This window comes from Thunnus maccoyii, chromosome 1, assembly GCF_910596095.1.
Source record: "Thunnus maccoyii chromosome 1, fThuMac1.1, whole genome shotgun sequence".
In the NCBI taxonomy this organism is placed as follows: Eukaryota; Metazoa; Chordata; class Actinopteri; order Scombriformes; family Scombridae; genus Thunnus; species Thunnus maccoyii.
In genome coordinates this window covers 16,867,211-16,938,324 of record NC_056533.1, presented here as the reverse complement: position 1 = coordinate 16,938,324, position 71,114 = coordinate 16,867,211, and the positions used below count along the sequence as shown (strand labels likewise).

Genomic DNA, 71,114 nt, shown 5'->3' with positions numbered 1-71,114 from the left:
AAATATTTTTCCTTAAAGGAGACAGTGGAAACATAGATTACTCTCACACATATCACAGTGGTTTAACATTGATATATATCAGCTCTAATTAGTTACTTTGCAGTAGTGCGTACGTGATGTGTCACAGGTTTCATTTATTCAGGGAACAAAATGAGGGACATAAACAGTTTGTGGACTGAGAGGCAGTAATGTGTGTTGTTGCTGACGATGCGGCTGCAGCTTCTTTTCACTGGCTGATTGATGTGTAATATACTCTATCACACTGTTAGCTTAAGTCTACTCAGTATATGTTTGTTAGCATAAAGTACATAAGAAGCATGAATGCAGGATTGCAGCTGATAGGATCAACATCTTTCTTAATTCACATTAGCCTGTGTGCAGTCTGAATGGATACAAAAAGCAAATGTAACATTTTTCACCTGTAAGTTTTGCAGTGTTTTTGTTGCCATGGATGTAAAAACAATTAAGCAAACTGAGAAAATAAGCAAATACATGAATAACCTTCCTTTGAACCTGATACTGTTTGATGAGGTGGCACCTCCTCCTGGTATGTTGAGTTGCATGTTGGAGTTATTCTAAGTAGCTAGAATATCCTGCCCTCTTGTGGCTAAATATTATACAGAATCACAGCTGTACCTACAGAACAAGTCAGCATGTTTATTATACAAAAATAGCAAAGGCAGATTAAAAAAAATGTCATGTGAGATAGTTTAATCCAGAACTTTAATCCTATTGGCTCTTAATGTTTTACTGATGGATTGACATGTACTCTGTTGCTGTGTACACCACAGGTTGCTGCAGAGCTTCATACAATCCACTCTGAAAGATGGTGAAGGAGATCAGAGACCAGAGATCAGCACTTGGGAACAAGGTAGACATCTCCACTGACTGCTGTAACACTAACACTTATATAAGTTTTAATGCAGTGCTCTCCCTTCGATCATCATTACATTTCATGTTCATGATACAAACAACTGTTAACTATTGTACTGAACAATGTCTCGAGTTCAAGTCATTTTTTGTCACCTTGGCTTTTTGAATTTTTTTAAAGCTGTGCAATAAAAATAAATGTATCAGCTGTGACAAGACTGTTTACTGTAGGGCAGGTTGTATGCTGTGCATCATCTGCAGTTACACCACAGCTGTATTTTAAAAAATTATTTTGTGTTAAACACGTCATTCTTCTCCTTCTTTGTCAGAGGTATTCTTCCTGTTTCGTCTTTATGACTATGACCGCAGTGGGTTTTTGGATGGCTTGGAGATGATGAAGCTACTTTTTGACTACAACTCCCATCATACACCTGGAGCACAAGCCAATGAGCTGGTAAGGCGGAGTGGCTGTAGGAGTGTGTGTGTGTGTGTGCTGTGGGTTATCTGACATTGTATTTGTGTCTACATGTACATATCTAATACCTGCTTTTTGGTCTATTTATCTGTGTGTGTGTGTGTGTGTGTGTGTGTGTTCACGTTGTTTTGTGGTTTCAGGTGGTGTCCATGGTGGATTTCTTACTCCAGACTCAGGATCTAAACCAGGATGGCCTTTTGGCCCCATCAGAGCTGCTCTCTCCACCATTACCTCACAAACAGGTACTGCACATGTACACACACACACAAGTCACACACACACACACAGTTTCTCTCTCAATCCTTTCGTATCACCTTTAAGCCATGTCAGACGGGCAAAATACAGCGAACTGTTGTATTCAGACTATAAAAAATATTATGTAGTGTGGTCAGGCAGTATCAACATTATGATTATATGCTGATGAGAAATCTGTGACAGTATTAAGATTTTTTTTCATGTGTGCTGGTACATTATGTAAGAAGTATTACAAACACAATGGGCCTCATGCAAGAACCACTTGTAATAACAGATTAGCTCTCAAGAGGTATGTACAAGTGATTTAAGAAAATTTGTGGCATTTGTCAATCAAAGATTTTATTATTTCTATTGGCATATTTTTGCACGGCAATTTATACAATTCAGTAGTTGCTCAGAAACTCCTCTCACTCCAACACTGTAACATCACCTACTTACTGTAGGCTGTAATATTCTACCATCACGCACCGCTTTGCTCTGCTGATTTCTGAAAGCAAGATGTGAAGAAAAAATTCTTTGGGTACATTTTTATGGATGAAATTTACCCACAAACAGAACGAACATGGAGCCTTATATAGACAGTTCAGTGGTGTTGATCATGCTAATTATCAAATCTCAGGAACATGCACCTCCTCATGAATAAGTGACACTCATCAAGCTGAAACGAGCAAATTACAACAAGATCGGGCAGTTATGAGAGTTTATTGAATCCGACTTGAAGCACTTGTACAAGTAAACCTCGCAGAAAAAAAGTTTTTGGATAAGAATACTAAAATGGCTGAATGTCCAGGATGTAACAGTAATTAGAATTGGATATAAAAATTAAAGATACACTTTTGTGGCATTAAATACATGTAAGAGTATGTGATGATATGCAAAATCAACCAGCACCTTTCACTTTTATTTCATTGTAACAGGACACATGATAGGATTATTTTTTCTGTTTTACCACCAATTAACATCTAGATTGAGGTGGTTTTATATTTTTAGTTAGTATTTATTTCTGATTAACTGAGCTGTTCCTAGTTTTAATCTCTTACTTCATACTTTCTACCACTAAGGACTCCGGCAACAACAATTCACCTCATCAGGAGCAGGATGTGATGTTGGAGGAGAAGCACAGTATTGATCAGGAGAACACAGGAGCAGCGGAGCATAAAGAGGAGCCTCATGAAAAAAATCTGCCTCAAGAGGAAATAAAGATAGAAGAAGAGGAACCTGTAAAGCAAGTAGATGAACACAATGGACAAGAAGTCCCAGCAGCAGAACAGGACCAGGACCAGGACCACGTAGTCCCTGTACATCAGGGGCAGCCAGAGATATGAACACACATCCTGCAGAAGACTGAGGACACTCTGACCTGAGAGGACTTTTTAATCTGCATCCCCACAAATGGTCTTTCTCTGAATCTGATTTCTGAGATTCTACCATCCATTTCATTTGACCGTTAAACATGTAGATGGTTGATAAATGAAAAGATGAATCTATGACCGCTACCGATTGGTTTTAATTATTAATGCAAAGACTTCTACAATTGGAAAAGGAGGAAGTCTTGAAATGCAATAATTTCCCTTTTAGTAAAACTGAAGCCATCATTAATGGAGATGATTACTTTTGAGCAGTTTTCCTTCCCAAAGCAAACAAGATGTTTATCATCTGATTTAAAATCATTTGAAAATTGTAAGATGTGCTTAATGTTGACTGTTTTATTTGCTCCAATTGTATTTATTTCCCTTATTCTATTCAAACCTGAGAAGATGATTTTTTAAGGATGTTGTGTTTTTTTATGGAGAGACATTGTTTGCACTGTCACCGGCCTGCTTTCTGTATCATTGCATCCAGTATTGTTTTACTGGATTGTGCAGTGAGAGTCTACCTGTGTCCTTCGTGTCCACCTCCTCAACTGTCAGTAGACATGTACACTGTGAGTGTCCCACTTTTAGTTAAGGGTTTAAATCCAGTTATTGCACCAGGACTGCATCTGGCCTGTTATGTAGTTAAACTGGTCATTTTTACAGTTTAGCCATTGGAATAAATTACAGTCTTCCTTGAGAATTTACTCAACCTACACAATGATTTAATTCATTTACTGAATAATATCATCTTATTCAGATTTTTTAAAAATCTTTTAATATTATGCTGTACTGTCCATGTCTCAATTCGTTTTGACACATGTGTATGTTCCAATAAGCATCATATTTGAATGGGCCTGAATGGGTTTCTCCTGCTTCATGAGTTATAGCCGTCAGTCTTTATACTTCAGGCTCTAAAATGTTGATCTTTACAATTAAGGACATAGAGGCCATGTTCAAATATCATTATATGTAATGTTTGACTATTAAAAGTCATTTTTGTTTAGCATTTTTTTTTAAAACAAACAAACAAACAAACATTTATGCATTTATACAGCTGGAGAAAATAAAGCAAACATTTCTTGGCCTTTCATTCAGTCTCCTGTCTCAAGATTTGTTGGAATTAAAATTCAATTAAATTAAGTTTAAAAGACACAAACAAAAGTACACTCAAATATACTCAAATACTTTTACATTTGCTTTATAAAATGCAAACTGAATAAATGCAAATCATCATAGGATGGGTTCACAATTTTTCAAGTCTGTCTTGCACTTAAAGAGGTTTTCCTCGCTGTAATCGTTCCTCCTGTTCATACCGGCTTCAAATGTGCTTTCAATGTAAGTGATAGGGGCCAAAATCCACAGTGTGTCCACACCGTAAAATTCTGTAAAAATGCATTTTAAAGTGCTGCAGTGGAAGTATAGTAACAAAGGGAGGCTTCTGAAGCTTCATATCACCTTCAGATAAACTTTTAAATATATTTTTGCACAGAAGGAGGAATGTGGATTTTGGCCCCCATCACTTACATTGCAGGTGCATTATGAAAGGATCTTCTAATGGTCAGTATGAACAGGAGGAATGATTACAGCAAGAAAAACATGTTTCAATGTTCATTTGGGATTCTGACTGTTGTTTTAGGACAGACTGTAAAAAAATGTGAACCTGTCCTTTAACATTTGTTATCAACTAGACGCCTTTCTGACAAAAGACTGTTGCTAGGCAACGCAATACAACTGGACCAGAAGCATGGCGGCCAACAAGCAAAGTGCAGGTTTGTACGACTTAACGTTATTATTGCTATTATTTTGTTAAAATTTAAACAGAAGAAAGTGAAAGTGTTAACTAGTTTATAAGAGCACAAAGCGCCAAAATTTCTCCCTCAGAAATGAAAATTATTTGAAAGATATGACAGTTGTTGGTAAAGTATGTAAGCTAACGCTAGCTTACTGACTGTTGGCTCTGCTGCTGATCACCTGTCTCTTCTGTCTGGCAGAGGTCACAGTGTCAGAAGTCCACAAGAAGATCCGAGCAGCTTTTGAAGCGTTTGACTATGAGTCTAATAACACAGTGGATGTCCGGTGAGCTCCTACACTGTACAGACGATGATGGTTCACATCATCTCCTCCCAGCCTGATTGTTGTTGTGATGGATAAACAAACAAAATCTCCCTATAAAACCTGTAACTCTTTTATTTTACACACTGGTTAAAAAGATGTTAGACATATTGAACAAAACATATTTAATGGTAAGCTAGGTGCACTCCTGACCAGATGCACTTAGTTAAGATATTCTCAATATATTGATTAACTTCTACATTTAGACCTGATCCTGTCAAGTCTGAATATGTTTTGTTAATTAACATAATCCATAGTATCTCCCCCATGTGGTGGGTGGGTTTGAATAACCTAATCTCACGCCATTAAGGGCAGTCTGTGTTGTATGTATAGAATCAATTATATAGAGTAACACATTAAATACAGTAAATATGTAGTTTTTGTGTAAAGCTACACCTATTTCATCCTGTAGTTTTTAAATGCCTCCCTGCTGCCCCCAGCTTATGTATACCATTTGGAAGAAGGACAACTATAACACATCTGGTTTGCCATTTAAAGGAGCAGTTAACAATTTTTCAAGTTTGTCTTAAAACAACAGTCAAGTGCCCAAATGAACACTGAAACATGTCTTTCTTGCCATAATCATTCCTCCTGTTCATACTGACCATTTGAAGATCTCTTCATAAAGCACTCACAATGTAAGTGATGGGGGCCAAAATCCACATTCCTCCTTCTGTGCAAAAATATATTTAAAAGTTTATCTAAAGTTAATGTGAAGCTTCAGCTGTCCAAATGAGTCAAATCAAGTAAATATCTCTCAATATTACAGTCTTTTTAGTGCTAAAGTCCCTCTTTTTGTTACTATACTTCCACTGCAGCTCAACAGGGAAACACAAAGAGGGAATTTGATGCTAAAAAGACTGTAAATGTGGCAGATATGCACTTTATATGACTAACTCAGACTGCTGAAGCCGCTTCAGATCAACTTTTAAATGCATTTTTGCACAATATGACTGTGTGGACACACTGTGGATTTTGGCCCCATCACTTACATTGAAAGCACATTTGAAGGGGATCTTTTAATAGTCAGTATGAACAGGAGGAATGATTTAGTGTTCATATGGGCACCTCACTGTTGTTTTAAGACAAACTTGAAAATTTGTGAACCTATATTTTAAATAGGGTGAGGAGGCAGCTCACATTGGCAGCGATTAAGCAAAAAGTTGGTTGTTTGACATAAGATGAGAACAAATGCTGAACAGTGGCCAGTAAGCTTGGGCAGAGATAGGTGAGGAAAACATGATTAATGTATCTCTCATGGAGACTGCTACAATAAAATGAGTCTTTACACACGTAGGTAAATAGTGTGTGTAGTGTAACATGACACTTTCAACTGCAGCTTTTCTGTTGATTTCCTGTAATGTGTTTGTTTACCAGTGAGATCGGGACCATCATCTATTCCCTGGGTTGCTTCCCCAGTCAGGCAGACCTACATGACTTTATAGCAGAGGTCAGAACAGTGTTTACTTATATTTTGGATGAATAAAACAAGCAATCAAACATATCATCTGAGGCTTTCTTTATTTTCATATATATATAAAAGTTCATATATATGTTATACTACTGTATCTACTATGCCTGGAGAAGTAATGTCATCACATTAAAATGTGCCACCATATTAAAATGCCACTTCTATTTTTTAATATTGCACTTAGTCTTAAAGATGTTCTTAACATCTATAGCAACTTAAGGTGACATTATAATCAGTCAGTTTTCTTAGAAAACTCAGAGTTTGTTGTTAAAGGGTCAAAACCAGCAGCCTTGTCCTGTTTAACCAGGTGGAGGAGGACCACACAGGATACATCCATTTGGACAAGTTCCTTCCAGCCATGACCAAAGTGCTGTTGGACCACAAGTAGGACCCTTTTATTATTATCTGTATCCTTGACTGATGACAGCTGTGTTGTTTTACTTGAAAAAAATTTTTCTGTGCTTAAAATTGCTAAATGGACATTACAATGTGTACTCCATTATGCACAGTTTTGGCTTTAGGTTGCCCACCTCTGGAAATATTCCTACAGTTCAGTCCAATGAATAGAGGCTTCATTTCCTGGGATCAAGCTTTACTTTTTATAGTTACAGTGATATAGACTACCGGTAAAGATGCCATAACAGCCAGGGCGAGTGCTGTAATAAGCCATAGTTTGGGCTTGGAAATTACTAACAAAGGCTTTACTATCTTTTTTATTTTATTATTTTATTTTTTAACTGCCATGTGATTGCTGTAAAATCAGTTTTACTTTCATCACAGTGTTAACTGTATTTAGTATATCATGTCGGTACTGCTTGGGGGGTACCCTCCTACTACAAGTTAGTGTGTGTGTGTGTGTTAGGTTCACTCCCATCCCTGAGGACATTCTGCTTCAGGCCTTTGAGGTGAGACCAGCATCTGTTCTTCTGTATAGTTGTAGTTTAAAGAGGTTAGCGAGCAGTCAGGGTCTCACAGTTTTAGATCCTGTCTACCTCCCTTTTCAGTGGGCAAAACCAGTGACTGCACAGCACCTTACCAGTCATTTTCCATTGGAGACAAAATGTTGAATTTCAATTTAATAAGTTAGCTAAGAACATCTGGTAGCATTAGTGCTAGCAAGTAAACAGTAATGTACAAGATTTCATACAGTAAATGTATCTGTAGACGTTAGAGCAATATACTGTCAGCAGAGTGAATCTCACATCACAGTGTTGGTTACTGGTGTTTTTTAAAACATAAAGGCAGTTAAAGCTCCGCTGTGTTGTCAGGTACTGGACAAAGAAAAGAAGGGATACCTGGAGCTAGAGGAGCTGGCAAAGTACATGACATTGGAAGGTAAAGCAAAAGCTCTCCATCTTTACACTGTGAGGTAAAACAAAGATTAGATTGTGTGGTGAAAAGTAGCAGATTATCTCATAGATTTGGTTTGGTGCGTCTAACATTCCTCTTACTTCCATAAATAACCTGTAATGTATGTACTGTTTTTAACCGTGCGTGTGTTGTGATTGTTTATGTTTGTCTTTAAACCAGGTGAGCCCTTCACTCAGGAGGAGATGGACGAGATGCTGACAGCACTCGCTGACAATGAAAAGAACCAAATTCATTACAGAGACTTAATCAGCCAGCTGACCATAGACACCGGCATGTAGGCAGTGTTACCATGTTTGTTTCTGTTCATAAATGATCAAATCCACAGGTCTGTGTATGTTCAGGGTTTGTGTTCACATCTGTAGTGTACGTATTTCTGATACTGTTTGATAAATAAATGTACATAACTCAATCCTGACTGTTTTCAGAATTACATACACATTACATACAGAATTCAGAAAGAAAACTTTTTGGTGGTATTGGCACATTTGGGCAAGGTTGTCAATGAAGGAGCAACACCCCTAATATGTATTTAATTAGAGATAGATAAATCAAATAATTTTGGTATAACATAGTTTTTATAGTTATAGATAATTCTCTACGTCTAAGCTCTCTTACCTCATTACCAAGCTTGACATGGCAGAGATGTAACTGTAAATATGTAAATATATATCAAGTCAGAAGGCAAATATCACCATTAATCAGGTTTGCTAGCTGAAGCAACGCACGTTTTGGTTGTAAATTCAGGCTCATTCCAGCTTGTGTGCGGTCTACTCCTTTAATTTATGACTGATAGAGCATCTCTGTGGAGCAGCGGATGAGATTTATACCACACATATTGTGATCATTGCCCCTCTCTGTCTCTCTGTTTTCTGTCACCTCTCATCTGTCTATTATCAAATAAAGCATATACTGTGATGATGTGGCCTGCCTTCACCTGCACCCAGGGTTACCTAGCGGGGTGATGACAGGACTCAACCATTGTTTTTTTTTTGTTTTTTTGTTTATCAATTTCTGACACTCTCCACATGTACTGAAATGCGTTTGTGCAAGAGAGAGAGTTTGCTGCTGCTCCAAACCCCAAATACTCATGCTTGCTCCCTCTGATGATTCAGAACCTGGGTTCAGACGTGAGGCTGAGGCTTCATGCTGGTCTTAAAATACCTCCTTACTAGCTCTGCAGTACGAGAGCTGTATGGAATGTTACAGGTACGTTATTACATCGGACATGTTCATTTTGAATCCTGTGTACTATTGATATGACAAAGGAAAACCCAGCAGATCAGACCCTTTCTGATGTCACCTGTTAATCTGCTTTAGTTATGTTTAGGGTTCTTTGTTGAGCATATGAGAACATTGTCAAAGAGCAAGACTGTGTTAAGTAAAGCTAAACTTCTTATAAGTCTTAGGGCTAATTTCTTACCCAAAACTGTAAGCATAATATCAAATATAAGGTTTTCAGGGTCTGCAATATTATTTGCTCCTGCAAACACAGCAGATATAGAGTATAGCAGTAATTAAACCAAGGTCTTTGTGTAATTTAAAAGGTTTAGGACACAATCCCTCTAGTGCAGTAGTCTCAATAAGGTAAGAGGAATCTGGAGATTAAAATAGATTTTTTCTGTAACAACACTATTATATCTGGGCCCACTGGTAGAAAAAGAAACAGGAGGTAATCTGGATATTCATTTGACGGTTATGCACAAGCAGAATGAGAATTCCCTTTATGAAATTAAATGTGTAGGAAAATGTTGGTAGCGGGAAGGAAAATACCAGGAGTTGTGATATGGTTATGATGAAGAAACTATGAAGTGACAGCACTTATCACAGGTGTCTCAGGCTTAGAAGAAGAATTAGGCTTGTTATGACAAATGCTTATTTGTCCGAAGTACTTGCTTAAGGAAATGCAGTGTCAGCCATGATGGGCATGAACCTGATTAACAGATGACCCCTTGTATCATAAAATAAATAAACAAAGCAATGATCGTGGTATCAGCTTAGCCTTTTATCATAGGTGATTCTGCATTGAATAGTTAACATGCATGAAACAGTTACACACAACTTTGGAACATGGATGAGAGGACTTATCTAGAGCTTAGATAAGTAAATGATATGGTAGCAAATGCAAGCAGCTCTCGATCCGAGCATGAATGCATGCTGAAGTTCTGCTTTAAACATTTCACAGTAAAAACACGACCCGTTACTCTTGGTTTCCAATCACTGCGTAAGAGAAACACATTAGAAAATTAAAAACGTAGGCTTGGAATAATAGAAAAAGTCTGTATTAAACATTCCCTTTTCACTAAACACCAAAAGTCAGACAGACAGAATAAGGTTCATTTACCTTCAGCATAATCAAACATAATCATCAGTACAATCTTGATACAAAGAAAACATTTAAAGGGATTCCTTTAATTTTAGGTTCATATTCTCTCGACCTCATACTTGTTGCATTGTAGCATAAATGAATGTGTTTCTCTCTGAAAATGAAATTTGCTCTTTGAGGAGCAAGTTTTAACAAAACTAATGAATACATGTTGAAAGCAAACAAAAAAAACAACACTCCACTCCATATTGAGTGTATTTGTGGGCAGCATACTTCGATGGGAATGGAGAAAACAACTGAAGATGGATCTGTGCAGGAATGTTTGACTTTGTGATCACAACATTTTCATTTAAGTCCAGTCAGTTGAGTAAATAGAGTTTCAAATGGAAGTGATCAAACCCTGAAAAGAGTGAGATGGTAGTGTGATAATGGCCATTCAGAGAGAGGGCCCAATTTTAAATTCTACATTATCTCTATTTTAAATTGAAATCCAAAACATAGTGGCTGTGACGTGTGTGTGTGTGCATGTGTGTGTGTGTGTGAAGTGGCAGTGGGCCTGACTACCATTAGAGATCCAACAATCAGCAGTATGTGGGTCTTTATGGTAGCTGGATAATAAAGGGAGAAAAATATCTGGTCTCTGATCCTACTACGAGTGAGATGAAGACTAAACATGGAAAATATAATCTCAGAGTGGTCCGCTATTCCACAGATTAAAAGGTGGGTAACACCATGGTTTTATGAGAAACTATAAACTAGACAGTGTTTCACTGTATTTCATGAGAATGTGAAAACCAGCTGCCAATCTTCTGCCTTACAGCACTGTTTTCTGGAGCAGTCCACACTGGTTATTTGGTCCTTAAAAAGCTATAAATAAACATGAGATGAGAATAGGGGACAAGGAAGAAATATGACAGACAACAGAGACATATGACAAAGGAAAATGGGAAGAAGAAACAAAAAGAGGATGGAGGTAGAGAGGACATTTGTGACATCATATCCAGCTACCAACAGTGGTCTTGTAAAACTTGCTTTTTGCATTATTGCACTGCAACTGACACACAGAGGAATGACAACATTAAAACAAATCAAACACACCCAAACATGTATGTAAAATTTTCACATATATTGGGAAGAATGGGAGGTGATCACAACACTAGTTTTCTATTTTAAATCTTCTTTGCCTTTGAGATAAGATAAGAGAGGGATGAGGCAGGATGGAGCCTTCTCATTAAAAGGGTTCAGATGTGACCTTCTATGTATGACAGGATCTGTCAGGTTGCCTCATCTGAAATTTGCAATAGTCAGTAATAACAGTTATCAATTTGCTGTATAGTGGAACCACAGGTTTGATGACTTTTCTTTCATCAAAGATCATTTTAGTTTAGTTTTTCAGCTCGTAGCCTAAACTAAACTTTGGGGTTTTGCCCTGCAACTGGAGCAAAGCTATAATGCATCCCTATAAAATCGACCCCGTGTCTGTAAGACTTTATCCAAACCCCATCCCTCTTTATCACATCCCAACTGAAGGCCGAGTCTTGTAAGGCCTTGGAGAAATAGAGAACAGGTGATTACAATCATTAGAGTCGGATGATGGGCTACAATGATTTGGCAAAGATGACGGCATGATGTTGAATAAAAAGTGGGGCAGAAGAGGACAGTTTCAGCTCAAAGTTTTGGTTCTAAAACCAAATAAAGTGGATGCAAGAGGGTTTTGCACTCTGGCAAAGATGGTGTAATTACATATTCTTGTATGTCCATAGACATACTGAGCCTGTAAATTAAAAAAAAAAAAAAAAAAAAAAAAATCAGGTGGTCTAACCTGATGACCAAACCACTTTACCCCATCATCTGACTCCTATGAGTGATAATCGGTTTTCCTCATGGTCCACCTGGGTTGTGAGCTGCAGAAGTGATAGCATAAGCCTGATACCTGTCACAGTCAGTACCTGTGTTTGCCAAGACGGCTATGTTGCATCACACCTAGATCAAGTTTCCAGAGTCACGCTGTTTGCCAACCTCTGGTTAGCACAACACGCAGATAGACCATTTTAGTTTCCTTCTCTAGATTTGCAGCACCAGACCAGCAGCTGAGATGTTGTCTCCTCCACCTGCAGTTTGGTAAACCTCAGTGCACACCAGCACTGGCGCCACGCAGATCTCGTAGTCCTCCTCATCCCAGCAGCTGACAGGCCTGGTCTCCTGCAGGGGAATACGCTGGCTGCCCTCCCGCCGGCTCACAGAGAACGAGTCGTCCATGATGAGCCTTGCCTTGCTGGGGTCAATGTCATTGGAGCCACAGACATGGCGGTTAGCTGTGAGTGAGGCCTTGGCAGTGGCTGACATGGTGTTCTTCCACTGGGAGCCGCGTGTCACGATCATGGCCTGAAAGGCCAGCGTGTGGACATGGAGCCTGGTTAGGGGCTTACCCTTAGCACTGTCACTTTCTGCTCTGGCATCCCTGTAGCGCTGGTTGATAATGCGATAGACCTCCCTCATCTGGTCCAGGACAGTAGCTACACGGGGGTTTGGGTCAGACAAAACTGTGATGTTGGAGCCTTTAAGTAGACTGAGCAGGTTGGGAAGTTCCTGTTCATTCATCCCTAAAGAGTCCGCCTGGGGAAAGCAGAATCAGGATGAGTCACATGCAGTCCTCTGTACTGTGCATCTTGAAACAAGACTATGGCCCCATTTACACCCAGTATTAGCATGTGATCAGTATCTGGACACGTTATCGGGATAATGACATCTGATCTGTGGGACTTTGCATTTACACCTGGTATTTAAATGCTCTCTTGTTTTCTCATTACTATCTGTGTTGTGATCAATCTCAATATGCAAATTAGCTAGGCAGAGCTGGCAGACTTGTCAACAAACATGGTGCCTTTAAATCTTATATTAACATGCCTTTTTCCTTATCAGCGTAACGTATCCTGATACAGATCGCATTTTAATGCCAGGTGTGAATATGGTGTAAGGGTCTACACCCACGCTAGCAGCTTTGTGAGGCTGTACTTGTGTACAGTGCTCTGAGCTAAATGCTAATGTCTGCTAACATGATTAAAATTTATCCTGAGGGGGCATGAATGTGTGCACTACATTTCATAACAATCCATCCAAAAGTTGTTGAGTCACTTCACCCAAAACTGTATAATTTCAACCTTCTGGTGGTGTTAAAGGAAAAGTCAAGGATCACCAAAATCATCTGGGAACCATGAACATCTGTACAAAATTGTGTGCCAATCCATCTAGTAGATGTTATTGATGATATTTCACAGTATACATGAAAACTTTGACCTGCTGGCGGCACTACAGGAGAAGTCAGGGTAACAGAATTCATCCTCTGGGCACCATGAATGTCTCTATAAAATTTATTTGCCATCCATCCAATAGTTCAGTTTCAGTCTGGATTAAAGTAGTAGACCGACCAACTGACTGACAGACATCTGGCAATAATATAATCTTTCACTGTGGTCAACAGTGAAACAGTGGAAAGTGTAATTTATTTTGGAAAAAAACTCTGACGGCAATTCTAAAAATGGCTCTTTGTCAGGTGGACGTCACACTCATATATGCACTTCGGCGTTTAGACTGGTATGTTACTTTTCCGAGCTGAGAGGAATGAACCATACTTGCTGTGTTGGCTGAAACAGCAGCATCTTTTTTGTGTTTTAAAGGTTTCTGGACATCAATGGATTTCTACAGCACAGCAGCATATTAGCTACATCAGGCTGTAGCTAGACAGACAGCATTTTATAATTGTGAGTAACCATTAATAAAATGGGCCAGAACATATTCCTACATGTGAAATGGTTTTACAGTTATGTTTTCTCAATACTGTTCACAACATGTGAGAAAAGAAGGAATCTTTCAACTTTGTAATACAGCTAGAAACTACAGTAGCAAGTAATACACTAAACAGATGTAAATATACAGGAAGGGAAATACAACTTCTGTTGAGTCACAGACTGTTTTGTTTACAAATATATTCAACAAATTTGACTACAAATCTAGTTTCACACTACCTGGTATTATTTTTCAGACTAGGGATAAATATTAGTCATTATAGTTATAATAAGTTTTTCACCCTTATGATTTTGTAATCATTCTAGTCATTCTGAGTAACATGTGAATTATTGCGATTGATTTAATTGTTCAGTCATACATACATGAGGGATGACATAGTGAAGTAGGTCTTCCATTATACTCTCTTCTACAAAACTGGCCATCTCAAAATGGATGCCAATGGGGGGAGATGAGGAGGACAGCAGGTCAGCCAAGCGGGAGAGGAGCGCATCACGCTCACCTGGAATGATGACAAGGCGATAGGGAGTGAGGTGGAGTATGACAGACAAAAAAGGCAGAGAAGGTAAGATATCAGAAAAGGACAGAAGAAAGAAGAGGAATGGAGACAAATGAAATGACTGAATAACAGCAACAGCACCAAGTTATAATCACTCATTACAAAGCAATAACAAACAGAGTGACTTTCTTTCAAAAATCAAACCACTTTTTTCTTTTTTTTTCTATTTAAAATGTGGGCAAAGTCCTGCCAAATTCAACTCTCGACTATTATTGGCTGGATTGATTGGCTGGTGGTGACCACATGTCACTCTCTATATATCTGACTGAATGTGTCAAGCTAACATGATTAGCTTAGCATAACATATTTTCACCTTAATGATTATCAAAATAATATGAAATAAGTATAATTATACCAGTCCTACTCTGTAGATTATTCTAGAGAGAATCAAACACTTGTTTCCGTTATCTTGTTGTGATTTAAAAACTATGAATTTTAGCACTATCCCATTTCAGTGGTGCGACAGAAAGCAGCTGAAACTAATACTAGATGTTCCACATCAGCAAGAATTGAAAGGTTGTCACCAATTTCCTTTTACCTGACTGGAAAGGGAAGTTGTCCATCATTTGCAGTCCGCCCACCACCAGCAGATCTGGATCAAAGTCTTGAAGTTTCTCTGCAAATTTCTCCATGGAGGCCAAGTAGGGGTTATGGTCATCACTGTGGATGATATATCTGTAGACCACATAAATATACATAAGGCTTAACACAGTCATCTTGGAGCCTGAGAACACTTCATAGCTCTATTGTTCACAACATTCACTAAGTCCAGCGTATACAGTGAAATACCGCGCTGGCTCAAATATAAGTAGTTTGCAATTTGTGATTCCTCAAGGTTCTCCAAACCTCCACCAAACAATCAGCTAACACATACCTGTTGGCTCTACGTGAGGTATAGTGTCCCCAGCTGGCACCAGATGGATACTCCAGGATGAGATGGATGTCTGGCTCCTCTACTATGTTACCAGCCACTGGAGAGACAGATGTAGGTGACAGAGGGAGGATGGAGTTGGAGATAACAAGTTTCATTAAAAGAGAGTAGAGAGCACAGAGGAAGAGGTGAAGGGAAAGGAAGGGTAGAGGAGAATGCAGGAAAATTATTGAGTGAAGTAAAATCGTTGAGAGAAACAAAGGGATCCTATAAGGCATTAAGGATGCACCAGTGTGTGTGTGTGTGTGTGTGTGTGTGTGTGTACCTGTGATGTGCTGGGACAGGACATCAGTAAAGTCGGGGCTGAAGCTTCCCCCCAGCAATATGTCACATCCCTCAGTTGCCATGCGACCAGCCATTACCGGGGCATTTCCACCTACTGACCATCTGTTCCCAGGTAAATCACGGGACGCCTCCACCAGCTCACTAAAGAGGGTGTCATTTAGCATAAAACGCCTGCAAGAGAAAGAAAAGAACATATGACCAAACTGAAAGACAAGAACTTGAAAGTACTCGCATCATTTTCTATAAACACCTTTTCTTTTTGTCTTGTGTTTTAATACTTTATGTAATTTCTAAATTGCAACTGTGTATGAAATATGCTCTATAAATAAAACCAATGTAATTAAACCTGAGAGACTTGTTGACCTGATCTGTTCCCAGACATTAATGTGTGTAACCAAAATTCTATGAAACAGGGAATTCAAAACATTTGAATGGATTTCCCCAAGAAGAATGCTTCTTCTCAAAAATGTTACTTGTTTGTCTTATACCAAAAGGACTGACGTGTTTTATGCCATGAAGCTCTGTTGGGAAAACACACGGGTGACGTGTATCAAGGATATTTAAGTTTAAGACACAAGAAAAAGAAATGTACACTACATAAGTAGAAGTGCGACAAATAGGACTTAAGGATACAGGGAAGAAGATAAAGTGCACAGGAGCTTAAGACATTTGAGAAAGCAATAGAAAGAGTACAGTGCGAGTTAAGTGCGAGTCAACATAAACTCTTCTATGGTTTTCGGCAGTGCAGGAGATGCAGGTTGTGGCACCACTTGTTGCTACGAGGCTCCTGAAAAGCCTTTTGAACACTGACAGCCTTCTGATAAAAGCAGAAATATTTTTGACTTCACAGTCCTGTCGTTCCGAGTGCTAAAAGTGCAGCAATCACATAGAAATAACAAGAAAAAAAAGTGTTGTGAAAGAAGGTTTGAAAAACTGTAGCCTAAAACAGACTAAATGTACCAGAACATTCTACAGACAACAGTATGTATGAGTTTAGCCTGGTTAGCCTGACTCGTCTCTTCACGCTCATCTATATGTCACACACTACCCTTTTTCTCTCTAGAGACGTAAAATTGAAACTGTGGTGCAAGTGAAGTGAGAGGAACTGAAGGGAAACAGAAGTAAAAGCAAAACACACTGGGCAACTTAAAATGAAAACTTAAAAAAACATTTAGCTTAAAAAGCTTAAAAGTTATGAATTCAGACTTTATCCACGCAAGTTTGTCATTTGGTTGATGTGTTTTCTATCTACAATTGTAAATTACATGAAAAACAGGCAAGTAAAATACTCTAAATGCTGGAAACAACATTCATTCACTGTCTCTCTCACACATTGCCTTGCCCTTTCTCTCCATGATGACTTTGCAAGCCTGTTGCCTTTAGGTGTTAATTCCAGACAATGAACAAAGGCTCACAGGCGCCACAGCAACAACAGGAGCAGCCACCAATGACAGAGAGGAGAGGAGAGATGAGTTCAACAGCACAAATCTTAATCCCTAATACTTTAAAATGGCTGCCCAGATGCTAACTGATAAATAAAAAAGCAGACAGAGAAAAGTGCTTGTTTTGTTCGACCAACAGTCAAAAACCCAGAGAAGGTTTGGCATCTTTGCTTGATGACTTTTAATTGATTATCAATGGACTAATCGATTAACTGACTAATTGTTTTGGCACTTTTTATTAGTATGCATGGATCTTAAAAATAAATCCATTTAACTTCACAGTGGAATAAAAGATTGTTTTTGAAAGAGCATGTGAGGCGGGAACTATGAGTCAGGAGCACAGCAGCCTGAGGGGCGTAACTAATCGGCTACTCTTGGCTGATCTCAAGCCTCACAAAAATAATATCTTCTTGCCATTCCCCCTCTTACCCATCCAACCACACACACACTGACAGCACACACATTTGACATAACAGATGGATAAGAAGAATCACATATATTGTCCTAACAAAGAAAAGACTGAGCACCACTTACTCTGCAGCAGCTCCTGGTGCAAAGAAGTAGGCAAAGCTCTGAGCCAGCTGCTCAGCGTTTTCTATGTAGTCATGATGTAGCGGCTGGTCTGTGGGAGGGAGGCCAATCTTATTAAGCAACGATACTCCGTCCACTATCAGGTCCACACAGCCACCAAAACCTGCGGTGACAGAGAGGGGCAGAAAAGAAAGACAAAGAGAGATAAATATGCAATAAAAGCAATGCACAACAAGAGGGAGACCATAAAAAGAGATAAAGAGGTGGCCTGTAGGGGGAACGGGGCAGGAAGATGGTTGTGAAACAGGAAGATATTTATGGGGTACTGTGGTCAAACTGAAAGGTACAAACAGAACATAGAGAAAGGTAATGCCAGTGTGCAGCTTTAGTAAACGGAGCAGAGGGAAACCACCGAGCAGCTGCATCTGATGTTGCGACATTTGTCTGCCACCGTGGTTGGTCAAATGATCTGATACACCAATATAGTTTCAGCTGTGAATTTAGCGCAAGTAGTTAAAACATAACAACATATTGTGTAATCACATTAATCACACAAGACAAAGGTAAAACAACATGCAAAATCAGAACAGAAGAAAGCAGGCAACAACATGTAGCAACTATATTTGTTATAATATTATCAGGAACATTGTGTTGTAACCCTAATTCACCATCCAGAGCACCAAATAGCAATACATAAGGTTTAGATGTAACTTTTTGAGACATTATGTAACTATGCTATACATGGGATGTTAATATATCTAATTCTGAATAATAACTTGATAACTACAATGTTTACAGGTTTGACTGCGTGGCTGTCAACTGGGTAAAGGTTGGACAGATAGGGCATCACTTTTGATGTGTGTTTGTATCAAGGTTCAAAAGGACAAGATAGGATTAGAAATCTGTCTGAAGCAGTTTGTTGTCTTCAGGTGCAGAAATCCACCTTTTAATACTGATAATGACTTGATGACCACTGCTGAGGCACAAGTCACTTCGGTGGTACCACTCACTATTATACTATGCCTTTGTGTAAAGGTGAGGGTGTGAGACCATGGAGTTGTCAACAGTGTAGGCTGATAACTAGCTGTCTTCATACCAAAGCTGAAGTCGGGGGAACCTAAAAATACATTCTTTATGGTTTTTAACTACAGCAACAGTGGTAAGTACATCCCCCAATTCCCCAACTGCCTCCACTATTTAGGCAAGTTTGTACTGGACATGTCACACATAAGCTACCACTTATACTAGTGATATTAGCCCATAAGTTCAACCACATTCCTGCATTCATTGTGCAAATTGTAGCACCTACTTGCCCATATTTCTATGCACTTGTCATTGTCCCTCATCAGTTTAAACACAGCAGGCCTGGACTGCAGAGCTCCACAGAGAAGATGATATGTCTCTGTGGTGTCCTGTTGGACGATGGAGGAACAAACTGGTTCCAGCTGGTCAGAAAAGATGCTGGTCTGGACTGAAAAACGATGACTGTGCACATCTTACAGAGTCACCCCTCATTCACAGAGTTAGGTTTGACTACAGCACACAAAACCAGACATTAGATCTCCAACCTACATTTCACTTGGTCTGTCATTTGCTCACAAATCCTGACATTTTCAGCACTCACTGAAAAAGTCTGTGTCTCATTTAAGATTGACGTTACTGCCTATCTTTCCTTTGTTCCTTATTTTCAATGGCTTACTAAAGTTTGTAATAAGTCACATCAGTATTAGCCTTTCAAAGTTCCAGTATACACAGCGGGCAATCAACTTTAATTTATTTATTTTTAATTTAAAAATGAGAGCAATGAATGAAGTTAACGTCAACCTAGATTATCGGTAATTTAGCAGTTAAATAACCTTAATGTAATGCTTATTTGGTTTCCAGCTAATCAATTAGTAACCCTAAAGTCTAATGAGATTAGGCTAGCTGCCGTTAGCACCGTTAGCACTTACCAACAGCCACTTTCGGTCTTGTGACGTCGTTCATTCCCACTTTGCGCTCAGCCCGGAGCAGAGAGGACAGCACGGTGTCCAGCCGGTCGTCCAGTACTCCATTCTGGGGTGACCGGAACCAGAAGGCTAAAAGAACCACAAACAAGGACACAACAGGCCCATATTTCATCCACGAAACCCTGCCTCCTCCCTCCATCGCTCGCTGACTCGCTAGCTCCGGCGGCTCTCACTGTATGTAACGAGCTAGCAGTTTCCGCCCGCTCCACCAGTAGTAAGAGAGGAGCGTTGGGTTGTCTGTTTGTTTTGAGAGTCGGAGTGTCCCGGAAATACCTTAACTGGGCGGAATGATGTACTTCAGTCACTTATTCAATACAGCGCTGCTCCAGCTGTGTTATGTTTCGGTATGTGTGAACCACTTACATACATTTTCATGTAAAGAAATCTAGTTAGTATTTTATTTTAGCCCAAACACAGTTTTCCAAGTTACAGATTTGAAAAGGGAACAGGTCGGAGTTTAAAACGAGCAAACTGTTTTCTACTACGAAGTGGGAGTGTTTGTTTACGCTGACAACAAGGCGGAAGTATGGAAACTTTGAACTCATTTGAAACTTTGAGATCAACTGCATTTCTGACTTTTTCCCCCCATTATCACTGTGTGTGTGTGTGGTTTTGGACTTATGTTTTTAAAATTTGCTGCTGCATTGTAAATCACTTTGAGCTGCATTCTGTGCATGAAAGGAGCTATATATAAATAAAGTTAATGAAATGCCTTGCTTTACCTTTATGTTATGTTATATATTGAAAAAGGTTACTTGATGTATACCTGCAAAAATTGGTCACAAAATAAAGTTCATTCATTCATCGGTACAGATGACTTAAGAAGCAGGATGTTTCTAGCTCATCCTGCTAACATAACAGAAAATGTTATCACTTTGCTTTAGAATGAATATTCATCAGTTCATCTCAAAACCACCACCCAAATTCTTGTTGTTTAGATGCAATGGAAACTGAATGGGAATAGATTCACATCAACTTGCACATTTCCCGTCTGTGGATCAATAAAGTCTTAATATAACTTGCTCATTATCTATTACATCTTGACCCACAATTTCCTAGCGAGTCAGTCTTATCAGGCTAAGGAGGCTTCAAATCACTCAGATAAAATGTCACATGAATGAAATTCCATGATGCACATTCAAGAGTAACAACACCATACTGGGAGCCAAAGTAATCAGATTTTTTTAAAAATTTTTTATTTAATTCAGAACATAAAAGCTATGTGCCAATATTTTTGGTCTATAAAGGCAGACAACAACACTCCATCTCATATCCATCCATATATTTAAAAAAAAAAAAAAAAGATATTGATGAGATATTTCTCATCTGATACTCAACACTTAAAAACACTAATAGGCACAAATTACAGTGAGTAGATCCTAACATTGTGGAGTGACATTGGTGGCACTGAGAAATAAAAATGGCAATCAATATGAAGGCTGTGATCATTTAAAATTAGACACATTCAAACAAACTGACCTCCTCTGCTCCATTAGGCAGAATCTTATAATCTATGTCAATCACATAGCTGTAAAACAGCTCACACTTTCCACCAGTGCAAAAACATGTGACGGGGGTGGGGAATTCAAACAGTTATGGTCCACCCAAAATCACCTGAGATAAAATCAAATGTACTAATGTGTCTTTCCTCCTGTGCAACCTTTAGACTGACTATGTCTTTAAAATGGTGACACATAGTTGCTGTCATACTCAATCTACTAAAACCATCTTAATGTAGATAAGGTTACTCTTAAGTTTTTTCTGTCTGCTGTCAATAGAAAAACCTCATGCTATGTGTGCACGGGGATCAGTGGGTTGTAACTGTCACGACTAAAAGCAGTTAAAAAGGTGTTGAGAAGTTCCAAGTTTAGGCAAGCCGAGTGTGTCTCCCTCTAGTGATTATGTAATGACACTGCCTCTCCAAACCTGCAACACAAACAAACAGAGTTAGTTATCATTATTGATTAATCCGTCGATTATTTTCTCAATTAACAGATTATCACTGTTTCTCTAAACCCAAGATGACGTCCTAAAATGTCTTATTTTGTCCCAACCATAACAAACCAGTCCATGACCCAAAGATATTCAGTTTACTGTCAGAATACTAAAACAAAAACAAAAACCTGAAAATATTCACATTTGAGAAGCTAGAATCAGAATTTGGACATTTTTTTCTCTTAAAAAGTTAGTCCAAATGATTAACCTGTAGCAGCTTTCTCACTTAGAATATATTTTGCATATTTTTTTTAATTGTTAATCCTTTCTTTTTTATATTATTTAGGATTAATAAACTTAATTTTGTATATATTTTTGACTGTTGTGCACCAAAACACCAAGGCAAATTCCTTGTATGTGCAAACCTACATGGCCTGATTCTGATTAATTTAATAGTTGACAACAAATCAATTAAATGGTCTAATCATTGCAGCTCTACAGATCACATACACACTATTAAAATTATGTTGAGGATTTTACAAAGACAAAAGCCTATCAGAGTTGAAATGAGAGCTGCTGAAGTGGTAAATGGTCAACAGTCACTTTAGGACTATGAGGCTTGTGTACAAACACTAATCAATACATTACATTAGAGAGATCAATACTTAATATCCCCATTACATGTTGTTTTGGTGTCTTACCTTAAGTTTTTATTTGGGAATTCCTGCCACAACCTCAGACTCAATACTACAGTGATCTGATCCACGCAGGATTTTGAAGAATCCTGAAGACCAGAAACAAACGAGAAGACAGTTGACACATAAATTCTCAGTTTTAGCAAATGTGCAAAAAAAAAAAAGAAAAAAAAAAAAAGAAAGCTTAAACCCAAAACCAACAAGTGGATGTTTGTAAGCATAAAATATCTGCATGTCTTCAGGGATTAAAGCAAGAAAAGATTTTTGAGCCTGAAAACTGGTCCAGGAGGAAATGTGTACAATGTATTGAATTAAGTATTATATGAATTTAAAACTGCTGCCTGAAATCCAGCCTGATGCCTGAGAACTTTACGTCCTGTGTCTTAAGTGTGACAGTATACAGTATTGCATGTGTCCATTTGTGTCTCACGTTATAAATAGATATGATGAAATGAATATATATAAAATACAAGGAGTTTTATAAAGCAACGCATGATAGAACTATTTACAAGTTACTTATTTAAATAAACAATACCATAATGCAGAAATAGTATTATTCACCAAGATGCAGAAGAACTTAAATTTGAAGAACAGTCCATTTCAGATCATTAAATAATTAATGTGGCAACCTGTGTCCATTATTTTAATGTTGTAGCTGGAACAGGTCTAACTACACCATACGGCATTAGGTAGTATGAGCTGTAGAAAACATCATATCTTGAAAGCACATTGTACATTTTGCTTGAAAATCTTAATCTTTAAAGTTTCATGTACTTGTCAGATGAACTTAAGTAAGATGTGCGCCAACTTATCAGTTTATCAAGTAATCCTGTAAAATCTAATGCAACCCAAGTATCAAAGAAGTGTTGATTCAACTATGGGACGATTTAAGCTTTCTGTTGGTTGATGGTGATTTAGACTGTTATACTTACAGCGTTTCTAATATCCTGGTTCTCTCATGTACGTATGTAAATGGGGGTGGGACACTGTTTATATGACTTTTGTTATATGAATGAAAGTTAAAAGTATTAAAATGTGTGACTCTGCTCACCGTTATCACCCCAGTCGGTGTTCCAGGAGTTAGCACAGAGCCAGTAGGGAACACCATCCTCCTCCCCCCAACCAAGCATCTTGATGGCGTGTCCACCCACAGCAGACCCAGACACATGCTGATACACACCTGGAGACAAGAAAAAAAAAAAAAAGGCAAGAAACACAATAGAGAAGACAAAGAGGGGAGAGTCAGTGTGTTGTATAAAGAACTTGAGTTCATGTGCATGAAGGAATTTTTTTTTTTTTTTTTAAATAAACAGAGTCACTGAACAAGTTCTACAGTCAGCTTTTATCCACAGGTTGTGAGCATACAAGAGTAGATACTCTATGTGTGTGTTAAAGGTGCACGTGTTCTTACCAGACTTGTACAGCAAAAAGTCTTCATAGACAGTGAAGGCTCCCTCTACTGGGCCGTAAGTGGATATCTCTTGCTGAATCTGCTCCTCAGTTGACAGAACACTGTAAGACGTTTTACCTGCAACACACTTTGAGTTAGGATCCTGTGCTGTGCACATTTTTCACAGTTGTGTTCATCATCATCATCATCATCATCATCATCATCAGGGTTGGACTTCTAGAGGACATAAAAATTCTGCTCGTGTCACATACTGTACATGTGAGACACATCTGACATTACTGGATACATACGCTGGTCAACTCTTTATCAGGGATCCAACAAACACTATGCAAGTATAAGCCAGTCAGTGTAAATATATGCCTGTTAGTGACAGATTAATACTAAAGTTTTGACCACTGATACCAGATTTACTAATAGCTATTAATACATTGACTGAGTAACCTTCATTTCTGATCAAAATAACAAAAACATTTATGTACTGTATGCTGCAATATTTAAAGATGATTAATGAAGATAACTGCTTCAGCTCAGTCTTTTCTTTAGTGTATTTATTATTGCTACAACAGAGCAAAATTGAGTCACATTAAAGCATCACAACCAAATATAAAGTCATAATATTAGTAAACTGAAGTGGAGAGAATATTTCCTGGGGAATCAGAGCCAGAACATAACACAGGTTTTCTTTTATAAAGTAAATACTGGTGAGTAAGCTCAGCTACAGAGCTCGTGTTTACATATTTAACCCTCATCTCTCCCAAACTCTTATTTAGGAGATCAAAACTATTCTCCTGCCTTTCTTACCAAAGTGCTTGTCCTTTTTGTAGCTGGGTGTGTATCCAGCCTCACACTCCAAGACACACTGGGGTGTGTCTCCACCCTCCCCAGTGCAAGGAGGTCTGCTACCATTCACATGGTGCTCACAGGGGGCGATGGTGTAGGGCCGGCAACCTGTGGACACAAAGACGGTGTCAGGATTGTAAAGGACACACACACACACACACACACACACACACACACACACACACACACACACGTCACATCACTCACCAACGTGGGAGTCATAGAGTCCTCCAGAGACCAGACCTTCTTTGGTCCAGAAGTCCCAGGCAGCTGAAGGGTAGCCACCATTACATCTAAAAAAGGAGAGGAAGAAATGTAAATCACAAATGTATCCACGTTTGCATCATCGCAGAGAGTCTGCCTTTATGTATTCTATATGCTATTAAGTGCCAGTATTTGTGCACATAAATTAAAAACTTTTCCCATGTTGCTTTGTCTCACCCCATGCCGCAACTGTCACAGCAGGTCAGCAGATCCTCCGCAGAGATCTCCACGCTGACCTTGGCATTGCTGTTGATGCAGATGCGGTCGGAGATGGCCTCTGCAGCGCCAAATGCCTGTGAGCAGAACCACCAAGCCACGTCACAGAAACACAAATACAAACCATTAAAAAACAGGAAAACAGTCTAGAAGTAATTTATCAACAGAGAACAACAGAAACATTGGTAATCTGTCCTCCAGATGAGTTTTTTTTCCAGGGGGGGCAGGTATAATTTTCCCTTGAAAAGGGTCGAAGAATGAAGGGTGTAGTTTGCTGTACAGATTGCAAAACCTTTTGAGGCAAGTTTGTGATTTGAGGCCATATAAATAAAACTGACTTAACTAATCACAATCTAAAATCATAAACAAAATTCCCCAGACAACCTGTTTCTTCAACAACAATGTTCATCCTCAATCCCAGTTAAATATGGTATCATCTTTTGAGCAATAAGATTTTCCCCTCCTCACCCAGCAGGATCCACAGGACCCCTGGTCTCTGATCTCCTTCAGAGTGGGACAGTTGGGCCACTGCTCTCTTGAGTCAAATTCCTTTGGCAGCTTCACATTTCCAGCGTACTGAACCCTGCAGAGGAGAACACAGTGTTACAGAGTCAAGTGTTACTGTGTGCTACTATAACTACATCGTAAGCAGACTTCATGTACTTCTGTATCTCATGAGTGAGCACGTGGTGCAGCGTCTTGCTCACAAACAATGAAGCTGCTGCTTTAAGCCCAATGAACACTATAAATAATTAGGAGATGCACGACATGACAAAATACATGCTCTCACTGATGTGTTGGAAAAATGAAAGTGAATACAGGCATATTAAAAACATTTAATCCTGTGTGTTTCCCCCCCTCACGTTTTTACCCCCACAGACAGACTATATGTGAGACTCACATGACTGGCAGTTTGGGTCCCTTCAGCATCGTACCGCAGAGTTTCTGGACGTAACTGTAGTCCACATTATGGAAGTTGTGACCAGCCTGCAGCAGATTTAGGCAAATATTGAGGAAATAAAACTGAACACACCCACTGACTCATACGTCCAAGGTAACAATTTGTTGAAGACCAGACAGATGCAAGAACAACGTACAAGATTAAAAAAAAAAAAACAAAGAACAAAACCCAAACTCACCTTCCAGGTAGTGTTGATCTTATTGATGTAGTTGACCATCTCACTGGACAGTGGGTGGAGGCGGGGTCTGGCCAGGCTCACCGACAAGCTGGCAGCCAATAAGAGGAGGGCTGCACGCCACATTTTGCTTGAAAGATACAAAATGAGGACACAAGTTTATTCGTTATTCATATTAAATGTTACAGTTGTGAGCTATGGTAATATTTCTACATAAATTCGGATTCAGTGACTAAACCTTAGCATTAATTACCAAATCAAACCATGTATATTAACTTTCCTAAACTCAGATGCTGAGAGAATCATAATATGTCACAGTTAAAGCTAAAGCTGCATAACTATTAAAAAAAAAAAAAAAAAAAAGCAGAACTTAATCCCAATTGACTGTATATAATTATAAATGCATTTAAAAACATTAAAAATAGGACAGACGATGTATCAACAGGAAATGAGGCAGTTTATGAAAACACATTTGACTCAAACTTCCACATTTGTAATCAAGATCATACTAACATACTTCACTTTCACCACTCACACACCCTCCTGAAACTTGAGTCCTGAAACTAAGCAGATAAAATAAATGCTCATAGATGACTAGACAGCAACACTCTTGTTGCAGCTACAAGTGGAACATACAGTTTACACAGAGGGCGGAGAAAACCCTTTAGACCCAGTCATGCTAGTTAGGAATCCTTTCCAGTGGCTAAACATGCTGCATGAGCACACATGAGCACCTTCAACTCATTCCTTAGATTTAAACCTAACACACACACACACACACACACACACACACACACACACACACACACACACACACACACACACACACACACACACACACACACACACACACACACACACACACACACACACTTTTGTACAAGACTGTCAGTGTTTTTCACATAACTGCGATTATACAGAGTTTCAGTTCCCATTTAAAAGCAGTTCTCTCTCAAATGGCACGCAGGATACACATGATCAGAGGTGAAATGCACAAGTGAGCTTTGAGATCAGATGACTTCCAGACAAAGATCGATGAGAGATCATAATGTAGCCTCTTAAATTGAAGCATGGGGTGTGCTCAGGATAAGAAGGATGGTGCAGCCAGATCAATACCAGTGCAGACACTGTGCTCTTCTATAAACATGATGGAATAATCCTGCATGCCACTTCAAACCCCGACAACCCAAAAAAGGACAACAAATGATGATTTTTTTTTTTTTTTTTTGCAAACTGTACCAGGCAAGATTATCCAAAAATCACCTCACCACCATCATCTGAATCTGTCTGTAGCCAATATGATCTTAAGTGGCATTATTTATGAACATGTTGAAGTATCAATGAATACACTGGCATAGTGTCACACAGATTTTCTCTGGAGAGTAAGGGCTGGTCTGGTGACGTACATGAAAACTCAGCACACCTGTTTAGGCATGTCTGGTTTCTATTACGGAAAAAAGCAGAAGAAAATCCAGTGAAAACACCTTGAGTCTGTCTGAGAGCCAGAAAATATGGATTCCTGTGAAACTGATTTGATAATCACATGACAGAGGCTAATGGATTCGCATCAGCAAAAAGTACACAGAAGGAAGTAAGAATAAAAAAAAAAAAAAAATCTGTTCACAGAACATCTGCTCCCTTATGAAATCACACTGAACTCCATTCAGTTGGCTTCCTTTATCTAAAATTCAAAACAGGGTGTTGTCAGTGCTTAACTTTTAATACCACAAGCAATCGCTATGTGTTAGTCTGTGCACTAGTAAAACATCTTAAAATAGACACTAGTGACTTTCTCGGCTTGTTACTGATGTACATTTTCCACCACTAGGTCATACATGCTGGTTGCAGGGAGGTTTAAATGTGTGTGTGGGCAGTGATTATTTTACATAATGTCTATAGCTGTGAACTCCCTCTATGTTGTGCAGGCTTTTAACTGTGTGCAAACTATGTCATAAAAATCACAATGGGGCACAAGAAAAAAAATCAAAATGACAAGACAAGTTTGAAAGGCACCTATTTGTGAAGTTTTAAGAGAAGTGGTTCAGTCATACTTAGTGGATGGATATGATTTGGGGAAGTGAACCATCAGCATGCTGACCTGCATGGCCTAAAACGATCAGTACTACGTCAATTACTTCATAAACACTTCTCATAGCGAGAGTCACAAAGGCTGCATTAACTTGCTGAGTCATCCTGCAGGGCTGTGATCTCCCCTAAAATGTCACCATATAGGAAATGAAGGCCTGTATCTCTGATGATAACCAAAAGGGGTTGTGAAATGTTCTCCCAGCGAAGGAAGTTAATCATCAAGACAAAAACAGGTGAGTCAGCACCAAAGCCACAGAGCAGGAACATTTTAGTTTCCTCACCAGCGCTCTTATCGAGTGAAACCAGGGTTGAGGTCAGCTGCAGGAGACCTTTTGCTTCTAACCACATTATTTTCAGCTACTTTATCTTCTCATCATAGTTTTATTTTATTGTCATTTACAGCTACACTAAACATGACGCAAGAGTACCTATGAAGAGAAACACTTTAAACTTATTTAATGCAAAAACTTAGGGTACTGTAGGTGGGACAAAACAATATTCTGTATAGTATTTTATGATCTGGAAATAATGTCAAGACACTTGACTTATCAGAAGTTCCCCATCCTTGAGTTGTATCCTCAAACACTCATAATATAATGTTCTTCCACATGTTGGCTGCACATATCAACAAGGTGACACACAGTCTGATAAGCGTGTAATACTACCCTATAAATCTGGTTGGTTTGCTCTGTTTGTCTACTGATAGATTAACTGATTTCCTCATTCCTTGTCACAATGCTGAGGGCCTGCTGGGAAAGATCTGAGGCCTTATAGAGACTTAATTGACAATAAAGTGTTGTCCTTGTGTTTGAAATGTCCTGTTGTGTGTTGCAAATGTGACAACTTGCATTGGTGGGAACATTTCTAGAGTGGAAACTATGTAGTTATTAATGATAAGGTTGCATTAGTCGACTCTCAGTTCAGTCAGGTTTACTTCACCATCTCCTCTGACCTGCTATTGTGTCACAGACATGTTTATAACGGAAACGAAAACAAGTCTCAACACCTCTCTTTTGTTAAGTTATGAAGCTGATGGCTCCCTCAAGCTCTCATAAACCCTGCTTTCAGTTTCGTTGTGCATGAATGTTCAGTATCATGTGTCATGTTCATGTAAACTTATCGTATTAAATTAATTTCAGTGCATTTAACTAAGATGCTGCCAGCACCAGATTTCAATAATCACATCAAAGTGTCAAAGTTCATTAAAAACAGGTGTTTGGTGTCTGTATGTGACCTCCACTTGCTGCCTACGCCTTTATTGTAGCACGTCTGAGCGCGATGAAGCTAAACTGGGTCAGACACACACACAAAGAAAGAAACAAACAAAAACAACGACCACAATTTGAGATATACATTAAGCGACAAAATACGACGTAACAAAACTCTCCAGGTCATCCATGCTCCAGGTGCGCGACATGAAGGCGAAGTGTCGAGCGACACTTTTTCTGTCGAAAATATGTCATTTCTGTCGAGCGACACTTATCAAAAGTGTCGAGCGACGTAAGTTGCTCTTTGCATAAAATGAGGCGATATTAACTGATCATGCGGTTGACTCTGTTGATTTTACTAGAAAAGTAACAGATTTAACGTTGGCTAACGTTAACGGCTAACAGTAAAGTCACCGGGTAAACATGACAACAAACGGCTGACATGCGGAGCATAAAGCTGCGCGTTCTCGAACAAACAAAAACAACAAAATGAGTTAGTTACCTGTAGCTAGTTTGTCAGCTGTTGGTGTGAACTTAATCAAATTTTCAGCTCCAGGTTCCCCCCTCTTCAACTGTCACAGGACTGAACAAAACTGATTGTGAGTAAAGCCCTCCTACTCTTCCATTTATCCCTGAAACCACGTGAAACAGTCACATGAATGCAGCTCATGTGATCATCGATCATCAAACTGATACTTCACTCTTCCTTTTTTCATTCTGTTCTGCGGCTGTTGTGGTGTGACCACCGTGCAGGTGTTAGTACATGTAGGCATGTTCAAAGAACAATAATCTGGATATAATACTGGAAAAAACAGACTGTTTTCATGTTATATTGTCGAGATGCAATACTTCAATCTGACCTGTAGGAGGTGCTAAATCTCACCACTTTACTTTGATTGCAGTGTCAAAATTAGTAAAACTTTAATAATAATAATAATAATAATAATAATAATAATAATAATAATAATAGCAGAATGGTTTGGAAAAATGGTTAATATATAATGTAATAGTACCCTTCTATCAACCAGCTGTATTATGAAGGAAATAAAATATATAAAATAATAATATATAAAAGAAAGGTCAGATTGGACTTTTTATAGGCAAACACAAAACAAAAACAACATGATCATGATTGAGCTCTTTGCCTTTCCAATGAGAAATATTTTATTTATACAGCGCTTTAAACCTGTTAGACGACACTGTCCCACCCATGGGACACTTGGGTTATGGACAGTAACCTTTTTATTAAAATGGTGGTGCCTAGTAAGAGGTTAAAGGCACTCAAATACGCTTTACACTGATAAATGAATTGGCTAAAATAAGTTACACACAACAGCAGCAACAACAGAGTAGCAGGGAAGATACAGTGTTAACAGAAGAAAACAAATGCAGTAAAAGAGAATAAAAGACAAAAAAGACATAGTCTCATTTAAAAGTATTGGACTAAGAGCTGAGCATGAGTTAAAAGTGACTTTAAAAAGGTGAGTTTTGAGAGAAATGACAGTAACAGTCAATCCAAAAAGATGTTCTGGCTTAGAGGACCCTTTGGTCCTGGTAGGCCTGCTTAGTTAGTCCATCTTTGTCAATAGTGACACCAAATCCCAACATCTAGATAACATTTAAGAAGTCTGCACATCTACTGTTCCATGTCAACTAATAAACATCACTAACTCATTTAAATTGCTTATCTTAAGTCATTATCACATCCTAGTTATGAATACTTTTAACTGTCAATTTAAAATCATATTAGTTTCTGTGCTATAATGCTTAACAAACACAGGTCTGAAGGTCACTTGTTATTATTTGAGGGGTTAGAAGTTGTGGTTAAAGGCTATTCTTCGAACTTAAAATGTCCTTTTGGAAAAGTTGAAGAAAGGTAATTGGATAAGAGATTACTTTATGAGAGACAATCAAACATACAGTATACCCTAATTGTCTGTGCATTTAGTGGTGTAATAACTACAACATTAACATCTATGTTGATGTAATTATTCTGTTATAATGTTTTCTTGTTGATTAAGATGCTTCTAAGATACTTACATGGACTAAAACACAGTATGTTTTGAGATATAAGAGAGATGCACTCAGTGAAATGTATAATGATGAGGACATTTTTATAATGCATGAACAGCAACATATATATATATGGAGTTATTTGACTAATAGTTTCATTTGTTTGAGAAGTGTCTCATGATTTTGAATTGATGTTGACTTTGAGCCTTTTTTTGGCTGTGTCACTGTCATGCTCTGGATCATTGACCACAGAGAAGTTGAGTTACTTTCTCTTCCTTTAATCAGCCTGTCATCTGACTTTCAAAGTGATGAGATAGGAAAAATATTGTAACCACAGCACAGCACATCATGTTCAATCATTATTTTACCAAGCAAATTGTGTAAGAGCAGAGCCTAAATTTCAAAGTGTGACAAAAGCACTTTTTTATTTAACCAGACAGAGTGACCAAGATCACATTCTGCTTTCAACAGACGTAATCATCTTTTTTTCTATTAATATATTATTGAAGAACGGATCCTCAGTAGCAACAGTCTGGGGTTGTGTCACTGCATGCTGGGTCATTTGACCACCTTATAGACATAAGTATGTCATTTTTTAGTATAATGATTACAAAAGACTGCAGGGGCCCAAAAACTGCAGGTTCAATGTTTGACAATTACTTAATTTCTAATTTCTGATTCATGTTTTTATATCTTTATTTCCACTGATATTCTTACATTATGCATAATCATAAATCAACATCAAGTCAATATATTTATGGAGCACATTTAAAAACAACAGATGTTTTCCAAAGTGCTTTACAGGGGGATTAAATTATAGGATTATGTGATTGATGATTACAATAAAACAAAAAAACACAGGATCAGAATAACAACACAGACATAAATGAGATTTAAAAAATCAGATAAAATCTCAACACAAACAGCACTGTAATCGTTAGCGGCAAACTATTCCACAATTCAGGGCCGACAGCTGAGAATGCTTGATCACTTTTTGTTTTTAACTGGGTACGTGTAATGGAGAGCAGTGATTGGTCAGCAGATCTGAGGGGTCTGGAGGGGATGAGCAGTTCAGAGATGTAACCTGTTGCCAGTCCAGAGCTTTAAAAACAAATAAAAGAACAATGTGTTTAATCACCAGGCATCAACCCTGACACCATGTAATATGTCATATGTTCATTGCATTATGACATGAGTACTAGAGCTGCTGTTATGTGTTATATTTTATTATGTTGTATGGTATACTGTAATTCTAAAGGATATCTCAGACTTAACTGAGTTTAAAATGTATTATTTACAGTATCATTTACACCAAAGACTAAGACTAGTCCAAGTTCCTGTGTAAAAGCCCATAATGAGTTCAAAACATCAGACATTAAATGAATCAAAGTTCATAAAATACAACACATCGGACTCTTGATCATGACTAATGACTTTATTTTGTCACATCAATAGCACAGTTAATGACTCACCAACCACAGCTTCTCTGTGGACATCCTTGTACAGAAGAGGTGATGCATGTCGATAAATGGAGGCCGTCCGGTGATTAGGTGACGTTACACTCAATCAGCAAACAAATTCAGGTTTATCAGTGAAAACTATACTGCCTTTAAACAACTTCACATGTGAAACTTCAGCACAAAACCTTGAAATACTGAACCGTAGCTGTCAAACACATCTCAAAACAGTTAACATGTCCAAATTAAACAAAAAAACATATATAGTCAAATTTCAAATTAGTAAAATTAGTCAAATTAGATACACAAGCAAATATAATACACGTCAGGTAGACAAAGCAAAGCGTACTGTACTAATATAAGGCAATACACGTATATGAGGCAAGCATGGCAGCTAAAACTGTCGTCTACAAGGCAAAGCGCTGCTGATTCATGATGATCGAGCCAAGGCATGATTGCAGTCTAAAGCGTGTGCGTACTTTTTTTTTTTTTCAATAGTGCAATAAGATACATTTCATTAGCTGGCTTATTGCTGTTGCGTACACATACATTCCTGCATGTGCATTGTCTACCATAATGTGTGCGTGAGTCGTAACAGTAGGTGCTTTCTTTTTCTACGGGAATAGATACATTTCTCTGTCTGGCTGTATGAACAAGTAACATGCAGTGACTCCTTCATCAATCAGCAAGGATACAGTTTGATAAGCTAATTCTGCCAAAAGCATGTGTCTCCATATACTTTCATTCCATCATCATCTTCGAATATAAGCAGCTCAACCATTTAACTGCTCATTATAGATATATTATAGATATATATAGTTCATATTTTGTTTAAAAGAAAGAGTAAAACAGAGCAGAACAACAAATATACATGGAAGACTGTTAAATATCACATTCTATGACTACAGTGAAATTTTACATATTAAAATAAATAACATTCATAATATGACATAATATTGGCATTGAACAAACTCACAGCAGCACATTATTTCCTAAATTTCCCTTCATGTAACATGTGTACTCTGAACTTCAGCCCTTTCCTCAGTTTCCGTCCGTCGGGTAGCTACATTATTAAAAATGCTTTAATGTTTTTCAGAGTGTTTTTTAGTCCCACAGTGAGTAATTTAATTTTTCACTGTGTAAAACATTAACAATAACAGTAAAAGGAAAATAATAATGAGAAAAACAGATCATCCAATTTGTCACAAGGGGATTCTGTTTATCTGAGGTAGGAAGGACAGGTGAAAGAGAGGAAAGAGTAAAGCCCAACACCCATCGTATGTGAGTGGAGAACACTAATGTGATTAAGACCTCTTTATTTTTGTCTATTTATATTTCTTACAGTCATTCAGTAAATGCTGTAATTGGTTTGCAAACTAGTTTAACTTTATCTGGTGTCACATCATGCTTTAAATCAACAAAGCTAAGCTAACAAAGAGGTATAAATATTAAAAAACACATGAATGTGACAGTAAAGTTCTATGAAATATTATCGTCTAGTGGACATTTTCATTTGTTCCTGTTGGTGTCAGAAGAGTTTACTGTTACATGCGCACTAATGTGAAAATACTTAACTGTGGCACAACTGAAGAACAAATACATTTTGACAACATGAACATCAGGCGTCATGTTTACAGTGATGGATTGTCTACATCTGTGGAAGTAGTTCCTCTCATTTTAAACAAAAAAAAGGAATTTTTGGTGTCATTTCCCTCTGAAGGAAGGAAAATAAGCCACATTGCCAATACAAAAAAACGCAACATGATTTTAGGTATAATCTCTACAAGTACTTGCATTCCATTCTTCACAAGACAAGTACATTGTTTCCTCCTGTGCCTTGAAGCTACACTGACAACAACTTGTTTGTTTGTTGTGATCGTTAGTCAAAGTAATGTGAACCAAGAAGATGCCAACAATCCGAAACAATGTGAATTGTTCAGGACATGCAGCAAAACAATTTTATCGACAAATAAGTAAGCAGTGATGTAAAATACTGTTTTTTTTTCTTAAATTTGGGGCGTTAGCTTGCAAAAAACCTCATGTGTCCATCACAGCACATACAGGTTTGCTGCCATTGTCATTAACATAAACATCTGCTGTGATCATGCATTATATCTTATCATGTTTCATACTAAAACAAAAAACTAAAACAAAATGTGATTGTCAAAGGTGTTCATAAAAGCTACCTCACAATCATAATGTCCTGCAGAAATGTTTAAGGTCTTCTTTCTTTGTCGCTAAAATGAACAGTTCATTTTGTCCCTTGATTGCAATCACTCTGAAAAAATATTGGAATATTGAAAATATAGGAGGTAAGTTGTTTAAACTCTATTATATAATATAAATATATAATATTATAATATAATATATTTATTTAGAGATAGAACATTTCTGCAGTTCATACACTCAAAACAAACAAATAAAAGATTAGTCTGATATCGAATATCCAATCACTAAAAGACAAAAACAAGTCATCAGCAAACTGATAGAATTACTAAAAGAGTAAAACTGAATGCATATACTGTAATAATGGAAACAATGACTAAAACTCATCTAATGTTTCATATTGCTTAATTTCCTTTATCACATCCCCATTGATTCCTGCATTATAATAGTAGCGTCACTTACAGAAGATAATGTTACGACCACTCTGTTGGCTAACAATAAACTTCTCTGCTGTAAAGTGCTGACTGACTGAAATTATTGCTGTTTCGCAAAGGAAAGCACAGAAATTTCCCTCAACCTTTTGTCTTTTGTCTGATGGTCTTGTGAATATAAAGACAAACACATCAGTTTACAGATTTTACTGCTCTACAAACTGAAAACACATGATTCTGTCTCCTTGTGTATGACAGTAATGTATGTAAACACCGAGCTCGTACTGTACTGTTTTGTAAAAATCATAATAAGCATTTGCATGCATAATAACATCAGTGACTTTGAATGTGCGCCTGGATTTGCATTTATTATACATTAATCATATAGTTCTTGACAAATCATATGTTTCATTGTATCAGACTAGTTTAACTGATTTAAAAAAAGAGATATTGGTGAGTGGTGTTTCTTTAAGAGATCCTGCACCAGCAGACAACATTTGATGTTTATTGTAAACTGCTTTAATTACCTGGTTCATTTAAAACAAATATTTGCTGAGATCCAACTAGCACTTCAGTAACTTTGTCTTGATTAACATGATTGTTTATAATTCCAATATCATTATAATTATGATCATTTCTTTATCAGCTGACTGCACTGCCTGAATAAGCCTTTAGACCTAAGACTTAACTGCATTAGTTTTTCTATGGTTAGTTTCAGATGATCAGAAATCGTAAGCGTAGGGGTTTATCTAAATGAAGAAAGAGATACCCTCCCTTCATTAGCACCTGTGAATTTTTATCAGTGTATTCTTTTGATGAGTAACCCAAATCCAATCTTCTGTAAACACTTATCCGTAGTGTCCATAGTGAATTTTTTTCATCAACTGGTCTTTACTGAACTGAAATAATACACAAATTATAAGTCCTTGCTCTCATTTCTCCCCTCCCCAATTTCTAACTGATTCCCTTGTCAAGCCGTCTTTGTCACTGCTATCTTCTAAGGAAGTAGTCGGCCACACGTGTCTCTGATACACATGGATTTGCCAGATGCTTCCTTTTCACCTGCTAACAAGGAGCTTCGCTGTAACATGTGAGGAGGGTCATACTATCCCACCTTCCTCCATGTGAGCACTCCATTAAAACCAGGAGTTGCTAGTACAGCAACAAGGACCTGGTCCATCACTGACTTCCCACACATAAACAATTACTGCTAATTGTGTTAGTTGGAACAAGCCAGAGGTACTGGTATTAGGAAGCGTGTTTTTTCCACTGTGGCACCACTGTGCCAACCAACCACCAACACTCTCTGCAAATTTAAACCTTGTATCTGCATGTCAGGGGAAAAAACGTAAATAATAATTTATACTGCATATCCTTTCAACAACTGATTCAAGAACTGAGCTGAAAACCCCCCCTACTCCCCACCAAGCCTTTCCCCAGTTAGTTAATGCATGAAGTCATGTATATCTTTAACTGCTAAACTGAAAAATACATCATTCCCCACCCAGATGTTCCCCTCCCCTTTACCCCCATCCTCTTTACACTGCCCTCTCTCTACTGTCCACAAACTGGACAATCTGTTTTCGAGCGTGGGAGATGACTGGAGTGAGTGGAATGATTGGAGTACTGGGCTCAGTAGCACCAGGAGTTGAAGCACCAGGAGTTGAAGCTGCAGGTGTTGAAGCAGCAGGAGTCGAATCTGCAGGTGTTGAAGCGGCAGGACTTGAAGCTGCAGGTGTTGAAGCGGCAGGGGTTGAAGCACTGGGGGTCCCACCAGGGGTAGGGCCTGGTGTTGTACCTGGAGTGGCAGGGGTGACAATGACAGGGGTCAGGACTGGACTTTCAGCCCCAGCTCGAGCCTCAAGTCGCGGGGTGGATGTGACGAAGCGAGCCTCCCTGATGCGGTAAGGACTTCTGTAGCTGGAGATGGGCGACAACTCGGAGCCCCAGCCGAGATAGCTTCCACTGGAGGGAGACTGTGCATCCGCGCTGAAGTACAGTGTAGTGCTAGACTCTCCGGGCATTGATGTTTTTTTCTCTGGGGAACCAATCAGGAGAGGGGATCGTCGTTCAGGTGACCAGCCGGGAGTCTTGATGTCCAGAGAACCTGCAGAGGACGAGGCCTCAGTCAGGGTTGCAGCATTGCTGTCGATGTGGCGGAGACTTCCTGGTTGCCGGGGAGATGAAACTGTAGGTGAGCCGTAAGCAGCGCTCTGAAAGTCTTCATCACCTTTGAAAATGAAACCACATTCAGTTTAAGGTATGTGCAAGTTGTGTTTAAAACGATATGCGCATTTCCTACAGAGAATGTCATGCAAGAGATAACCACTTCTACAATGGCTACAGAAGATTTCTATTATAATTTTCAAAAATAAGTCTGAACATAAAATACTTTTTTGAATGCTGAGTCTAGTTAAGATTAAAAGATAAAACTGATGGTTTACTTAGTGACCAGAAAAATACTTTATACAGAATATATACATATAAATACAGAAAAATACATTTCTGCAGAGAAATCATCTTCCCATATCATTTGTATATGTGTCACTGCATAAACTTCTTCTTGCAACAGCAACAGCATTTCCACACTTGCTCTGCTTGTGAGTGAATTACCTCAAACTACCAAATTTAAAGCAGCAAAATTACTGACAGCATGATTGTGGATACCAGGAAGGCAGGTCTGAGCAGTGCAGACTGTGGTGCTGTCTTGGTATTCAAACCCAGAAATTTTAAAGATGTGCAATGAATGAAGCAGACAAGGCACCTCATCCAAAAGTTCACCCTGTGGGAGGTGGCTGGTAACAGATGAATGTGTGATCAGGTCATAATAACAAATGAGCTAAATGCTGGAACACAATGCAACCACACAATACAGTTGTTGGGTACAACATCCAGTTTGGAGACACACAATGTGCTGCACTGATTCAACAACGCACCATCACACCATGTTGTAACAGAGAAGGTTAATTTATTCATGGCCAATCATACACGGCCAGTGGGATGAATACTCATCGGTTGGAGCATTCAGTGACCTGGTTGCACATTACATCACTCCTGTGATTCCCCTACGCTGACATCAACCCATCTGCACCACCCGTCAAACTTTTGGCAGCTGCCCGAGGCACTGATGTTTAGTCAGCTTTAACGACGGGACGCTACAGGTCCTCTGTTGGATCAAGTCCACTACCTGTAGTGTCTGCCTCTGGGATCTAAGGTGATCCAGGGCAATACTGAGCAGCGGTTTATTTTTCCCTGGTGACTGTTTGTGTGTGTGTGCACTCATTAGCAAGCTCAATGTGCATCAGGAATCTAACCTTTTTCCTCTGATTGCTGAGCGCTGGACTCTTCTTCTGCACTCTCTTCAGGAATGACCTCCTGGACTGGGATGACCTCTGGAAACATTCTAATATCCTGGATTGTTGTGGGAGGAGCTTTTCTCACGGGTCTGGCGATTACACTGGAGTGAGCTGGTTTTGGTGGTTGGACCACCTCTCTCACCTGTGGGGCAAGACAGATGACTAAGACTCAGACTGCTGACAGACCTTTCAGTAGCCATCCTGAAGGCTGAGCCTAGTAATGTTTGTTCTCATGACCACATGGGTTGCAACATGTTTTTCCACTGTCCTACTGAATTAGTCTTTACATCAATACGTTCATTTTACACACAAACAAGAATCTTAAAGCCATTACTTAGAATTTTTAAGCTATTATAAAAACATATTCTACAATTTGTCTGAGGGCGTGTATTTTTTGTTTGGAGCAACATAAGCTAATCCCAGTTAAAAATGGTACAGTCTATATACTGCTTTCCGTTCATTCGTCTCAGTGTCCCCTGTGTCTTTTTGATACTACCATTAGGGTCCACAAAAGTCTGATTTTTTGGCCACTTGAGATCAACAGAAACAAGTTCTGAACATTGATATATCATCATTTTTTGAGTTGGCACAGCAAACTTGTTAGCAAACTGTTGCTAATTTAGACATCCAGCAGTTGCACAGCAAAATTATCATTCATTTGAAGTTGTGTTTCTGTTCACCTGGTGAATGTAAGTCTAATATTGATTCTCCTTTAGCTCTGTTTTTGATCTCTTATCAACTTCTGAGGGAAATATTTGGCTCTTTAGCTCATAATGCACCACTATGTTTACCAGCTAGTTGCTAACTGTGTCCATTGGCACTGAGCAGGAAATGTACAGTGAGTTTCAATAGCTTTTTCTCTGAAAACGACGCTACGAGGGTGGTGAGAGTGAACCAAAACAGAAGTAGCAGGCCGGAGAACCAAACAATGACCTGAATCTTGTTATAAAGTTCCATAAAGAGGGGAGCCTGTCTCACTACACATTTATTACATTGTTATTGTAAAAAATATTGATTATGGCTGCTTTAACTTATGTATATTTATACAGGATACAGTATATTGCTGTGTCCTTAGTTAAAATGATCATTTAAGTGAGGGATAAATTAAATAAAGATCTTGCCTGTGGAGGTTGGGTCACCTGTGGTGGAGGTGGTGTAGGAGCTGGTTGTGAGATCTGTGGAACCTGCGGTTGAATAGGTGGAAGCTGACAAATGACAAGAACGAGAAAGAACAATAAAATCTGTTATATCTCTAAAGTCACCACATTTAGGCCACATGCCAGTGTTTACTCCAAGAAAACTTTTCCCATGATGTGACATGTGAAATCTTTCCACTGAAACTAATACTGAAACCACTCACTAATAGTGATGCAACACATAACAGATCATGTGACAAGAGAGGTCTCACCACTGAAACCTGAACAAAACAACAAACCTGAGGCATACAAGGTTCATCAGGGGAGTGAACTTCTTCAGACAGACCCATGAGACCGGCCAGCCCTCCCTCACCATATGCCGACCAGATCGTAGATACATCCCCAGTCTTTAGCGCCAAGCGAATCAGCAGCCAGTGGTGATGCTTCCAGCCCTCCCATTGGATAGGGAGATCCATGAGGGTCGCACCACCTGATTAGATTAACAGCCACAGTCATTATGATAGATAGATAGATAGATAGATAGATAGATAGATAGATAGATAGATAGATAGATAGATAGATTGATTGATTGATTGATTGATTGATTGATTGCTTTAGAAAACAGACCAGACAGTGTTGCATGACGATGGAAAGTGGGTGTGACTTTTTCCTCCAATGAGAGTGTTGATCCACGCTCCGTGCAGGCTCCACCTATCCCCCTGTGGCGAATACTCTGAAAGATCTCAAAGGACTTCGGGTGGAGGAAACGGTAATACAGAACCAACGCTATCAAACCTGGAGAAAGAGAGAAGAGAGACAGGGAGGACTTGAGATGGAAGCGTGCAAGTGCATAAAAAATGTCTGAATCTCAAAATAAAACAAAGAAAAGCATCCTACTGACAGTCACGTTGAAAATCATAAAACAACCTATCTGAAACACATGAGAGGCTAAAACCATGATCCATCATCTGTGAGCCTTATTCATATCCTGTTACTTTACCTCATAGTTGATGTAATCAGTTCAATCAGATCTCGAGGACATCATAGCTGAGATCAAAAATGATCTCTATTAATTAATCAAAGGGCAAAATGTGGTTGAAAAGTGAAAGTTGATTGGACGTCTACATGACAGATAATAATTTAAAATATGATGTTAGAAAGGCTGGAACTGTAACCGGACCGTGGAAATAGGATGTTCAGAATGTATTGATCTATACAAGTTCTAATATTAGTTGGATACAAATTTTGCCACCTGATTCCCAGATGTGCTGCAGCCACCTATTGGCTGGTTTAATTAATGCACCTTCAGAAGTGGGTAGGCTGAGCAGTTGGAGTGCGACAGGCTTTAGAGGGGTGATGATGATGAGGTGCTGTGTGTTTCTGATATACTGTGAGTAGTTTCTGGTTTGTTCTTCTTTGGAGTGTTTAATTAGTACCTGTGTAGGGAATATTGTCCATCTTACCTAACCTACACTTGAGATTACTGTGCTGTGCAAATATGTGAATTATCCTGCTCTTACATGTAGTTTCCTCCTCATGTCTTTGTTCATGTGCATTGCTATTTAAAGCATAGCTTCACACTTTCTCAAGTGTCTTAAACAATATTCAGGTGTCCATATGAACACTGAAACATGTTTTTCTCTCTGTAATCATTCCTCCTGTTCATACTGACCATTAAGAGATTTCTTCATAATGCACTTACAATGTAAGTGATGAGGGACAAACTCCACAGCCCTCCTTCTGTGCAAAAATGTATTTAAAAGTTTATCTGAAGCTAATATGATCTCACTTAATTAATCAACAGGCAAAATGTGGTTAAAATACTCAAATGTTTTTCCAGTATGACTCAAAATCAGGGTTATTACATGAATGTATTTCAAAAAGTAAATATATTCATTTGACTGCTGTTGAAACTATGGTTACTAGATGTCTAATAAACTTCACTCTTCACTCTGTGAAGTAGTTCTGCTACTAAATAAATCAATAAATGTCTTAGAACAAACATCTGTGGAAAATAAGACTTGACCAAAGAGAGAATGTGTTTGCACTTGAACATGAATACAGTATGTGGTTGTGTGTGTCTCACCAATAAGGAAGCTGCAGAACACTGCAGCTGGGATGCCGACAGTGTCCCATGACACCATGGTGAACAACCAGGAGGAGGCCAGGAGAAGAAAAGCGTTCTCTAAGAACATAGCCTGAGGAAACACAGAAAGATAGTTACCTCAACTTAAACATTTAGCTGTTATATTTGACTGCTACATTTACATCTTGTGTTGTTTACTCATCTTATATCTGACTGTTATTCAACTAGTATCTTAGAAATAACACTGAGGCAACATTTCCATCTTATATGTGCCATTTGGTGGACAGCTGGCAGTTATCAGAGCCACGTTAAGATTAACAGGACCAGATTCATTTTCATATTAAAAAGCACCATCAGTATATACAAAAATTCTTTCAGTGTTTATTGTCTCATACTTAACCCATGTATTTAAAGGATAAACCTAGTGATTTTCTATTTTTTTCTTATTGTCAACAAATCTCATGTGCAGAGTCAAACTAACATTTAACTCATCCTTACAAGTATTATGCATGTATCAAAAGCCTGATATAGCTTATTCCTCTGTGCCGTAGACCTCTGTTGTTGTCCAAAAAGTATTAAAAACACGTCAATGAGTCACACTGCTGCACGGTGTGACATGTTCCTTCATCCCTGAAGACGATGGTTACTGTAGTATGTTTAGAAAAAGATCCAAAGAGTAAAAATGGTGATAAGATTGTAACTCTCAGGAGAGAGATTCCTTGTGTGGCTCCATAAGGTTCCATTTACAGAGCTTCGCTAGCTTGTTGTGCTACATATCACTCTTGAGTGCTGAAATTTATAATGTGACTCACTGACTCACTGTTTTTAATAGTTTTCAGACAACAGAGGTCTACAACACAGAGGAATACGATATATCAGGCTTTGGATACACAAACAATACCTGTAAGTAGATCAGTTCATTGTTGGTGTGGCTCTACACCCAAGATTTATTGACAATATAAAAAATATAGAAAATCACCAACCTTATCCTTTAATGTGTCTCATATTTTCTCAAATTCTGTTTAAGCACATAGCTGTTTCTTTACATCAAATATCAGCACTGTTATACTGACTGTTGGGGAACTACTTGCATATTAAGTGGCAGAAAGGGATGGACTCAAAAGTTAATTTGTGTATTTTTTTTACTTCATAAACATGGAAATAATTCTTTTCATCAAATAATTTTTTTTCTCTTTTTATGTTTTATCAAAAGTTGAGTCACAGTGTTGCTGTTTTTTTTTCAGAGCCCCTGCATACGAAATAAATATTGACCATGAATTTTGATTCATCTAAAAAGTAGAGACCACAAACATCCACTTACCAGGTAGAACCCAGCCATACGGTATCTGGATTGACCGTACTTCACATTGAGGAAAAAGAAGATGTGAATGGCTCCCAGAACAAGGTTGAAGAGTCTCCATCGACTAGTTGAACGTATGATGTCGGTCTGCTGAGACACCATCCAGAAAGTTGCACCTAGCCAGTGTACACCTGACACACACACACACACATACATCATTTTAAAAATTTTTACTTCACATTTATACATAAACACACCATTTCAGACAAATTGCTAACTATAAACTGACGGCGGAGGTTTACCATGACAAGGCGACCTCAACAAGACTAATCTCTATGATGTGACCCTGCAGTAGTTAAATATGTTTGGCTGAGAAACCAGCACTCATTCAAACACACCTATCATGCCATTACCCAACAGAAAATGGACTGTTAAGATTCAACAAATAGGACCTTTGAGATGAAGCCTTGGACTCACCAATAACTCCTAGGATCCACTGTTTGAAGATACGTGTGAAGAGCATGAGAACAGCAAATCGAGATCCCAACATACCAACCTGCAGACAGAGAAAGATACATGTCATATGTGTCATATACACAGTTATAAACAACACATATATGAATATATTTATCATTATATTAATACTGTTATATTGAGGGTGTTGTAGATAGATATAGACTTGGGTTGGATTTTGCTTTTTTTTAAGTAACAACAGGAGGTGGGGGGGGGCAACAGAAACTGCTCTGACTTTGCAGATGACGTTGAGTCTCTGCTGGGATCTTATGTTGTACATAATGGTTGTTGTGAGGTTGTTTAAATAAGCTCACCCTCCATAGCAGTCGACAGAGAATGGCAGCAGGGGTCATTTGCAGGTGTCCTGGTCTGATGAGTGAACAGGCTCGGGCATAGAGGACCAAGGCCCAGGCAAGCGATAACAAACACACCGCAAAACATACTGAGGCTGGAGGGGAGAGAGGGCAGGAAGGTTTCTTTAATCCATATTTATCTTTTTTAAATCTGGAACCTACATGGACACAGTAAATTATATTTTCTCAATAGATTTAAGAGTCTGAAGTTGTTCTGCAGTCAGACAGTCAGAGGAGTCGCCTCTTCCAGGACTTCAATATTACATTTTCCCATAAACGCATTAGTGTGTAATGAATCTATTGTGGTGTAGATGTGATGCAGGAAATGGATAACCAGACTAATTATACTCCCTGTAACTTTAGTTTATTGTGATAATATGTGTTGTTTTCCATTAGTGAGCCTCACATTAGCTCATACAGAACCAGTTATGAACATATATGAACATATAAAGAAACAGCTGCATCTCAGCAGGCACTAGCTCTCTCGATGGTGGTGTGTGGACCACCAGAGATTCCTCATACCCCTAAAACAGTTACCTAAATGTATTTTGCTGTTATTGTGTCATTGCAGGATAAGTCTTGTCAGATGATCCATAGTCTAATATCACCAGAAACCCTTTAAATGCAAATATTTGATAACCTCAACAAATACTGGGCGTACTTTTACTACCATCACACTCAAAGCTATATGTGCTTCTTCACTCCTTCTCATCCTACTAATACATACTAACTAACTTCTGTTGACTCTTGCTCTACCTGGAGATTTGATTCCTATATCAGTACAGATGAGCACGTAGGTCTGCAGCAGAGTCTCGGGGAGGGTGACCACCAACGCCTCGAAGAGACGTAAGGCAGATACATCAGCCTGCTGCATGATCTCACTGTACACATCCTCATCTGGCAGACACATACACTGCAACAGCCTGTGAGGGCCGGAGATTGATAAATGGAAAACAGAGTGAGAGATAGATTGATAGAGAGGAAAAAGGAAATGTCAACATACTGTATACTCATCATACATCATTAAACAAATATTTTTATTTTGTTCTTCTTTACTGCTCCTCGTCAACCAGCTACCTGTTAGCACTGGCATCAATGTGATTGTTCATTGACCAATTAAAGCAATTTTGGCCCTCATTTACCCACACATACATAAAGTCATCCCACCTTTTGAAGATACCCAGGTGCAGTACATGGGTCCAGATGAGAGACTTTCTGCGGATGCGTCCATCTGACAGGTACCACAGGTAGCTGAGACACTGGGGACCCCAACCTGGGAAAAACAGAATGAAACATAAATAAAATATGACGTATCTATCATTCTATCTAGTTGTTATTGTGGTTGTCTTGTTGATATAATCTCACCCGGCAGCAGGAACAGTGCAGTGAATGCGGCAAGATGGGCGTAGCAGTAGTTGTGACCCACCCACAGGTAGTACACAAAACAGTAGATCACTGGGGAAACAGGAGAAAAACACATGTACTGTATAAACAGGCTGCACAGCAACACACTTATGATCAGGATGTACTCTGTTTCTGTAATAAAAACACATAAACTTGGGCAGATAAACCCAGTGATGGAATCTATTCAATGTTACTGTATACTTCTACTTCATTTCAGGATGAAATATTGCACTTTTTACATTTATCAGACAGCTGTAATTACTACTTACTGTACTTTGCAGATTAGGGTTTTAGTATCTGTTTATTAATATGGTGTATTCTTAAAGATTAAACTACCTAACAGTATAAAAAGTAGTTAGAAAATAAGCTACACTTTGTCCAGTTGCATCATTAATCATCATTATCATCAATGTGTTCTTTACATGTTGATGCATCAGTAATACTCATGTAATATATAATAACATTGATGGGGGCCATTTGATTTGCCACTTTAATACACTTAGTATGTTGCTGATAATGCCTCTTTATTTTAGAGTAAATTAAGTTACGTAGGATTTTGAAAGCATGACTTGTAATGTGTTTTTAAATTCTTGTATCTCTTCATTTACTTGAGTAAAAGATCTGAAAACTTCTTCCACCACTGGACAAGTAACATCAAGGATCCCTCCAGACATGTTTAAGATGTATATAAAACACTTTAAATAATTATTTGTGTCTAATATGGTTTTTCCACAAAAAAAAAAAAAATTATCTCATTAAAATCCTTAAAATGACATCTACTCCTCCTCCCTCATAAGAAACTCTAGAAACTATGAATATGCTAATATTGTTCATTTCAAAAGTTTAACTGTCGGATACAAACTGTCTCCTATTTCAGTAAAAAGCAAAAGTCAGTTCTCAGTGAATGTACACTTTAGGCTTCAAGTTTCCACATCACACTTGTGAAAGTTGAATACTGGACCACGAATGGCTCCAGACTAGTTGTGATGTCACAAATCCTGCTCATTAGGTACACGCCTTAAACTCAGATTTTCAGTGAGCATAGAGAAATGTTTCTTCTTCAGCAGATGAAGGTGAAAACAGCCTTTTAGTGTCAAACTGCACATACATCATTCTTCACAATGAAGCTCAAATATCCAACTGAAGGAACAAGAAGGAAAACACATTTTTGACTGACTGGAGGGGGACTTTAAACTTAGTTAGAGAAAACTTGCCTGCACACACAATCAATTGATCATTATGATTAGAACAGATCTCCTGTAAATCACGTTTTTTATTACTGTATATCATTGTAATATACGGTACTATTTCTAAGGAAAGATGATAGTTGCCTCTTGATATTGAAACCAGTATACTCCAGTTTTAAATATGAATAAGACTTACATTGCATTACAATGCTGCTTACGTTGCAGTGCTTAACAGAAATGTTAAATCCAGACTACATTATCTGATTAGTGGCTGACTGCTAGGACATAAAACATTTTAGTGTTAATGTATTTTGTGAGTGCCAACACTTTTTCATATGACCTCTGTCCATCTCATCTAAGATTTATTGACAACAAAGATACCTCTCCCCTTCTAGCTACACTCACAGACACTCCTCTTCATCACTCTGCAGTTCTGCCTCCTCCCTCCATCCCTCCATCCATGTAATCTGAACCGTTTAAACTGCCAAACAGGCGGGCTGTCCGGGCAGACTAGGCCCGGGCCTGGGGTACGCCCATCCCCTCCTCCATTCATGCACCTCCAAAAAAAAAAAGGGCGCTGAAATATGACAACATGGCTCCCCTTTGTTTTTATTTAGGGAACCACACAGAAGCTGAAACGATGCAGCTGGAGAAGAGAGGAGGGAGAAAACTCTGGCGTGAGTCTGCAGTTTTGCGGCATGCAGGATTTCATAACATGCAGGGTATAAATATAGGAAAGAGGCGCACTGCTGCAGACTCTGTTCTGACTCTATTATTCATGACAACATAATTAAGACACAGAAGTGGAACAAATGTTTAACTTAATGTTAGATTATTGCACATTTTAAAACAGACTAATATATGACATGCAAAAGCTTCTTGTCTCATCTAGAACAGGCGCGGATCCCTTGAGCACCCGCTGTCTGCTCCCCACAGTACATCATATACTGTGCCCAAAAACATACATGCGCGTGCACACACCAACAAAGTCAAATAATATAACCAGGGATGCGCACACACGCACACACATATGTACCATCACTTCCATCACCACCAACACACCGTTAGTGACACAACACTCATTTCTAGTGCGTGTGTGTGTGTGTGTGTGTGTGTGTGTGTGTGTGTGTGTGTGTGTGTGTGTGTGTGTGTGTGTGTGTGTGTGTGTGCGTGTCCCAGGTAGGACTCACGCGCCGTCCTCTCTGCAACGATGAGAAATGCGGTAAAGGCGAAGACGCAAACTTGGCAGCACGGTATGCAGGCGCCTCCGTGGTTCGAAGTCGCCGTGTAGTCTCTCATAGCGGCATTAAAGCGTGAACTCTCTGTCCCAGAATAACGGTGTTATCGGTGTGTGTTGGTCTGAACAGACAGATAGACCGCTGTCCAGCTGCTGCAGCCCGCTCTATGAGCTCCGTGTTCCCGTCCCAACGTCACCGCCCGTCCCGTTAAAGCGGCAGCACTGAGTACAAGCATCTGTGAGACTGAAATGATCAGTATTTATTGGTCAGGCATCGTCCTGCTTCATGCTGAGGACTCACCACCACAATGCTCTTCAATGTTCAAGCCTATTTTGCATTTTCCTCTTACTTCTCCTCTTTAATTGTCTTATAAAACATGGGTATTTAGGGCTTTTACTTTGCCTTAATATAATTTTCATAAAAACAGAATGGCCTTTAATTAGCAGGACATTTATCTCTTCATTAAAGTAATAGAAAATATATTTTAGTTATTAGTCACAAAGATGCTCACAAGTGACTTTAAACTTACTTTTGTCCCGAAAAGAAAACTCTATGTCTATGTTGGATAAAAGCAATTATGACTGAATGTGTCATCTTATTTATGATGACAATGTATTTTTTTTAGTGGACATGTAACATGTTGACATGGTGCCTTCTACAGAAGAAGAGCAAAGTAAAACCCTAAATACTAAAGTGACAAAACTAACATTTTTCAGGGAAATAGTAGAGTTCACAGAGCCAGAATTACAGTAGCAGCTCTGAAACTTTCATTAAGGTCCATTTAGTAGCTGTTCTGGAGCTTTCTGTTATATCATTTGAACAATCTAATTGTAAGTTTTCTTTCTGTCTTAATTGTCCTCTATTTTACATTCATCATCTATTATTTTCAAGTTGTATGTGGATGGTGAGGAGTGGTCTGATGAGTGGAAGGTTGTTGGGCAGAGGAGCATTATGGACACCAGGGGGAGCCTGACTCCACGGTAATTAACACATTGTCACAGATTACGCAGACATGATATGGTGCATAGATACTCAGTCCAGATTCTTGTCCATCACTGCAGAGACCCTGACTTGCTTCATCAAGTGTTTAATGAACACAACTGAGCGTGTTCATCTGATTCTTGCCGCTGCATTATAGTGACTTGTAGATTCTGGGCAGTAGGAGGTGAAATTGGAGGTTAAATTAATTGCACAGTTTCTCAGAGTGAATCTGAGATGCTCGATAAATGACGTCTGATTGCTAGAACATAGAAAACTTAAACCTGTTAATAATAGTAACCAAAAACAACTCAGCACAACATCCATGTTCCAACCATTATGTCATATAGTAATGTAAAGCACATTTACTCAAGTACTGTACTTAAGTACAGTTTTTAAATACTTAATTACTTTCTTAACCCTCTTCGTCTTCTGTGGGACATAAAGCCACAATGAGCTCACTATATATTCTTGTTGGCCTCCCCCCAAGTTCAGTTCATCTTGGCTAGTGCGTCCATCACAGTTCTTCACTAGATCATTTTTGGTCTTCAATGCCCGTTACTGACACCTCATGGTACTGTTTGGTACAGTATGCACTCAACGTGGGTATACGTGGGTAAACATGGGGATCTAACTAGTTATAGACATCATCTGTCTGTGCTGCCTCTATATCTATAGAGGCCTGCACTCTCTAAAACCAAAGGGTCCTGTCCGACCACAGGCCCTGCCTTTCCCTCTCTGACCACAGTACACTATGTGTTTTCAGCGCTAACTTAGTGCCCCCTCAACCCTACTGTTAGTCGTGCCCTTGACCTTTGTGGTCTGTCAGTATCTGTGACCTCCAGTGCTGGTTGTCTTTGGCACCACTTCCCTGCCCACCAAAGATGCTTCATTGTGCTTAAGGTGGAAATTAAAGGTGGATTTTTGTCACTGCTGCCCCAGAAAAGAAAGCATTACAGAAATACACACACATGTCCCACCCTCTCAGAGGAAGAGATACACGTCGCCACAGCACCACCAAGAGCCACTATTGTGATTTTAATAAGGGAATTTATTCAATAATATGTACAGAAAACAATTTTCATAAAATCCTGGAATGAAAGTGTTTTACCTTTTCCAGCTCATTAACAAAAGAGCCCCCCAAAAAAGCAACATGATCCTCTTAAACAAGATGATCTGTTGTCTTAATGCACATCACACAACTGATAACACAACCCAGTCTACAGATGCAACCAACAGACCTGTTAGGTTATCTGTGATGTACTTTGAATGGCTCACCAACCACCACAGTCATGTTTCCTTCCTATTAGGATGCATTCAGTTTATTTGGGGGATGCAAAAATTACAACAGTAGAAGCACCAGTATGTGTAAATCCATCTTTTCCACGGAGCAATGTCCCCATTTCACTCTCTGAATGTTCTCTCTTCCTTTTATCTTTAATCTTACAAAAAAGGTTCCAGGTCACACACCTTGATTGTATCACTGAAAAATGTTCAAACAACACAGTCTCACCAAGGTTTGAATGCATACATGAATGCGAGGCGTATGAGCTGCTGCACGGCTCCCACTCCTTCTTTATACCAGCTCCATGTTTCTCTAAAGCACCTGTTACAAATGTGAGGTTGAAAAGTTATAAAAACTTGTGTACAGTAGCTCCAAATTGGTTGCCACAAGTTACGTTTCGCAGGATGTCTCCAGGTAGAGCGTCAGATCACTTCTCTGTGTGTAAACATGAGTCTTCTGAACAGATCATGACAGCAGTCGTCTGTGGGTCCACTGTATCTTCACTTGTTGGTTCTTCAGGGAATTCTTCTTCCAGACATGTCAGTGTGATCCTTTATCAGAGGAGTAAGCCGTCACCACTCATATGTTGTCCTTGTTGTTTATACAGTGGAGGGAACTGCTCATGGCAGCTCTGGCAGTAATAGTTTGATCTGTAAGAGTCTCTTTGGTCAGTGTAACCTTTCTGTCTAATGAGTTATGTTGATTTCATAAAGTGTTTTTCCGTTTGTTCACTGACTTATTCACCTTTCATCCATCTGTCTGCCTGTCTACATGCTGTCCCTCAGTCTGTCTGTCTCTCTGTTTGTCCATGTGTCAGTAATATCTGTTGAGGCTTTGAGTGACTGTACTGATGTCTGGCTGTCCATTCATCCAGATCTCTCGGAGAATCCTTTCCCGCTCTTCTAGCCGCTGGGCCCGGTCCAGCTCTGATGATACACACACACACACACACACACAGAAAGACAAAAAGGTTAAATTACCCTCCTACACTGTCCATTCACATAACCATCATATTCCACATCACTACCGAAAGGACTTTCTATTTTTAAGTACGAGTGTGTGTGTGTGTGTGTGTGTATGCCTGACAGTTGCGCCCACAGAGATGAACAGAGAGCATCTATGAGTTTGTATAAACGTGTACTGACACAGTAGAAAGCTAAATTCTAAAACATAGAAATGGAAACTGTACATGGTTACAGCTCTGATTTTAGTAACCAATTTGTTCAAATGCACGTTCCTGTTAAACAGCCATGACTGATCAATATGTGTCAGCTGTTTTATTTTAGAAAGAATTTCTGAACTGTTTTATTTTACTCACAAATTGTCTTTTTAAATATTTTCAGCTCTTGTCAGTTTTTCTACTGTTTTCTAGAACTGCAAAAATTAGTTGATTAATCAATTAGTTGATTGTCAGAAAACTAATCTGCAACTATTTTGATAATTTATTCATCGTTTTAGTCCATTTTTAAGCCAAAATGCCAAATATTTGCTGATTCCTGCCTCTCAGATATGAGGATTTTCTGCTTTTTTCTGCTTTATGTAAGTAAGTGAATATCTTTGGATTTTGGACTGTTGGTCAGACAAAACAAGACATTTGAAGACATCACCCTTGGCTTTGGCAAATTATAATATTTTATAAACTAAACAATTAATCAAATAATCAAGGAAATAATCGGCAGATTAATTCATGATGAAAATAATTTTTAGTTGCTGCCCTGCTGTTTTCTAATCAATTTTGTTTAAAAGATCATAGCAGTAACTTAATGCATAATGAACAATTTCTTAATATGCAGTCTGAACAGTAAGAGTGGACACTATGAGCATCAGATCACTTAAATCACACAAACCAAAACAAAAAAGGTTATCACTTCTTTTGTTTTCAGTGGAAAACAGTTGACCAAGAGGTGTGTGGATTATTCAGATTGACTGAGGCGTTTCTTTTTTAATTTCAAATGTAATTTAGCCCCTGTGTCACACCTGCACTGCATGAGACATTCAGTATTTTAGTGTTTTATCTCCTACGAATATGGATATGTGTCACGAGTCTTTCTATGTATAGGGTGTGTGTGTGTGTGTTTCTGTGTGTGAGAGAGAGATACCCTCAGCTGATGTGAACATGCTGGCGTGCAGCAGAGCTCTCTCAAAGCGTCTGCGTCTCCGTGCCGACAGGTCAGACGTATCATCCCAGTCCTCTGATTCACTGTCCCCAGCAGGCTCGGTCCCTCCAGATGCAACAACAGCCGTGTTGTCTGGATTACTGTCACCGGGCTGATGGTGGGGACAGCTGTGATGGCGACGCTGATGTTTGTTCCTGTGGCGCTGGCGATGATGCTTACTGTTGCCATAGCGGCAGTCTGCTCGACAGTGTATCTGGAAGACGATGGCACAGAGTGTGACAAGAAGACCAACACACACACCACCCAGAAACACCAGCGCTGTCCTCTCGGGTTGGTCTGAGGGAAAGAGAGAGAAAGGATAACCAGATAATGAAAAAAAATAGGAATAGTTTGCAATAAATTAGACAGTTATTTATATTAACTGCTGCGAGGAAGGAGAGAAAGTACAGTCTCTCCTTCCTCCTCTGCTCCCACTTCCATCTCTTCCTCTGCTATTTCCAGTTCATCTGCATGTCAGCGTCTGATTTGTTCTTTCTCACCATGTTGTTGTTTCAGATCCTGCCATCTCTCACCTGTCCACCTGCCTACACTGTTCAGTTTCCACTATCTCCTGTCATTCGATCCCGCTCACCTGTTCTTCATCTTGCTCTTAGTTATTTTTGTAAGTGTGACAGATTGTGTCTCATAACATTTGAGGTGTTGCAGCCACCTGTCTGCTACCTGTTCTCTGTTCACCTGCTGACTCCTTGTAACAGATCTGCTACTGTCTTCTTTATTCATGTTTCCTCCGAGTAAACAAGTGTTTTAATCTACACCTTAATTTTCCAGAATTAGTGACAACATGAAGATACATACAGCTCAGGATAAATGATTTTTTCCAAGATAATTTGATGAGTTTTTGAGTAGGAATTTAAATTTCAATTCTCACTCACACACCAATGGCAGTGAGAAACCATGCAAGGTACTGACTTGATAATGGGGAGCAATTTGGGGTTGCTCAAAGACACTTTGACATGTGGGAAGGAGGTGATTGGTGGTGGACCTGCTCTACCTGCTGAGCTTTTATTATGATTTTTTTTTTGTCTTTTTAATAGAGCAAATGTCAGGAGTATACACATGAGAAATGCACTTAACAAAGGTCGCTTTAAATCCAAGACCAATATTCTTGTTAGACTGTAAGAGTATTAGAGTAAAAGACCTTATTTTAAAAAGTGTGGCCCGGAGCCCCAGAGGGTTCCTTGTGGGAGTCCATGAGGTCACACAATCACACATTGCAGTCTCTCTGATTGGACCTCCATACCTGCAATGAAGGTGTAAGCTGCCAGCATGTTGCTCAGCAAGGCCATCTCCTGGGAGACCACCTTCACCTCCATATTTGGGCTTCCTGTCGTTGGAGCGCTCATGATTTCACATGGAGTTGAGCTTATTGTGCTCTTCTGCAGGCGTCACTGAAGCTCAGTGGAGTTCATACTTCATGTCTCCTCCACAGCTGTGCAGGTGGATTGTAGGTTTGAGGGGTGGCGGGTGAGAGGAGAGTAAGAGATAACACAGAAGAGAGAGGACAGAGAGGAGGAGTGAGTGAGTAATGACAGAGGTAAGAGACAGAAAGAACAGATGAAGGGTGGGAGGGAGAATGATGGAGATGCATTAGTGACAGTTTTTATTGACAAATCATTACCATGTTCAAAAATAATAATGCATACTGTAGACACTCCCTCTAATTTAGATTTCCAGCCAAAACCTGAAAATTGATAACCTACTGTCTGCATGAAAACAGATTTATGTTAGCAGTGAGATATGGAAACTTAACCTTTAGAGGTTTCTGAACCTCTGGAGTTTGGCACTCACACTAAGTATTATTCACGCTCGTTAAATTGATCCAGACTCTGCAGCTATGTTAAGAAATATGCTCTCGTAAAATAAAGATCTCAAATCATTCCTGTTTATCCGTGACTGAAATATGTCTTGTGTGGAGACAAGTTCAAGTTATTGAGGTGCCATTTGACAAATTGGAGTTGATTATAGAGTACTGTGGAAACGCTGCAGCCTAACCCCTTAATCTATACATCACTCCCCACTTCCCCCCTCACCATAAACATGCCTGAGCTGTTAGTCTGCAGAGTTTGGAGGAGAAACATCCACGAGGCATTCATACCTCAGATAAACTGTCACATACCAATAATCAAATGTAAGATCACACTCATACAGTACACATACATATACATGAAGTAGTAAAGCAAATAAACACACACACACCTTCATGCACTCATGTAGGATACACTCAAAGGCTGCACACACAACATACACACACACACACACCAACATATAACATTATGTACAGAGGAAAATTATCTAGATAACTTGGGGGAAGAACAAGATTGTAAAGTGGATTGTAAAGACTTTCTTGTTCAGTGAAGTAAAAATTAAAAACTTGTTCTCATAGCAGGCTTGAATAGTTGTCATGGACTGTGGACACACTCTGTGTTCAACTGACATACTGAATATAGTTTCATGCTTACGTCAGACAAGCTTTTAAAACATTGAAGCCTGAAAACTCAGTTGTGTTGAATCTAATCTACACCTTGGACACACACACCTGTTAAACAGTGTTAAATTCTTGCACTGTGAGAATCCACCATAAGATGTCCATGTGACATTTAGACTTCAAACTTACAGTGTGACAAGTACACAGGATTGAGGGGTCATTGTTTTGTATTGTATAATATGAGGGATTTATGGAAGAAAAGCATAACTCTACATTTTAATTTAGCCTAAACAGTGATACTGCTGCAAGCTATTTTCCAAATCATAATAGTTGAGTAGAAACAACTATGAATCAAGGGAGGTTAAGTAAATTGGTCATCAGTTTATTTATAATGATTCTTATTCAACCACTAGGTGGCAACAAATCACCATCAATGTTTCTGCCAACTTAAACTTTATAGCAGGTAGGCTAAATACAATCAATTCAGTCAGATTAAGATGTGACTGGTCCTGCAGCTGGTCACAAACACATAGACACATTATACAGACAAGACGTTGCTGTCAAAGACCAGTTCATGCACTGGACCAGGACTGAGCAAAGTCTCAGAACAAGACACATATCTATAGTCTGGAGATTTTTAAAAAGCCACACTGCTTCTGCCCTGTTGCTTGGCTCTAGTTTCACAGGTCTTCAAGGATAGGTTCACAATTTTTCAAGCCTGTCCTAAAACAATAGGTGCTGTAATCATTCCTCTTGTTCATCCTGACCGTTAAAGGATCCCTTCATAATGCGATTTCAATGTAAGTGATAAGGGACCAAATCCATAGCGCTCCTTTTGCAAAAATATCTTGTGTCAAAGTCCCTCTTTTTGTTATGATCCTTCCACTGCAGCTGAACAGGAAAACACTGTCTGTCAAGACACAAAGAGGGATTTTTTTGACTATTGTTTTAAGACAGACGCAAACAATTGTGAAACTGCCTTTAATGCTAAATAACTATAAAATAACTCTTATGGATGTAAAATCACACAGAATTCATCCAAATAGGAGAAACAAAGCAAGCTGTTATTGGGACACATACACAGCACTCATAGACTAAGCTACAGTAGTTTGCACCAGCCAAGTTAAATGTAGAGATAGAGATAAATAGTTCTATACGGTATTGTCTAGACATGTAGCCCCACACCCAGTTACCTCTTCTGAAACTCCCCCACATCACTCAGAATTATACCTTCAGTGTGTGTGTGTGTTATTTGATGGCTCTGGTATATAAATCGTAAATACCCTGACAGGTCGAGACTAACTGATGGTAGAGAGATATTGAAGGAGATCACAGATGGGAAGTGGGTACACAGGGCATCCCTGACCAGTCAGACTAATAGAGCTCAAGATCCTTCATTGTGACAGGAGAGGAGGATTGAGAGAGATGGAATAAAATGAGCAAGGAAGCAGATAAAGAGGAGGTGACTCCACTGTGTCAGCCTGTCTTTCTTCTTTCTAAGCTGATCTGCTCAGTCAAAGGGCTCCACAGCCTGGGGGACAGAAAAGGTCTCATCATGTTTTTATCTCGGGGCGACACCTTGCCTAAATTGCCTAAGTGCTCCAACTTACAGGAACTTACACTTTCCAATACAGCAAGTTTTGGGGAGTTTAGCCTGAATGGAGAACAAAAATATGTAGCTCAATAGTTCCCAACTTGTATATGTGAGGTGTCACAAGTTGATTAACACATTAGGAAAGAAAAATAAAAACAAATTTGCTACATAAAACTATGACTTTTCTCTTATCTTTGCTTTTAAATTGTAAAATACTAAAATACTTTTTGCCTTGTTATGACCTCGTTCAAGTGGCCACAACAAATGGGAGACACACTATGTAAGAGTTTCACCAAAAGATAAGTTTAATAACCCAAATTAACTAAATATTTAAAGTATGGGATGTGTAAATCAGTGGTATCACTAGTGTATGTGATGCATGAGTGTGTGTGTGTGTGTGTGTGTGTGTGTGTGTGTGTGTGTGTGTTTGTGTTTGTGTTGTAGGGTGCATGAAAGCAACCAAATCTAACCAAATCTAAAGGGGTGCCTGTAGGAGAGAGCAGAACTGCAGCAGCACAGCAGATGAGTATCAGAGAGAAAGCTGTCTGCTGCAGTCAGGCTTAAATAAGCCGGGAACCCACTGGGGTCCTCAGGTGTTCCAGGTTACACTAATGATCCACCTGCAGAGTGAACAAAGACAGGTGAACCACACGGCAACCCTGAGATGACAGCAGGGGTCATCACAAGCTCTTCAGGCTTCTAAAAGATATTCAGGTTAAACAATTTGAGAAAGAAAGATCCTTCTTTGCATGAACTGCTTTAGAGGGTCATAAGACAAACTGGTTGGGAACCACTGACCTAAATTATAGATTGTTTGATGCTCTGTGCTCTCAGATTTACACACACTGTGTTGAGTGATAGCAGGTGACTTACAGTAAAGTGCATTAACTGAAAAAATGTAAAAACGTGAACTAAATGTATGACAATAATTAAAATATTTAAACATTTTGAACTACTGAGGCCTTATGTGTTCCCATCAAGGGCAATCATACTTACATATATTATTACATTACATGTAACGACATCTGGTTAAAAAGTGGTTACATACAGTAACCACTTACAAGATTGAACTATGCTGTCATTCCAAAAATGATCCTGTAAACAATCCTGTAAATAATCCGGTTTATATCAGTTAATGTCCAGCTAATAAAGGCTCACTTCTCTTACTGTGGATAATGCAGATTAGCAACTATCACTCAGTACAGTTACAGAGTTGTGTGATGGTGGCAGATAAAAGCTTATTGGGTTCACCAACATTCAAATCCTGCAACATCCTACAGTCCCCTTTAAGCAGCCCCCCTTTCAAAGATAAATGAATTCTGTCCTGAGTTACTTTTATTCTCTTTCTCTGTAATATTGTAGATAAGCAAACACATATTGAGTGATGCATTACATCTGAACTGTGCTTGAAGCCTAATTACACTATAAAATCATACATGCCTTAGTTAAAACTTATTACTTTCATTCTTCACTAACATTTCATAATGTTTTCATCCGAAAGTTTGTAAATCTCGTCTTCCAGATAAATTCAAACTCTGTATATGTGATTGAAGCCTCATTATACTAATCAAGTTATGTAAGTATTGAACCCAGAGTAGAGCAGGGTTAAAAGGACACAGACGTTTACTGTATTTCCCTTTTTTTCGTAGAATTTCTTAATTTTATGAATGTGTCAGTTATGAGTTTCCTAGCTGACAACTTTCAACACAGCTCATTACATGTGAACGTGTAGTCAATAACTGTTTATGAGCCTTTTACCCATTACACTCTTTATTGATTATAGGCTAAATGACTTAATGATGATGACAGACCAGATTTCATGACAAACATTAAACTGTAAATGTTAATATCATATCATAGAAACTGCAATAAAATTCTTTAAAACAGCACAGGAGTGTAACAGTGGCAAAACGGGTGTGTTGTACGCTCATGTTGTGAAGCTGTGAAGACGTGGAGTTTGGCCTGGCAGAAGTTTGAACTCAAACAGATAAAAAATGGATGATGCTCTCAGAGAAGATGAAACTGGCCTATTTTTTAAAGGAGGATTTCAGCTGTAAAACCCCAAACAGACGATGCAGCACTCTTCACCTGTTAGTGAAAACTGAGATCACACTGAAGTACAAATGGTTTCCTCTGTCATGTTTTTGTGCCCAGTAAAAGGAAGATTTGTCTCATCCTCTAGTGTTCATTAGCATAAAACAAACCTCGGGCGCATGCAATTATGTTACAAAACCAATGCAACAGTCAAAAAGTGAAGCATCAACACGGCGAGTGCAAGAGGAAGCAACACAGCAACAAATCACATGACACTGCAGTGCAAAATAACACAAAAAAATACAACACAACCTCCGAGCAATTCTAAATTCACTGACTGTCAGGGTCATTTTGTGATGTTGTGTGTAAATGCTGCAGGACGTGACTGCCCTTCTCTCTCCCTTTCTCTGGCTCGCTCTCCACTTCTGTCTTTTGGATTTGACAATTTGGGTTACTGTTTGTTACAGCAAAAGTCATGTCATCACATGCTATCATAAATAATTCATAGTTCAATATATTCATAGCACGCTTTTTTTATATTTAGCATTTCATAAATCACACTTTGCTGTTTTAAACACTGAAATATAAAAACAGCTTTGATCCTTTTGTTTCATGTGTCTATACAACATTTATGAACAAATGCCAGCAGAGAACACATGAAAAAAAACAAAAAAAAAACAGAGACAGACATCCATCACAGGTGGATGTTGTGTAAAATCATACCAAAATGTACTATCAGGCAGCTGAACATCACAGTTATGGTAATATGAGACACATGGCCTCCAGCAGTCACAGTCTGTCCAACAGTCTAGACAACAAGACCTGTTTATACTGATGACATGACTACGCATGAGAGGATATTTATCACTGTTTATCCTGCTCTATCTATCTATCTATCTATCTATCTATCTATCTATCTATACATCTATCTATCTATCTATCTATCTATCTATCTATCTATCTATCTATCTATCTATCTATCTATACATCTATCTATCTATCGATACGTCTATTTAAACTATCCAACTGGACTGTCTATCAAAAATAACGAAAGAATAGTCAACAATTTGGGAAATTCACTTAATTTCAAAATTCAAGTAACCTCTTTCTTGTGACTATGGTAAATATGTAGTCAAAACCGCCGACCAGCACCTCTAAAGCTCAACAGTTAATGTGTTATTTCTCATTGTTTTCGTACAAAATAAGAGGCGTAAAACGTCAAATCACCTTTATACGGGGGTTATGCACAGGACTAATTCTTGGCTGGGACCAGTGACTTCCTGCCATCTTCGCTGATTGCCTAGCAACTGGTGACGGACAGTCAAGAAACAGTCCAGCAAATAACCACTGAATTGATATTTTTGCATGTTAATTTTTATATGGATTAAAGAAACAAGATATAATGTGTTCATTACTGAGTGTCAGTGCTGCTAAGCAGATGTTGTCCCCTTTGTACAGAGCCAGGCTAGCAGTTTCCCTTTGTTTCCAGTCTTTGCGCTAAGCTAAGCTAATCGGCTGCTCGCTCTGGCCACATATACAGATATGAGAGTGGTATTGATCTCCTCATTCAGCTCTTGTCAAGAAAGCAAATAAGTGTATTTCCCAAAACTATTAAATGTGGTTTAAACTACACAAAGAACTGAATGATTCAGGTTTATTGCATGTTGTTGTATGTTTTCAGCCACAGAAAAGTTGATATGCAAGCAGCTTTTTTTGTGCATGTGTCATCCTGTGTGGTATAATCCAATCTTTTTTTTTTCTTTTTTTTCTGTTTTTTGCTCTATGACCAACAGTTACACCAAGATACTTTCTTTTTTCTCCTTTTTTTCCCCTCCTCTCTGTGTCTCTCTCTCTGTGCAGTCTGGCCAAACTCTTATGTGGCACAATAGCTCTTTGTTTTTCTCCATGTGGTTGAGAAGACTATATGGTTCCTATGCCCGCAGCTTAGCCCACATTGTACGCCAGCACCCACACACACACTCACACACACATCGTACTCATACTCATCACACTTAAAGCGTATTTCTCCCTCTGTGTGTGTGTGTGTGTGTGTGCGTGTGTATGTGTGTGTAATTCTAATGCAATGTGACACTGGCCTTTCCCTCCTCTGCAACATTGCTATCTGACATGACCTGCAGAGAGAGAGAGGGCAGAGACAGAGACAGAGAATGTACACAGAATTAGAAACGTAAGAGACGGAGAGAATTAGAGCAAGAGAAAGCAAAGATAGTCGAGAGGGAGAAAGAGTCATGTGTGGAGGGGAAAAAAAGTCAGCAAGAAGAGAAAGAAAACCTACGCCACACTAGACAGCATCATAATATGAAAGTCTCAACACACATACTGTTTATACTTACATTTCAATGATGCCAAGATCCCATTTGAAGTGTTTCCTCCTCTCCTCTCCTCTCCACTCCTCTCCTCTCCTCTCCTCTCCTCTCCTCTCCTCTCCCCAACTCTTATCTCCTCTCCTCTCTTCTTCTCCTCTCCTTCCTCCTCTCCTCTCCTCTCCTCTCCTCTCCCCAACTCTTATCTCCTCTCCTCTCTTCTTCTCCTCTCCTTCCTCCTCTCCTCTCCTCTCCTCTCCTCTCCTCTCCTCTCTCTCAGCTCTGGTCCTCTCCTCTGGACTTATCCGCTCTGAACTCCTCTACCCTCTGCACTCTACTCTCTCCTCCCCTTTCCTCTCCGATCCTCTCCTATTATCTCCTCTCTGCTCTTTGCCTTTCCCTCAAAGAGAAAAGAAAAAACAGTATAATTATATGTATAAATCTTCTGTGTCCTCCCCCAGTTGTCAGATAGGCCCACGTATACAAGCCTTCCTCTTCTCTTCACTTTCTTTCCAGCGGTAAGAAGATACAAATTAAAAATTTCAGTCATTCTCTTTTTCCCTTCAGTTCTTCTCTCTTTGACGTAGCAGCAGCAGCAGCAGGAGGGGTGTTGCTCCGACTGTTTTCCAGAGTGCAGTTCTCTGATATTCCATTTTAGTTTTTCCAGGTTATTTTCCAGACAGAGAGGTCAGGCCTTCAGGGCAGAAATGTGACATAAGAGACCCCGACAGGTTGACTTAATCTCTCTCTTCTCTCTCTGCCAAATGTCTGCAGCCTTTCTAGCTTTTCTCTCTCTCTCACATGTACAGTACTTTAACGAAAGCACACACACACACAGTCACACACATAGTAAATGCAGATTCGCTGCTTCTGCCTTCTCGGTTTCTCTCCCTGTCGTCCATGCAGAACATTCAGCAGAAGGAGGAGGGGGGGGGGGGGGGGGGGGGGGGGGGGGGTAAAAGAAGGAGAGAGGGAGGGACTGAGTGACAGCAAAGCAAACATAATGCCTTACAGAAAAAGCACTTTCACTCACATGTGAATATTTAGAATTGACATGTGAAATACTGCATTTGATATATGAAGCAAGTAGTTACGTGTCCAAAAAACACGTGTCTCTATATGTGAATAATATTAATGCGAAATTTCTGAAAATCTCTTCTCATGTCATGTAAATTGATCACATATGAAACAGAGTTCAACATGTGATAAACATTTTGTTTGGAAAGAGATAAAAGCAGCAAAGGTGAAGAAAAGGAAAGACAGAGAGTATTGTTAGGGTGATGGGGAATTCATTCAGCTTGGGGAATTCACCTCCGTACTGCATGTTCACACACATCGATGGATGATTATACACTCTACCTGCTGTTGTTGTTGTTGATGCATCATGAAAAACTTACAGGAACTTGTGTGTGTTTGTTCCTGTGAAGACTTTATGGGACTGAGGGAATGATGTTTTAGAGCTGAATCGACAATTTTCTAAAAATAACTTTATATCAGATAACGTTTATGAAACTTTTATTAGCCAACCTGTCATCCTGGCAGGTTATTTTTGTGCACAGGTTATGCAATATGAAAACCGTGAAAAAAACTCCTCCTGTTTCTGGTCGGGGGCTGACAAAGTTATCCACTTCAACAGCTCTCAACAGGTATATGCAAAAAATGTGTCCTCAAAACTGTATGTTAAAACTTTGCTTTTAGGTAGAGTACTGTCATTATCACTATTGTCGGCTCTGAATATAATGAGAGTGACATTATGAACTAAGTGTTTTGCCTTTTTCAGTCACGCTGAACAATAAAAAACTGTTCTCATCTGTCTTACATGAACAAAACTATGAGTCTACAGCCATGATAGCAGCCCGGGCAACATGCTTTGAGTTAAGTGCTAACACATCTTAACTTAACTAAGGATGATGGGAACATAATTAGTTTTTCAAGCATTTCGGAAAACAGAGTATTGGACAAATTAAAATTTGATGTGGTGTTATATGAAAAGTGTTATATGAAAATGTTTCATCCTGAGGGGGACATCAATACCTCAAAAGACCAAATTTCATGACAATCAATTCGAGACATTTCACTCAAATCCACAAATGTTGTGCGCTAGAGGAAAAGTCAGGAGATTAACAAAGTCATTAGGATTCATCCTCTGTGCAACATGAATGTGTGAACAAAATTTAATTGCAATCCAATATTGTTTGGCATATTTCAGCTCGGACCATATTGGTTGACAGACCAATATAGATAGTTGTGGTTGTCAGATAAGATAGACCACATTGTCGCGCTGCTAGCATGGCTACAAACAACTAACTACAACTATCGGTTTTAATCCCTTTGGTCTGTTAATGTCCATCCATTGTTCACCTTCCTGTTTGTTCTTGTTTTATGTCACCAGTTGTTCATGTGTTCATCACAATAACGTGGAGTCTCAGTGGCCTCCTCCCCCCATATATCCTAACTCTTGTACAAATTACTGAATCAACAACTAAACACATGCATTTGTAAACATTATTTATCAGTGCAACATTTAATTTTACTCAAAAGAGTTGTGATCTCAAATGTGCCTTTAATCAATATGAAATCTCAGCACATTTTAGCCAACCTTCTTCTCAACAGACTGCACATTACTGGGGAGAGAACATTACAGAACATTAATTCCTCCATGATTATTCTCTGGACTCATTAAAGGTAGGAAAAAACACATTTTCTTTTCTCAGTGCTACACTGGAAGGGTACTGTATCATAGAATAAAAGAGAAATTAATAAGACGTTACTCTTTTTTCTTATCCTCCTCACTAACCTCAGGGCCACCTCACTTACCTTGCTCTCCTCACCTTCATCTTCAGATCATCTAATCTCCGTCTACTTTACATCTTATCTGTTTCTGATATTTTGTCCACCAGCATTTACATACATGAAGAGGACAGAACATCAGAAAAACTTCTAAATAAGATAGAACTACTCTCCTGAGACTGAAAATGTGATCACTGTCATTACTCTTTGGAGTTGTTTCTAAACAAACGAACATGAGGGTAAAGGAACACGTAACCCAGTGCAGCTGTGTAGCTCGGCGTGTTTTTAATAGTTTTTGGACAACAACAGAGGTCTGCAGCACAGAAGAATAAGATATATCAGGCTTTGGATACACACACAATACTTGTAAGTATAGAATCAATTCACAGTTGATTTAGCTCTGTGCCTGAGATTTGTTGGCAGTAAGAAAATAAATCCTTTAAACAAGACAGAAATCTACAGCTGCACTCTGTGAGGCTATGCTTAGGCACATTAGGGTTTTGAGCTAAATGCTAATGTCAGCATTTTCACCTAACATGCAACAACAAATGGATTCATCCTCTGGGAAACATGAATGTCAGTACACAATTTCATGGTAATCCACCCAGTAGATGTTGAGATATTTCAGTGGTGGATCAACCGACTGATATTGCCATACAGCCAAGTTAAAAATGCACTGAAATGGAAAGAGGGTACAACAACAGAAGAAAGTAATAGTCCACCCATATCCTATATCTTTGAGAAGATTATAGCATAGATGAAAGTGAAGATAATAATCAGAAGCGCCTTCTGAAGAATAATGTGAATCAAGCATTCAGAAGCCAAAATATCCTTTGAACACAGACAAATGTGATTAGAAAACCAAAACTTTCCTCATTGACTCCTCCATCATTGATCACCTCAACATCATCATTACTAAAAGAAAAAAACACAGATCTAAACCTTGTTCTACATACAGAATACACAACACACGAACCACTTACCATCCATAATGCATCCATTTCTGCACCTCCTGCTTAGTGTGATAAAATATTAACTCCCTTAACTCTGTGCAGTGTACTCTGCGTGGAATTGTTGTCAGTCATCTCTGAAATAGCAAGGGACAGGAATTGTGAGCTTCAGATGCTGTGTGAGTGCACGCTGAGCCTAAACCACAATACAGTCGTTGCTCCACTGGTATTTCATTTCATTATTCATGAGCAATGGGTGAACCTTCAGGTCAGCGGGGGCAGTCTAGTCTCCTAGTCCAAGTCCATCAGCAAAACAAAGCAGCATCAGCTTCATTATGGATGAAAGTCATGAATATTTACTGATAAATTTAAACATGCACGCCAGTCAAAAATAGTTAAACAGAGCTACAAATATCCAAAGTGCAGTGGCCTGTGGCATCCTCAGTAGGAACTAATGGGCCTGTTAGTGACCCAGCAGGAGGACATAGCACGCAGGTTTCAGATTAAAAAAAAAAAGTGGGTTTTTACTTACCTCCCAAAATGAGAGAGAGCAAAGCAAAATGATTATTAACTAAAAATAGGTCAACAAAACCAAACTGAGCTCAAAATAAAACTGAGCCAAGTGACCTAAACTAACCTCAAGAAAACATAAAAATATATGACCAAATACATATATACTGACACATATATACTGGCTGGCCAAACTCATTTGACACACAAGGGGTGGACGAAACACAATAACTACAAATAAGCACTGGACAGTTTGCTATTAACTCTATATTAAAGAATAGGCACAAATAAAATCATAGTCAGATCTCAAAATGAACATTGTAGGGTTTTTGCGTGCTGTAATCATTCCTTCTGTTCATACTGACCATTAAAAGATCCCTTTCTAATGCGCTTTCAGTGTAAGTGATGGGGGCCAAAATCCACAGTCCTTATTCTGTGCAAAAATTTATTCAAAAGTTTATCTGAAGCTAATATGAAGCTTCAGCCATCCGAATGAGTCAAATCAAGTAGAAATCTTCCAAAGCTACAGTCTTTTTAGCATAAAATTTAACTCTCTGTGTTTCCCTGGACAGCTGCAATATAGGGATAGTAACAAAAAGAAGGAAATTATTACTAAAAATGTTGAACCTTTGAAAGATACACTTGATTTGATTAATTTGGACTGCTTTTATTTGATAACAGAGCTTCATTGTGGACAATACAAAATTAATATGGAATAAAAATGTCATATAGAAAATAATGTATGTGAAAAATGCTGTCAAACTGTGTTACTTGTTTAATTATGTGGGAGATGCCTGTAACTGAATGTAAACCTAAATGAGTGAAAAGGTCAAACTGAAGTGAAAATGAGGGTGAGTGGAGATGATGTTACCAAATGTTTTAGACCGCTGGGACAGTGAGTGAGTCAGTCTGCTGTGATGTTGAATCTGGGACATGAGTAGGCGCTTTGATGGGGGATGAGGAGGAATGTCATCCGTCTTCTTAACCTGCCTCCCCAAGTAGCAGAGAGAGTACAGGGGCAGAGAGGTTGTTTAGTTGAATATGTTTCTAGTCTGCCTGACTTATTAATCCTTTATATGACTGAGGTTTGTGCAAGTTAGAATCCATGGCCCCGACCATGGCTCTGAAATATCAGTAGCCTAACTGTGCTGTGTATTGATAAATCCATGGTGCTGTCCGTGGTGCTGAAGTAGCAGACAGATTTGTAATTGCGCCTTTTTCTCTCAGTCTCGCCCTTCTGTCAGTTTCATCTTGGATCTATAATATTCCCTAAACTATATACTATAAATACTCAACTCTATACTATATTGTAGCCTATACTCTCTATAGAGTAGTGTCACCTTCATGATCAAAGCAACAAGGAGAATGTGTAGTCGCAGAAGAGCAAGAGGATCATAGAGACACATTGCTGCCTGTAGTATTCCTATAATATTCCTATAATATTTCTATAATCATTTAGTAGCGTTTGTGCTGCTGAAAATACATCCCCGGACCAAACCACCTCTATAACCTATAATAATAATAATATTTTAGGGGAGACGTGACTACTGATATAGTTTTTTCTATAGATATTTGGTGTAACCTGGGGGTGGAGCAGGTAATGTGACTGAGGAAATTAATCTGCACTGACTCAGCTGCTACAGTTACATGATTCAAGGTTAAGTTTTTACTGTCAAAACTACAGTGTGTTTTGAAAAATAAGCGTTATTAAAATGCTTATTGCCCACATCCAGTAAAAGAATAGCAATAACAAAATATGTATATATATTTAATATAATTAACATATATTTAGCCTAATAGCAGTTCTATTAAATCAAAATTATAATCACAATTATAATAGGGTAAGGGGAACCATAACCCTGGACTATATGCAAAACAGGTTTCTTACTGAGTGACAGCTGGGTGTCATGAAAGGCTTCTCTGTCCTTTAGAGCCAGTTGGGACATTTTGATCCAGTCATATCTGTGAAGACAGCAGCCCCGGCAGAGAAGAGAGGAATAAAACGGTGGGAAAATCCAGCCATCCCCAAATTGGACCTAAGATCAGTCACCTAGATTTTGTTGACTTGGAGCTTAATTACCCTGTTGCCAATGACAAAGCCAAAGAACTCAGTCTCTGTCTTGGCAATAACACACTTAGAGGGATTGATGGTCAGCACAGCAAATTCAGTGAATGTCTCTGGAAAGTCACAATGAATCCCAAATGGCAGGACCGTGAATTAAAAAAGACTCCATGGTGTTCTGCAGGCTGTACAAATGTCAGTAGTTGTCAGGTGCTTTTCCTTGCTTGCTTGGACATTCAATGATATCATCCATTTGTTGGATTGCGTAAAAGTCACACTGAGAAATGGAATTAAGGTGAATAAAAACCTTATAGTGCCATCCTCCTTTGGGACCAGGACCACAGGTCACTTATTGATGCCTGAATGATCCCGAGTGACAGCATCAGGTCCAGTAAAAATGTGCATCTCACAATAGCTTCATCTTTCAGAGAAATATCATATCATGACTGTTATATAATAATATAACACTGATAGTGGGCATTCTGCATGATGAGTACTTGTGATACTTTCAGTACATGTTGATAATACTTCTGCAGTATTACCTGAATAATACTGCTACTTTTACTAAAGTAAAGGATCTGAATACTTCTTTCACCACTCATTCATTGCCAGTGAGAACTATCTTATTTTATGTGTTCACCTTATAGTGGAGGAGCCCTGGCTGAACCTGTCTGTGAGTCTTCTTTGATGTGGACTCTCTTTCACTCTCTGTCTCTCTGTTGCTACAGGCCGCCTTTACTCAGTGTAGGTTTTTGGCCCGAACACAGACCCCTCATTATTTTTGAGTTCTCTTTGTATGAGTCTCTGTGTGTATGTGTGTGTGTGTGTGTGTGTGTGTTACATAAGACAGCTGTTCATGTGGTGATAATCAAATCATTCCCATGACTGAGTCAAGTGGGACTCAGGGCCTCTCAGACTCATCCTCCATGCACATGTCACTCTGCCTCTCCATACTCTCTTTCTCTGTCTCCATATGTGTTTATTCCCCTCCGTCTGTTTTTTGACTCCATCTGCCTCTAAACTACTCTCTTCTTCTGCTTTACTGCACTTTCCTTTTATAATTTGTTTCACCCACTAAGTCTCTCTACCTGTTTCTCTTTCCCCCTCTTTCCTTCTTCTTTCGTTATTTTTGTCTTCTGTCTGCCTCTCCACTTACTCTAACTTTATTTATAGGGAAAGAGCCTATAGGATGCATGATTTATTTATACATGAAAGCTACATGAATCAAAAGAAATACACGAAACATTAAAAGACAAACAGAAATACAAATGTGTTTTTGTTGGTAGCTGTCACAAAGTCATACTTCCCAAGATATCGGTTAGATGAGCAGTCAGATGTTTCCTGAACACTATTATTGATCAAATGGATGCGATCTCAGAAAAAAAAAAGTCTCATGACTGAATGTTTGACCCAGCTGTTGACTCGGGAGGATTATAAGAACATCACTGAGAAGAAGACGCTGTGAGTTAAACCAGAACACATCTAAACAGCGCCGTGTGGATGTTTGTATGATCTTGGATGTGAACTTGACATAAGTCATTCATAATTTTTTATCTTTTGTGCTTATGGGTGGGTGTGAGAATGCCGGTGATTCCTCTTGGGACACTGACTTTATGCTTTATGTGGGGGGGGGGGCTCCGTCTGGTGTGTGCACTGTGTCAGTTACGGTGTCTACCCATGTTGTCTTTGAGGTGCCAGAGGAGCTTATTGCAGTATCCAACCAGATCTGGAGCACATGGGCCCAGTGCTCTACAGGATATAACAGCCCCTGCTTCCAGTGTGGCTCGCTCTCTTCCCTGCTAGCGCCTTTTTGCTTTGCTTAGCCCTTGTTTTATTTTTTACTACACCTAACTCTTCACTATCCACATGAACACTACTGATGTCACTGACTAACACTCCTCATATCTGACAATAAATAACTTGTATTTATTGTTTTCCTGCTTTTGTCCTGGCCTATGGGCTAGGTTATGACAGCCGTGGTCTCAATGTGACCCTCAGGTTGGAAACTGAAATAGGAGTTTTTAGTCTCTAATGAATGGATTATAATCATTTCAGAACTTTTGGGCATGATGGCATGTAAAAAGCATTACAGTATTTGAATTTTAAATTAAGTCCACTTTAGGAAATGCAAACATTTGAATGATGAATGAATCTGACACTCATATGACCATCGTTATGAGCTTGTTTCCTGCATCACAAATTTTAAAATAGTGTCCTGGGGGAGAGCACGAGACACTGCCAGCTGCACGCAGTAAAGTCAAACACACACAACCTTTACACTGACTATATGCAGACAATACAGGCACACACACACACACTGGCAGATTCTTTTTCTGTATTCATCTCTCTAAGCATTTCAAATTCCTCCACACTTTCCACTGGTTGAAACATAATTGCTGCAAGAAACAAACACAGTCTCATATTTCAACTGAATCAAACTTTCCTCCTCACATATACAGACATATTCTTTCTTAGTGTTGTTGAATATTATATCTATATTTATGTATTTACATGACAGGGTGATCTGTTCCTCATACAGAATCATTCAGGATTATCATTTGGAACTGTAACTTCAAGTCATGTAAAATTAAAGACTCATTTATCTTTCATCATCATCATCCTCAAGAGAAATCCAACAGTAGTTCAGCTTCATATGTGACTGTTGTATTTTTAAATCAAGTGTAAAAGAATTAGTTCCCGTCAGTTACATTCATTTATTTCACCACATCCATCCCCACTGCATTAAGTCCATTACTACTGCTGCTGTGACCTCTGCTACAGAAGGTTGAGTTCAGCTGACTTTGTCGACTCTGTTGTGTGTGTTGCTGTCAGCCCCTTGCAGAGCCAGTGTCAGTGTGGTTATATAATGAGTGTTGCTCCTGTGGACCCAGAGCCAGTGGAGGGTGAAGAAGGACTTAATGAGGTCTATTGGTGCGCACTGACAACTTCACACTGTACTTCACTGCCTCTGTGGCCGGACACTAACAGAAAATAATATAAATTCCTCATTATGAAATATCATTTACTTACAAATTTACATTTTCTTGAGAACCCCCCCCCCCCCCATCTGGTTTATAATTTATTAAACTAAATATGCACTTTATTTTACTGAATAATATAATTAACTATGTAATGCATTAGACAAAACCAGACATATTTTATGCTTATAGTGTAGTTCAATAAAAACTTTGTCCTCCCCCAAATTAAAATTTAGCATTTAAACATGTAAACATCTTAATTTAGGCACCTGATTACTGAGTTCCTGCTCCACACAAAACATCATACCTGAGTCAGCAAACTCTCATCTTCTGTCATAACTAGTATTACATGCAAGTGGTTTTTTGCCTTTTTATGTACTGTTGTTGCAAGAGACTGTGCATTAGAAGTTGAAAGTGCTAAATGTCACTTTTCTTTATGCCAGCAAATAATTTTGAGAGTTCAGTCACTTTTAATGTCTTTAATTTGATGTAAGAAACCCTGATTCAGTGCCATGTAGAGGCCCAGGTGAGTACAAACAGCAGGTACAGACTCCAGGCTGATCAGCTGTGAACAGGCAGTCTGGGTTAGAGAGGCCCTAAACTCAGTTAGCACAGCTGAAGTCAATGCAGATAGCTGCAGAAAATGAAAGATAAAATAAAACAAAACAAACAAACCCCCACACAGATAGATAGAAGTTCGTCCAGTCTCTTTGCACATTGTCCACAAATAGAAATAAACAACACTGAAGTTAATACAAGACTTAAAAACTGTTTGTTGATT

The 71,114-nt window shown here is 38.9% G+C and overlaps 7 protein-coding genes across 7 annotated transcripts in view; 2 read left to right on the top strand and 5 right to left on the bottom strand.

Annotated features, from left to right (window-relative positions):
* Positions 1–4,009, top strand: part of cgref1 (cell growth regulator with EF-hand domain 1) — a 6,326-nt gene extending 2,317 nt beyond the window's left edge. Inside the window, exons 4-7 of the mRNA XM_042405970.1 lie at positions 792–871; positions 1,200–1,324; positions 1,486–1,587; positions 2,662–4,009. Coding sequence (XP_042261904.1) covers positions 792–871; positions 1,200–1,324; positions 1,486–1,587; positions 2,662–2,925 — 571 coding nt within the window. The 3' untranslated portion in view covers positions 2,926–4,009. The remainder of the gene's footprint in view (positions 1–791; positions 872–1,199; positions 1,325–1,485; positions 1,588–2,661) is intronic.
* Positions 4,010–4,625: 616 nt separating this feature from the next.
* efcab2 (EF-hand calcium binding domain 2) lies at positions 4,626–8,318 on the top strand. Its single transcript, XM_042405979.1, has 7 exons — positions 4,626–4,724; positions 4,947–5,031; positions 6,445–6,517; positions 6,846–6,922; positions 7,401–7,443; positions 7,807–7,873; positions 8,069–8,318. The coding sequence occupies exons 1-7, from the start codon at positions 4,700–4,702 to the stop codon at positions 8,185–8,187; spliced, it is 489 nt and encodes a 162-aa protein (XP_042261913.1). The 5' UTR covers positions 4,626–4,699; the 3' UTR covers positions 8,188–8,318.
* A 1,572-nt stretch (positions 8,319–9,890) lies between these two features.
* On the bottom strand, positions 9,891–20,311 carry adpgk2 (ADP-dependent glucokinase 2). Its single transcript, XM_042405939.1, has 7 exons — positions 19,737–20,311; positions 17,788–17,947; positions 15,792–15,982; positions 15,470–15,566; positions 15,134–15,270; positions 14,402–14,538; positions 9,891–12,848 (listed from the first exon to the last, which is right to left on the bottom strand). The coding sequence occupies exons 1-7, from the start codon at positions 19,930–19,932 to the stop codon at positions 12,297–12,299; spliced, it is 1,470 nt and encodes a 489-aa protein (XP_042261873.1). The 5' UTR covers positions 19,933–20,311; the 3' UTR covers positions 9,891–12,296.
* A 656-nt stretch (positions 20,312–20,967) lies between these two features.
* On the bottom strand, positions 20,968–30,252 carry ctsba (cathepsin Ba). The gene is made up of 11 exons (XM_042405953.1): positions 30,089–30,252; positions 26,294–26,420; positions 26,056–26,141; positions 25,623–25,737; positions 25,116–25,231; positions 24,882–24,967; positions 24,636–24,782; positions 23,835–23,951; positions 23,475–23,603; positions 22,430–22,512; positions 20,968–21,719 (listed from the first exon to the last, which is right to left on the bottom strand). Exons 2-10 carry the CDS (start codon positions 26,414–26,416, stop codon positions 22,439–22,441), a joined length of 993 nt encoding a protein of 330 aa, XP_042261887.1. The 5' UTR covers positions 26,417–26,420; positions 30,089–30,252; the 3' UTR covers positions 20,968–21,719; positions 22,430–22,438.
* A 6,933-nt stretch (positions 30,253–37,185) lies between these two features.
* On the bottom strand, positions 37,186–48,374 carry xkr5b (XK related 5b). The gene is made up of 13 exons (XM_042415492.1): positions 48,179–48,374; positions 45,763–45,852; positions 45,565–45,670; positions 45,154–45,320; positions 44,359–44,492; positions 44,009–44,087; positions 43,553–43,722; positions 42,232–42,343; positions 40,773–40,940; positions 40,445–40,635; positions 40,131–40,214; positions 38,968–39,151; positions 37,186–37,883 (listed from the first exon to the last, which is right to left on the bottom strand). Exons 1-13 carry the CDS (start codon positions 48,285–48,287, stop codon positions 37,192–37,194), a joined length of 2,286 nt encoding a protein of 761 aa, XP_042271426.1. The 5' UTR covers positions 48,288–48,374; the 3' UTR covers positions 37,186–37,191.
* Positions 48,375–50,259: 1,885 nt separating this feature from the next.
* On the bottom strand, positions 50,260–61,134 carry eva1a (eva-1 homolog A (C. elegans)). Its single transcript, XM_042415065.1, has 4 exons — positions 61,074–61,134; positions 53,907–54,095; positions 52,589–52,942; positions 50,260–51,415 (listed from the first exon to the last, which is right to left on the bottom strand). The coding sequence occupies exons 2-4, from the start codon at positions 54,007–54,009 to the stop codon at positions 51,303–51,305; spliced, it is 570 nt and encodes a 189-aa protein (XP_042270999.1). The 5' UTR covers positions 54,010–54,095; positions 61,074–61,134; the 3' UTR covers positions 50,260–51,302.
* Positions 61,135–70,797: 9,663 nt separating this feature from the next.
* The window catches only part of LOC121907560 (intersectin-2-like), a 34,866-nt gene continuing 34,549 nt past the window's right edge, over positions 70,798–71,114 (bottom strand). Inside the window, exon 41 of the mRNA XM_042427230.1 lies at positions 70,798–71,114. This exon is cut by the window's right edge and continues 2,100 nt beyond it. The gene's annotated coding sequence lies outside the window, so the exon portion shown is untranslated.

Excerpts from the sequence above, each read along its gene's own strand:
- eva1a (XM_042415065.1), bottom strand. The coding sequence starts at position 54,009 with ATGAGCGCTCCAACGACAGGAAGCCCAAATATGGAGGTGAAGGTGGTC. Across the intron at positions 52,943-53,906 it reads AGCTTACACCTTCATTGCAG|ACCAACCCGAGAGGACAGCG; the intron begins GTATGGAGGTCC and ends TCTTTCCCTCAG. Across the intron at positions 51,416-52,588 it reads CATGTTCACATCAGCTGAGG|AGCTGGACCGGGCCCAGCGG; the intron begins GTATCTCTCTCT and ends GTGTATCATCAG.
- ctsba (XM_042405953.1), bottom strand. The coding sequence starts at position 26,416 with ATGTGGCGTGCAGCCCTCCTCTTATTGGCTGCCAGCTTGTCGGTGAGC. Across the intron at positions 25,232-25,622 it reads GGTCCTGTGGATCCTGCTGG|GCATTTGGCGCTGCAGAGGC; the intron begins GTGAGGAGGGGA and ends TTCTGCTCACAG. Across the intron at positions 22,513-23,474 it reads CACCGACTGGGGTGATAACG|GATTCTTCAAAATCCTGCGT; the intron begins GTGAGCAGAGTC and ends TCTGGTCTTCAG.
- adpgk2 (XM_042405939.1), bottom strand. The coding sequence starts at position 19,932 with ATGGAGGGAGGAGGCAGGGTTTCGTGGATGAAATATGGGCCTGTTGTG. Across the intron at positions 15,567-15,791 it reads CCTGTCCCAGCACATCACAG|TGGCTGGTAACATAGTAGAG; the intron begins GTACACACACAC and ends CTGTCTCTCCAG. Across the intron at positions 12,849-14,401 it reads TTCACTATGTCATCCCTCAT|GCGGACTCTTTAGGGATGAA; the intron begins GTATGTATGACT and ends TGCTTTCCCCAG.
- efcab2 (XM_042405979.1), top strand. The coding sequence starts at position 4,700 with ATGGCGGCCAACAAGCAAAGTGCAG. Across the intron at positions 6,518-6,845 it reads TACATGACTTTATAGCAGAG|GTGGAGGAGGACCACACAGG; the intron begins GTCAGAACAGTG and ends CTGTTTAACCAG. Across the intron at positions 6,923-7,400 it reads AAAGTGCTGTTGGACCACAA|GTTCACTCCCATCCCTGAGG; the intron begins GTAGGACCCTTT and ends TGTGTGTGTTAG.
- xkr5b (XM_042415492.1), bottom strand. The coding sequence starts at position 48,287 with ATGAGAGACTACACGGCGACTTCGAACCACGGAGGCGCCTGCATACCG. Across the intron at positions 45,671-45,762 it reads TGCACTGTTCCTGCTGCCGG|GTTGGGGTCCCCAGTGTCTC; the intron begins GTGAGATTATAT and ends TGTTTTTCCCAG. Across the intron at positions 45,321-45,564 it reads CACCTGGGTATCTTCAAAAG|GCTGTTGCAGTGTATGTGTC; the intron begins GTGGGATGACTT and ends CGGCCCTCACAG.